The following is a 72,089-nucleotide window of genomic DNA, read 5'->3' on the forward strand; positions in this document are numbered from 1 at the left end:
AAAAGGGTTTCTGATCTACGGAGCAAGGGAAAAAAACTGGGAATTGAGGGATTCGTGTAGATTATATTACACTCACCTTAGGGGAATGCATTGACAGCTTGCGCGGTCATAAAGGGAAAAAAAAGAGTCAATGACCTTGAACCAGGGGTGAATTGGAGAACCCCCACTAGTTGACCCTAGAAGGTTGATTTCCAAGCTGTTTGATGACTTACATTGGTAATTTTGATCGGTAAGCAAAAGTTCTTCGAGGCTAAGGGACCCATATGAGAGAAAGTAAATGCTATCATCCCCTTCAGTTGTCATCAAAGAGCAGGAGGAGTCCTGTCTTGGTGTTCTCGGTCTCAAACGGAGGGATGTCGGAGATCACGGTGTATCCATTTGGAGGGTACAATCAGTGGTCCCCGGGCATGGCCCTCATAGGGTACCCAAGTGAGAAAGGCTTGTTTTTCTCAGCTCAATCATAGAAAAAACAAATGAAGCTTCTTGCTCTTCATGTAGTTCTTCAAGAGAAATACAAGCTTTGACACAACCTCCATCTACCATTGTAAATATCCATACAAACAAGAAAGAATTTTCACCTCCCGTTGTAAGTTCACCACCTACAACAACATTCCAAGTAAATCATGGGAGAGTACCTTACCACCCTTGCAATTAGATGCAATGTGTAGGGTGGTCAAGAACTATTGGTCAAAGTCTTCACCCATAACAACTTGGAAACAATTGGTTTTCAACAAGTAATGACATCATTCCAAAAGGTATGATCTACCCAAGGAAGGGAGAGTGGTTGCTCACATCCATCATAAAATTGCTCCCCTCTTAACCTTCCTCCCTGACCTTTCAATCTCCCAATCTTAGGGAATGTATATAATAGCCCTATACTCAAGAAAAATAAAAATAAAAAAGTAAAAGAGCAAGAGCCACCAAACAAAAAGCTAGAAACCTACAAATTCTAGTACATGACCCAAAATCATAAAAACGCATTATACACAAGGGCACAACGTTTTGACAAGACCCTTATGTATTTGCACATCAACCATCATCTATCTGTGTGTATAGATATGGCTAGTACGCTAGAGTTATCCACTCCTACCTTGGGTGAGAGGTACCCTCTTTACTTTTCACAAGTGTTTCACATGGTGTACCACTATGAAAATCTCTAATTGTTTATTGTGGTCTTTTACTACGTTTTGTAGAGAGAAGGTCCAAATTCAGTTAGAGAGGGAAGAGAGAGGAGGGGGGGCTGTGTATTAAATTATTACCGCAAATATTTCATGATTATTACCGCATTATTTACCTCAGTTATTGCTGCTACTATTACCGCATTTATTCTCGTGGGCAAGATTTAGCACCTAAACTTTCAAATTCCTGCTTAAACATTGCCCACCCCCCCCCCTCTCCCCCCTCCCTCTCAAATTTTGGTGTTTCCCTCCTCTCAATAAAAATTAAAGAATATTATATGAGAAAATTTTTAAAAAGATATAAGAACATGAAACAATAGTTAGCTATGAAGGATTACACTTGGTTACAAAAAAACTAATCACTGTCACTTGATTAACATAATTGAGCATGCTCACAAAATTTAATAGAGGAAGAGGGGGGGAGAGAGAGATGAATGGATTACACGACCAAATTTTTTTATAACTTAAAGTATGTAAAATGTTTATGAATCATCTTCCAAAAGATCCCTACAAGAAGCATCATCCAATTCTAAGCCCATGGCTCCTAAATCAATAAAGAGAAATGGAATTGTCATTTGTGGATGATTTGGCTTCATCATCTTTGAATTTGTCATCCTCCATCTCATCATCTTCATTATCATGACAATCATCCTCGATAAGACTTGCCGTCGCTGCCGGACATGATTCATCAACCTCCCTCTCCTCTGTCTCCACCTCATCCAAAGTAGGAGGTGGAAGAGGGTTGAAGATGGTCTCCACTTCATTTAGTGAAAAAATGGTTCTCCCTCGAAGTGTTAAGGGAATTAATAACCAAAGTTTTGGTTGGTGGATTGTTGGGATATAGATGACCTATAGGAGATATGCTCAAAGTGAGTAACATTGGTATAATTAATGTTACAAGAAAATAAGAATTAAAAAGGTAGTTAGTCACCTGATCACAATTGGGCAGTAAAACTAAATTGTCATACCCACCTGTGTGATGCACATGTAGAGTCCACCATGTAGAGGCCATTCTCACGTCATCTAGACACATTTTCAAACCACTTGTACTCGAAGATGAAGGTATGAAACATTCTAAAGTTAACCTTTAATATCCTTTCAATAGTTCCACAGTACTTGGGTTCATCACCATCTAAGTCAAAGTTGCCCATGATGCCACAATCCATGGTGGTTCTATGCTTGTCAATGTGGCATGTACAAAAGTGACGACGCTTTGACCACATAGATTTAAAGGAAAGGCTCTACAAAATAGGAAAATATCTTTTATGAAATACAAAGATAAAATCAAGAAAAATATTTACAATATGATTTAGGTATATGAATACTCTACCTTGGTATGCAGCCTCGTGCATATTCCCATTCTTTGTTGGTGATGTCTTCTCCACACGTTTTTGCTTCGATCATTCTCTCATGAATCCACTCTACACTAATGAGATCTGGGAAACATGAAAGGTGTCTAGGCACTAGGGGTGCCCTCTTTCCTCCATGGGCTTGTTTCCATGCTTCTCTCTCTTGCAAACACCTTGCCTTTGCCATTGTCCACAAGTCCATCCACTTGGTCATAACCTTTGAATTTAGAATACAAAAGTTATTAACCACACGGGATAGATTTATATCCATGCTAAATAGTTTCTCCTTTCCACTTGGCAAGTGTGAAGTCATCCTTGCATCTTCCTCGTCTGACCACATACGAGGCATTGAAGGATCAATTTGTGCCAAATACTCTGAGATGTATAGAAATGCCTCTTGCACGATCCACCCTTCATGCATACATGCCTTTGGTTGAGACCGTAGCCACACAAAATCTTTGAGAGTATTTTAAAAAACCTTTCTAAGAAGAACATCCATCGTGCGTGCACTACTCCACATATAGCAATCTCCTCCACCATGTGAACCAAGAGGTGGAATTGACTACGAAGGATCGATCGAGGAAATGCATCCTCAATTGTACACAGAGTTTCTGTTGCAAGTGTTTGAGCAGCAGTGATAGCATATATTTAAATTTCCTTGGAGATCACAAATCTGCAAGAAAACACACAAGGATACACTAAGTGCTAGCTGAGATTATTGTGGACATAAAAAAGTGTAGTTGAGTGGATTCTTGTGGTGTATCTTACTAGCTCTCTAAGTTTGAAAATAACATCCTTGACTTTCTTGTCTCCCGACATATACACATACTCAGTGGCAGAATAAACTACAATGTAAATTAGGGGAAGGGAAGGTGAGAAAAATCCATACACACAAACTATAGAGAGAATAGGGAGAGGGAAATTACCTGAAGCATCTTATGCCAATCATGGGACTTCAACCCATACAATCGAATGCTTTCACCCTTATTTGCTTTTTTGAAAGCTCCATTTAGTACCCTCATGTATACTCTTGGTGTGCAAGTAGAAGAAATGGTACCCTTCACATTGTCTAATTCTTATTTGGCTAGCATCCATGGTGCTTTAGAAAGAAAAATCTTTCCATCATGGAGTAGCAGAGGTAGGGAGGCATTTCAAGACCCTCAAATCCCCCCCTCACACACAATGAGTCCTTCTTGCCAATAATGTGGTCCCACAGTGTTTGGGATACATTCTTGAATATGTGAATGGGATCCAAGATGTGTTGTATTTTTAAGTCCTTCCAATATGGAAGCTGTTAGCAGCGACTAACACAGACTACACCGAATATGCATCAAGCGGGAGATATCTATGGTTGTGCATAATATTTTCACTCACTTTGTATAAGTGTTGGGCTCACTTGGAGTTCCAAAGTTGTATATGGTAGTTTGAGGGCTGAAGCTTAAATCCATAGTAGAAGGGATTGTGGTGAACGCCCTTAAAAGGAAGCCTTTAGGCAAGGAGGATTCATTCTTGAGTATCCACTCTTGAGGATCCACTTTTGAGAGCTCCCTCTCTCTAGAGTGTTCACTCTTTGGCCTAGCCTTGAGCTTAATGCCCATGTAAGAGGCTAGTGCTAACCATTGTAATTAGAGTAAGCTCTTCTTGATTAATCTAATTCCTATTTTCTCATTAGTCTCTTCTTCTCTACATTTCATCTTGTCATGAAGTAGTATTACACTTTCATTATTCTAGATTTGAGAGATGTATGTACTTCTTGCTAGTAACCACTCTTATCTCTCTACGAGCAGTTGATTTGTGATATTTAGCATCACAAACTATGTTGATTAATTTGGGTCTTAATCTTGTAATTTGTGTGTACTTCTTGCTAGTAACCACTCTTATCTCTCTATGAGCAGTTGATTTGTGATATTTAGCATCACAAACTATGTTGATTAAGTTGGGTCTTAATCTTGTAATTCGTGTGTTTTCCCTATCCTTTGCTTGTGTGTAGATAGATTTTATGAAGCTCTAGCACCATTCACCTCGTGTGTGTAGCTATTGATCAAGTGCCGTAATTGACCTGTGGTAATTAGTGTGTGCTTATCATTAGTGGGATTGGGGTCTCTAATTTATGACAAGTCGGACTTCGGTGGGCTTGATGTGTATAGGAGTTGTTTGATTAGTGATTAGAGTAGGTGTAGAGTTAGTTTTTCCATGGCTAATCTCTACTTGCATTGGAGAGGTGATCTCTTGAATCCTCTATTCCATTCATCCGATGCTTGTGCTTCCATGCCCTAGCCCGGTTGCCGATCCACGGATTTGATAATTTTGTGCTTGTTGTGATTAGGTTGTGCTACAATGCCTCCCTACATTTGGCGCCACTGTCGGGGATTGATAACCTAAGATAGTGAGTTTAGGATGTGTAGAATAGAGTAATTTCATTACTAATTTCTTGGTTTTTGAGTGTGTGTAACTCTATTTTTGGTTTGATTTGATGATATTGTGCAAGAAATTGATGCTAAAGTTGAGTTATGAATACCCCAAACCCTTGATTCCACCCCAATTTCACTAATTTTATACTAACCCTTGCTAATTTCGCTTCTTTCGATGCTAATTTTACTAATCTCATGCTAATTTTTACTAATTTTGACTAACCTTGCTAACATAACCACTAATATTTGAAGTCTAAAGTATGTTAAATCCCCTTGTAAGAGGTGGAATCATCACTCTAATCAAGTTAATTGTGCTAATTTATGCCTAATTTGATGATTTGAGTGTTTTAATTTTGACCTACAAATGGTAAACTTTGGAGCTGATTTGATGGTGCACACACTTGTGTGTGCAATGATGCGTCTTCGTGTGGAGCAAAAGAATAGCTTGGAGTGTAATTACAATGCCAGTGCACTCACTTGTTATGTCAATTCTTGATTGATTAATGAGGTTCAATGTTGCTATTAGGTAAAATTAGGTGTGTAACACAAATTGATCTACACTTTGAACCTAATTTGATACAGTTAGAATGAAATTGATAATCAAATTGTGGCTAATGAACTTTGTGTGTATCCAAATAATTCTTAATTCTCATAAAAAATTCACGTGTATGCATAAAAATCATTGTGTGTGTGCATACACCAAAGAGGGAAAAAACTGTCAAAAACTTCAAGTGTGTGTGCACCTAATCTTGACTGTGTGCATGCGTATAAAGTGATGGAATTGATGGTATATGACTATGCAATCATGAAATTAATGTGTATGCTAGGCTAATTCAATCATTGGATAAGCCTATATGCTAAAAATTTGGGCAAAACTTGAGTGTGTGTGCATTCCAATGAGGAATTGATGTAATTTTTGCATAAAATCTTGGCCTAAATTTGGGTGTGCGTGCCTACTCAATGGCATGTGCAATCTGGTGCTTCAATGAATAATTGGTATTTTTTACCAATTATGATGATTGATTCGGCCAAATAGTTGATATGGGTATCACAAATTGGGTCAAATGTTGAGGTATTCTCAATTAATGTCCAATTGTGAAAAAATTTAATGTATTGATATGATGAACATGGCAATGATTGCATTCATTTGTGCGTAATTGTATTCAAAATTCACTCGTGTAGCCATGCAAATTTAAATCAAGTCCAATTGGATTTGAGTGATTTGAGCAAATGGAGATGAGCATGCTATTAATCCGGACTCGAATTGGGTCAAGAAAGTTTGATCATCCGTATGAAGTATGTGCATTATGTAATTGATGGATTGGAAATTGACTTCAATGCATAAAATTTTTCCAATTAAAAGTGTGAGATCGAGTAATCCTCAATTGGGGACAATGCGGAGGGAAAGTCGATTAATTGTGCACAAAGTAATGAGAATTTTAATGCTAAATTGGCTTTAATTCTCATTATGTTGCTTCAAGCAATGAGATGTGTGCATGATCAAGAGTTTTAGGATTGGAGTGAATGACTCAATTCGTGCCGGTGAATAGTGGGGCTTGCATAAGCTTCCAGATTGTATCTCATTTTTGACATTTAGATTGAGTAAATGGTTAAATTGGAACATTAGGGTTTGAGATTGTAAGGTATTTATACCACTTTTGGCTTTAATGAAAAAGACCTTTCTCATTTTAAAAAAAAAGTTCTATCTGTGAGTGATCGTACTGTGTACGAGAGAGAGTGAGAGTTTCATCTTGATGCTACGCGCACACCGGTGGTTGGAATGGAGTGTGGAGAAGTGCAGCGTGCTGCCCCCGATGAGAGCTATGTACCAATACCTACATTGCGGGTGTACGGTTTGGTTTTGCAAACTTGACCCACGAGCTACAACTAGTGATTCGGTGAGCATACGGTGTCTGTTTTCACATTTCAGTATATCCACGCGTTCGTATTGAGTAGAGCTACACATTAGGCACTTTAGTTTTTGAAAACGACGACCTACAAATTTCGATCAGACATCCTACGTGATTTTGCACCAGGTGTTTAGGGTTGGGATTTTGGTTCATGGACCTTAGGGAGAGCGACCTATTGGTGTTAATAGGGTCTCCTTCAAGTTCTGTGACGTTTCGAGAACGTTTGATGGATATTTGGAACCTGAAAGCGTTGTAGAAAATCTCTTCTTATGCACTTCTGAAGGCTGTAGCTTTGACATTGGGTAGAGACCTCTGTAGGAATTAGTCAAGAGTCGGTCGAGTGTAGGTTGACACCCTATGTTTTCTTCCACGCGCCTATGGGTGAGCTTTGTCCTTAGTTGACAAATCTTTCTAGGTGAGTTCTCGCTGTGCTGACGTCCATCGTGGCGTATCTGCCAACATTGGCGCTGCTACCGAGGACGAAAACCCTAGGTAGGTGACCGAGACTAGTCCTTGAGGATAGGGATTCTCTGGCTTGCTAGAGTCTTGTTTTACATTTAGATACGATCAGAGGGTGGAGGACTCTCTAGGTCTTAGGAGGAGTTTAAGGAGCGAGTGTCTAGCCTAGATCCTTCGACTTAGGTAGGCTTAGATAGTTTTAGCTATTAGTTGAGTTGTGGTGTAGAGAGTAGGAGTTGGAGTGGTAGAGGTGGTGTAAGGAGAGCTTGAGAGTCCGGAGAGGCTAGGAAGCAACCGAGACACCAATATCACCATCTCACATAAAGAGTAGGAGTAGGGTAAGTAGGACACCATGATTTTTGATACGGAGCACTTCATGCATGTTATATTTGCTGTTAGGCTCGTCACAAGGTTGTAAAAGACACAAAAGAGTGTTTGAAAGCTAAAGTGAAGTTCAAAGTTTCTGTGAGTGTTTCTGAGAGAGCTGCAGAGAATCATGAGCATTTCTATCAGGAAAAAATTAAATTTTAAGCCAGGAGACATCCTACATGTAGGATGTCTACAGGGTGATCTGGTGGAAATTTTGAAATTCTAAGTTGACCAGTGTGTTTAGAAGGTAGGTTTTACCCTATTTTCACCTAGAAAGTGTAAGTTTGACCATATCTTGATAGGATAAGGCCAGATAGACAGAAATTGCCAAACATCCTACCCAAATTGCGATGTCTTGACAGGATAAGGCCAGATAGACAGAAATTGCCAGACATCCTACCCAAATGGTGCCAAGGAATTATTTTAATACCAAAACCAGAGGATGGCTGCATGAGCATGATCTACATGATCTATTGAGTGCCTGAGAAGGTTTCATCTCAATTGGGTGAGAAAAGTGGGTTTTAAGCAGAGTTTAGCATTTTTTACTGAAAAAGGCTAGGATAGCTAAAATTGGGGTCTTTTGAAATCCAAACCAAAATCTAAGCATAGCACTGGGTTGCTCACATCAAGGGGAAGTTGTGGCTCATATTTGCAGTAAAACAGGCCAAATAGACATCCTACGCGTAGTATTATGTGTTCTGTGTGATTTGCACTCCAAACCCAACTTTGACCATACCAAAGTGGTCAGCACCTTAAGAGGAGCTTGTGCTTTGCATTTGAATCCATTTTGAGCAATGAGACGTGCTACATGTAGAATGTCTAATGCATGAAATTGGAGCCAAAAATTGACTTTAGGCATAGTAGGGTGTTGTATAGCCTGAGGCAAGCCTCCTATTCAATTTTGGTCCAAATTGGAGTTGATTTGACTGGTTAGACCAACATCAGGCTGCAGGAACAGATTTCTGATCCATTGACCAGCTTATAGGTGTCCAAATCAAAAAGTAAAAATAGCTGTGGACTCAGCACATCAAGGGAAATCCATAGTGCAAAAATCTAGGCAAAACAAAGCAAGAGACATCCTACGTGTAGGATGTCTATTGGGACTTAGTGAAGAGAAAATTTGACTGAGCTTATACAGTGTGGTTCCAGTTGACCTAAGGGTTCCAGAACTTCTTTCAGAAGTGAATTTGGACCTTGTTTGACCTTTAGACGGAGCAAAGACGGAATTAAGACTTTCCATGTAAATTGACCAACATCCGAGGGAAGTACAGTTCCAGATTAGCAGACCTAATCAAGAATATCCGAAGTGTATAAAATACAGTAGTGGTTGAGGTTAACCCTCCAGTTATACCAATCATTACTAAAATCACCTCTAGCGGCTAGATGCTTTGATTCGATTGCCAAAATTAAACGCTTGTGTATAGGTATATTCAGCAGCAAAGCAAGAAGTTGTGCGGAAACTAATACTTTGTTAGGTGAGTGGTTGGATTTGTGATATATTGCATTGCTAAGTTTGATGAATTTAAGATCAGGAAGACACATTTTTAGAGATCAAAAGGTGGCAGGTGATCAAGGTAGCTTAGTGTCCACCACCGAGGAGAGTGTAACGAAGGCAAGGCTAGATCCACTAGCATTGATCATTGAGGAGGGTAGTGATATTGACACTTCATTTGATAAGTCCTTATTCATGATGGGTAGTCAACAGCAAGGAGGTTTCCTCGATAAAGGACCCATGCTATGAGGAAGCACCTCTCTAAATCCTTTGAATGATTCCAAGTTCACTGTGATCTTCTTAGAAGAAACAAACTCGAGGGGAGCCCTAGTTGATTCTGACTATCGAGGACGCAAGTGTATTTGTATTGAAGAAAGACCTGCTCTGAGACTGGAAATAATTCGAGTCTATGATGATGGAGATAGATTCAGAGACGAAAAGGGGAACCACTATCTAATAGTTAGTAACCCTGAGGATTACAGCATATATGGAGATAACGTGGCAAAAGGAAAAATGGTTTCAGAGACTCAAGAACCACCTCCAAACATTGATCGACCTGGAGCTCTTTTTATGTATGATAAGAAAACAACCAGGGTCTCTACTTATAATGAGAATGTGGGAATTTACAAGCATGAGAGCGAGGGAGTAGTCTCTTACTTTCGATGCAAAGAACCCTACCCAAACGAATTAAGCAAAGATAAGGTTCTTTACTTATTCTCTTATGAAATTTCTATGGGGAAGGATATCATTTTTGTTGATAGGTACAGGTGAGAATAAAAACGTATTCTCCGAGAGGAGGTACAAAAGGCAACAGTTCCACAGACATCAACATATGCCCCCGAAGAAGTGCCAAGAGTCACCTGCACCCCTAGCAAGTCGACAAATCCTTTTTCAGAAGAGTAAGACGCTCTCAGAAGTTTTTTGGAGCAAGGGATTGCGCATATGTACATACACATGCATGGTGCATCAAATAAAGAATTGCCCATTTTTCAGAGCCAGGTGGTTACGTGGGGCCCACATGTGTACAGGTAGGACAGGGTGTACATAGTGCATCGATTTTCACTATTACCAATACCACTGTGTTTTTTCTACAATAAGGAGGAGTTGGTAGTGCATAAAACTTCTCGAGGAATCTATCCGCGGTCCGACGACATGAGGTAAGCAGGTGCGTCAGATGGCATCGAGTGCCGTCAGGAGGTTGAACGGAGTCAATACTTGCACGCGGAGAAGTATGGACACGACGTGGGTGTTTTCTTGTGATACTTATGCAGAAAGGTCATCATAAGGACCACTGTTTGGGGCCACTTCACGTGGTTGCGGGATGCATTATTTGGAAAAACTGAGTTCCAGGTGTGCGGATGATGCAAAAAGGTGACAACTATGCACTGCGAGGTCAGTTTTTGGCCTGTTCGAGGTCCGTTTGAGGTCATCTAAAGGTCCACGGGTGCCCAACTAATAAAGCTAAGTGTGGGAACTGAAAAAACTGAGAGAAGACCAGAAAAAACGTGGAGAAGAGAGGAGGAACAGCCACGGGTGTGTTTTTGCTCATTTTGGAGCTTGTTTTGGCCGTAAACTGCTCATCCGAGGTCGGATTTGAGCACTTTGACATTCTAGACTGGGGTTGTGGGCCGTTCTGGACGCGATGGCGCTATTCATTTTGCCAGATTCCTCACTCTTTTCCTTGTACTTTTCGGTGTAAGTTTCTGCTATGAGCGAAGTTTCTTCTCTAGTTTGTGATTGTATCTGGCTTATTTTACCCATATTGTGTGAGCTATTTGCCCCATTGGTGTTGGCCCAAGCTCAATTGTATCTAAACATCAGAAATTCTCTTCTTTTGAGCTGATTTTTTTGGGTGTGTGTGTGTGTGTGTGTGTGTCTGTGTGGAGTGGACAAGTGGATAGTCTCTCTCCTCTCACTCCAGAGGTATGTTCCCTGTATCGGCCAGGTGTGTTGTGTAAGCCGAGTGGTGCCCCATAGTGTGTGTGTGTGTATCTTCCCAAGAGTGTGTATCAGGTCTTTATAGAGGCGTTGTGTGTGTTTTCCTCCTGCTCACATTCTTTTGGCCCCCCACGGAGGATCTTCTTCGAGTACCTTCTGCTTCGAGCTTCAAGCTTCGAGATTCGGGATTACAGTTTGCAGGGTGCAGATTACAGGTTACAATTTACAGGTTACAGGTTACAGGGACAGGTACAGGTACAGATACAGGTGATTCACACAGGTACAGGTAGCTGGAGTTCAGTGATACATTGGCAAGTGGGTGTCACTTGCAGTTGTTGTGGGTATACATCACTTGGCGCCTGTTTGAGCGCATTTTTTGTTGGATTGTACGTTACTTGTGGAAACTACCATGGTACGCCTTTGTGGAGCCATATATGGTTTTATTTGGTAGCCCCAGCCATTTATGAGACTTGGTCTGGAAGACAGTCATTTCTTAGACTTGACTATACGCGATTTGCATTAGCCTTCGTGTGAGGGTCGATAGCGTGAGGTTTTATTGAGCTGGGGGATTCTCAAATGTAGAGATCCTTTCGGTGATACAGGTAGATGGAGCACCCTTTTCGTGACCTCACCATAGGCTATGTATTAGTGATTCCTACTTGATGCTCGAGTTCTATTGTTGGCAGTTTATGCATACATATACAGTCTATATTTTGGGTTCACAGTGCTCTACTTCTGGGGAAGCTCTGTCAAAATTTTTCCAAGTTATGATGGCTGGACTTTTGGTCTTTTAAGCCATTTATGCTATTATGCTGCTAAAATTTTAGCAAAATTAGAGGATAAGTCAGGTGTGCCTTCTTGGGAGATTCATGGTTCACTTTAATGGATGATCAAAATGGCCCTCAATTCACTCCTTTTCATTTAGCTCAGAGAATCCAGATCAATGTTCATGTGTCCAGGAAGATTTTTTTCCAGCAGCGCATAGTCTTTATGTTTGGGCCAAGAAGATTAAGAGAGATCCTGGAATGTCCTTTGCTTGTTGTAATTCCGATGTCAACTATGAAAACTCATTTGATGTGCATGTGTTTGTCCTTATCTAAAGCTGAGCTCCATTGAAGTTTCTGGGGATTGGGTAGTGAAAAGTTTTGAGTTCTTGCACGTGTGTTCAAAGGGGTTCTCATAGCATTGTAACTTGGGTAGCCATGGCTTTCTCTTATCCGGAATTTCATGGAAGAAGTGGTGAAGATGCGGAAGACTTTCTGGAGCAAGTCGAGGTGGCATGCATAAGCAACAATATGTGTGATGAGGACAAGATTTTGAGGCTATTTGGATTGCTTTTGAAAGATGACGCCCATGTTTGGTTCATGGATTTGGAAGCTGAAGAAGCAGTGGCTTCTTCTTATGGTTTGAGTCTTGACAAGTTTATAGAAGATTTTTTAGAGCATTTCCAGGTTGTGGAAGATGCAAATGCAGTATGGAATGAACTCAATGCTCTTAAGCAAGGTTCTTGTCAAGGTGTTGATGCCTATGTACAAGGTTTTATAGATTTATGGACTCGTTGGTGTGTTGCTCTTAAGAATGACACCCCCCCTTATTCATTGAAGAAAAGTTTTTTTGTTGATGGTTTGTCACCTTGGTTGCGGTTCAAGGTTGAGTTGAAGAGGCCCGAGTCTTTTGAAGATGCGGTATGCATTGCAAAGCACAAGGAATGGAAGTTTAAGCGTCTTGAGGAACATGCTATCAGTACAGGTATGCATGTGAAAAATGGATTTGGCATGGAAGATGAAGTTAAGCCTAAGCAGGTGAAAATTAGCCTATCCTATGATGTTTCTCGTTTCTTCCCAAGGTCTATTGTGAAGCGTAAAGAGGTCTTGCAGGTTGACAGGTTTATGGAAGAGATTAAAGAGGTGAGTAATGCTTTGGATACAGGATTGAAAAGTCTTGAAGAGGATGCATTGGCTACTTGTGTACCTTGTGATTCTGGGTGTGAGTGTGAGGTCGAGGTTATTGATGATGAGCACGTATCTTTGGATACTAGTTCCTTGGAAATTAGGGAAGACGGCAAGGTTGGGAGCCATTTTGTGGATTTGTTGGATGTGGAGCCTGTTTTGAAGCCATATTTTGATGTATGTGCAGTGATTGAACCGATTTTTAAGCATGATTGTGGTTTAGAGCAGGGATCTCTATTCTTGGAGACTGATGAACCCATGCTAGAAGCTATGGATAGTGGTGCTAGCCAAGATTATGATGTGGATGAAGTTATGTGCGATGATGAGTTATGTACATGAGTCCAATCTCAGATATATGGATGCCTATGCTAGGGATATGTGTGCCACGGGGATACTTTTGTGCTTTGGATATGAACAACTTTACCTTCACACAATGCTTTTATCTACTTGGGTGCAGGATTTTCAGGTTGTTGCTATGGCTGGTGAAGCCAAGATGCCAGGTGATGAGTCACTTGAGTTGTCTCTATCGGTTGGGTTGAATGTGGCATGCAATATTTATGCTCTTGGAACTCCAGACAGGGCGGATGTGTTAGTTGGATATGCCTATGGTGCATTTTGGTTTTTTGTTGAAAAATGTAGGTGTGGTGTTATAATGCTTCTTGTGAATCAGGGGATATGCCTTTGGCCTTTTGATCCAGGTGGAATGAGCATCTACTAGTGCTGCTGCTGAGCATGAATGCTCTAGCAGGCTAGGGGATGAGCAAATTATGTCAGGAGTTTTCTGGAGCAAGGGATTGCGCATATGTACATACACATGCATGGTGCATCAAATAAAGAATTGCCCATTTTTCAGAGCCAAGTGGTTACGTGGGGCCTACATGTGTACAGGTAGAACAGGGTATACATAGTGCATCGATTTTCACTATTACCAATACCACTGTGTTTTTTCTACAATAAGGAGGAGTTGGTAGTGCATAAAACTTCTTAAGGAATCTATCCGCGGGCCGACGACATGAGGTAAGCAGGTGCCTCTAATGGCATCGAGTGACGTCAGGAGGTCGAACGGGGTCAATACTTGCACGCGGAGAAGTATGGACATGACGTGGGTGTTTTCTTGTGATACTTATGCAGAAAGGTCATCATAAGTACCACTGTTTGGGGCCACTTCACGTGGTTGCGGGATGCATTATTTGGAAAAACTGAGTGCCAGGTGTGCGGATGATGCAAAAAGGTGACAACTATGCACTGCGAGGTCAGTTTTTGGCCTGTTCGAGGTCCGTTTGAGGTCATCTAAAGGTCCACGGGTGCCCAACTAATAAAGCTAAGTGTGGGAACTGAAAAAACTGAGAGAAGACCAGAAAAAACGTGGAGAAGAGAGGAGGAACAGCCACGGGTGTGTTTTTGCTCATTTTGGAGCTTGTTTTGGCCGTAAACTGCTCATCCGAGGTCGGATTTGAGCACTTTGACATTCTAGACTGGGGTTGTGGGTCATTCCGGACACGATGGCGCTGTTCATTTTGCCAGATTCCTCACTCTTTTCCTTGTACTTTTCTGTGTAAGTTTCTCCTATGAGCGAAGTTTCTGCTCTAGTTTGTGATTGTACCTGGCTTATTTTACCCATATTGTGTGAGCTATTTGCCCCATTGGTGTTGGCCCAAGCTCAATTGTATCTAAACATCAGAAATTATCCTCTTTTGAGCTGAGTTTTTTGGGTGTGTGTGTGTGTGTGTCTGTGTGGAGTGGGCAAGTGGATAGTCTCTCTCCTCTCACTCCAGAGGTGTGTTCCCTGTCTCGGCTAGGTGTGTTGTGTGAGCCGAGTGGTGCACCATAGTGTGTGTGTATATCTTTCCAAGAGTGTGTGTCGGGTCGTTATAGAGACGCTGTGTGTGTTTTCATCCCGCTCACAATGCGACTTCACATTCTACCCGACAACAGACGTTCAACTACCAGAACCAACCAGCAACTTAGCCATCGTTGTAGGCATGGCTTCAACAGAGTGTAACATTAGAACAAGACGAAAACCGAGATGGTTATCCAACCGCACGAGGGCTAAGGGATTTACAAGAACCACCACTCTATTCACGGTATCAAGGCGAGAGTAAGCCAAAAACTCAAGGGTCAACAGGGCCTAGAAAACCACCCATAGAACGAGTTCGAAGAGATAAACCATCTCTTGCAAGAACCGTTAGAAATTATGGCTTAGGAGCACCAGTGGGAGAGGAACCAGCCTACTACAAAAGGCCAGAGGAGGTATATCGACTAGGACGTCGAGATCCAATGATGATATTTGTAGACCATCGTAGAATTAGACCTTCTCAAGTGCAAAAATGGGTAAACAAGAAATACACGCGAAACAGAGATCCAAGAGATCATGTAGCAGCCTTTGTGCGTGTAATTAGAGTGGAAGAGATGTTAGACTTCCCTAACCAATTTGCAGGGTTTGGACTAACCCTAGAGGATGACGTTGCTACTTGGTTTGACTCTGTGGAGCGTAGAGACTTTGAGTCTATGGAGGAGGTGTTTGACGAGTTTATCAAGGAATTCTCACAAAGAGGGATAGCTCATAACACAGTCTCACAAATTTATAAATTCAAAAAAAAAGACGAGGAATCTGTGCCAAAGACGGCCCTACGGCTAAAAAGATATGTTAAGCTCTACCCTGTGGAAGAACTGCCAACTCAGTCCAGACTTATGCTTATATTTATCCAAGGACTAAGGAATGCAGATCTCCAGAAGGACTTACATATGAAGAGGAGCACGACGTTAAATGAGTTAACTAAGGAGGCTCTTTACCTTGTGGACAATTGTGCGGTCTATAAAGAGGGTGAGTTCAAGGATCTTGACGACGATTCATCCTCACAACAAAGTGGAAGCAAGTCTGCTAAGACAACACCGAAAGGAGAAGTAGTTGTTGTAAGCCAGGAGCAGATTGTAGAAGAAGTGATAAAAAAAATTAACATGTATGCCAAAACTCAGGCTAAAGAGCCAAATTCGTGTTATATTGAACAAAAATGGACAAACCATGGGACGGAGGAATGTTATTAGAACAAGGGATATGTGAGAGAACGACCTTATGCTCCCCAGGTTCAGGTAGAATCTCCTCAAATTCCACCAATGCCTAGGTATCAAGCATGCAACCTACCAAGATCTGTAGGTGTAGGAAGACCTCAACCAGTGTTGGGGCAGTAACCACCCCTACCAGGATTACGACCAGTCGGCGTAAGATACACACCAATAGTAAATGAACCAGAGGAGAAGGCTTTGGTGCCTATGAATGCATATTACAAAGATCCCAATGGATATGCGGCAAATCCTACCTATTATCCACCAGAAGAACCCCCAACGCCAGAACCATAGAGCATGATAGGAATTGCAGGACCACCAACAGTTGCACAGGCAGCAAGAGAAGGAAGATATAGCTTGGATGAATGAACATTGTTGTTCATAGCCAACGGAGGCATGGGCGGGCAGAGACATGCATACCAACAAAGAGGAGTTCAAGGAGCACCTCAATAGCCTAAGGGACCCTGCTACAAGTGTGGTGGAGACCATTGGCTAAGAGATTGTCATCATGATGAAATCATTAGAGTCAACGCATATTGCACTGAGTGTGGAATTACTCATTTGATTCCTGATTGCCCTAAGAACCCGAGCAAAGGAGCAAAAAGTACCTTGAACATGCTGGAAGCAGTGCCTTCAAGTGGAGGGCCAGAAAACGAGACAATAATACCTAATCAAGCAGTGACACGAGCCCAAGCTCAAAGAATGGCGAACGAACCCATAATTTAAGAGCCAAAAACAGATGCCCCAAGTTTAAAAATGAAAAATCAGAGAAGCACTTGGAAAGCTAGAAAGGCGCGTATGAAAGCCAGGAGAGAAGGAGAGCAAACGGCTCTATCCGTGGAGTTAAAACACACGAAGGATAGATTAGAGCGGTTAGAGGATCTAGCTAGTCTAAGCTCACACACTGGGGCAACCATAGCACCCAAGGAAATAGTAGAACCAAAAAGTGCAGGGTCAGGAGGATCAGTGTTGGCAGAAAAGGTAAATGAGTAGTTAGACGCACTTTTAAAAGCTTATGAAGCCAAAATAAAAACAACCAAACCCAAGAGCAAAGATGGATGACTTATCCATATGCCGAAATAGAAAAACAGAGGTTGGAAATGTGTCAAAAGATGATTGAAACAGCTCAATCTTTGATAGAAAACCTACTTGGTAAACCTGCAAGTTGGCATGAAGTACCAGCTGCAACCCCTATCAAACCAACTTTAGAGAACCAAGTAGACACGAAGGAGAGACTCTCGACTGCCTCTGAGTCTAGGGGAGAATCTATCATAGTGACAAATACAACAGATGAGACAAGTGATGGGTTCCAGCCTAAAACATTGGTAGAAATGGGTAAGGATTGTAACGGTCTAGATGACATGTAGAAGAAAATCCGTGATGCCAACAAAGCTAACCGGGTGAGTTACCAAACGAATAGCACGAGAAAAGAGAAAAATGAGATACTCCTATTGAAGAATTTGAGGCAAGATCACAAATGAACTTTGATATGCATTCACAAGGGGGAGACCAGGGATCAATCAGTTTGGGGCACAGCCAACCAGACTCGCTAAAAACTCTACCGTCTTACCTAGGGGAGTATGAAGCCAAGTGTGAGGTGAGAGCAATCCCATCTCAAAGACTTTCTTCTAACAGAGTGATGGATTCACAAGGGTTGATTGAGTTATTGTCCACCCCTATGGCATGCACAATCACATTAGCCAAACTCCTAAGGCTACGACCAAACATGTGGACCACCGTAGGCAAATGCTTAAAAACATTTGGAGTAAAAGACCCCACCTCGAAGCTTCAAGAAGGGATTAGAGAATAGGACAAGCCTCAACTAAACACTAGGCCAGTACCTTTAAACAAGGTTGGAGAATATTGCAAGGAAGAAGATGGAAATACCACACTACTAGTAGAATTCCAAGGAGTAGTTTCCAAAGCTATTCTTGACAGTGGAGCACGTGTCGCTATCTCCACCAAGGAAATCTGGAAAAAATGGGGAAAACCGGCTTTGAGAGCTACCAGAATGAAATTGCAACTGGCAGATGGGTTCATGGAAAAGCCTCTAGGACTTTTAGAAAAAGTAATTGTCACCTCGTGTGGAATCGAGTATGAGCATACATTTGCAATAGTCGATTTCGACAAAAAGAACAATTACGAGATCATCTTGGGAAGACCATTCATGAGACAATTAAAGATGGTCCAGGATTGGGGTTACGACCACATATACCTCAGACATGGTGAGACTACAACCAAAATACACCTAAAAGACCATAGTTACAAGGATGTTAACCAGACACCAGTGGAAGAGTTTACATTGGCAGGGTCTGAACTCCCAGCATGGCTAGGGAAAAAAAAAAGAGCTATGGATGTGCGGAGCTTCACATTGTGGGAGCTTAAAAAGAGAGGAATGAGTCTTAGAAAGAGCTATTGAGGACAAGGATTATATTCCGGAACCTTTTCCCGAAGATGCCTTAGAACCTCTGGAATGGGAACACATACTAGCAACATTGGATGTCTGTACCATTACAGATATCCCAACGACAAAATTTTGCGGTAAGGACGGCTATGATGTGCTACCCTATTACATGGTAAGCCTTATACCAGCAAAAGATGAGATTGTGGAATCACCAGAACAAGAAGAGTTTTATAACTCCTTTGAGCATCTAGGGGTAAATAACGATGCAGATAATGAGTATTCAGACAGCTCAAGCGAGCGTGGGGAGAAAACAACAAATATCAAGTTTTATGATTTTGCCAATTAACACCCTAGATGCTAGGAACGCTATAGGAAAAAATGAACAGAAAACAAAATGAGAGAGAACCCTATGCCCAGGATAAAAGATAAAACTCACTATCTAATGCTTGTCAAAGCAGGGGACTGTGTAAAAGACCATATATCAGACAGATTCTCAAAAGTTCGAAGGGAAGGAACGCAAGAGAAAATAAAACAAGTACAGAAAGCTAAAACAGAAACAAAAAAAAAAACAAAAATCTCAACAATCAAAACAAGAAAAAAAAAGACCCAGAGTGGACCAAATTGGAGCGTAAAAAGAAATACCAAGAACTAAAACGATCGTTACGAGAGGTATGGACTATTAAGGGAGAAAGTGATGGTAAGGAGGAGTCAGAAAAAGGAAACATGAATGTACCATCCCACTATCAAAAATTCACCATCCAGGACAGAAAAATCATAATGACACCACGAGTCACGGAAAGAATAAACCAGGAATCTTACGATGGGCCGGAAAATGCAAAACGGATAGACCTCGCTGAACCAGGTGAAAAGCCTCAGCCAGTCTATATCGCAAATGATTTAGAGCCTAAAGAAGAAGAACTGCTAACACAAATTCTCAAGAAGTATAAAGATGTGTTTGCATGGTCCTACAAAGACCTCAAAGGAGTTGATCCATCAATATGCCAACATACAATATCGTTGAAATCAGATGCCAAACCTAGCAAACAAAGTCCTTACACATATAATGACACATTTGCTAAACGAATCAAAGAGGAGATTGACAAGCTGATGGATGTTGAATTCATCTATGAAATAGAACATACATATTGGGTGTCACCCAGTGTGGTTGTCCCCAAAAAAAACGGAAAGCTCTGAGTATGTGTGAACCTCAAAAAAGTAAATGCAGCCACAATAAGGGATAATTATCCCTTGTCGATCATAGAACATGTACTTGAGAGGGTGGCTGGAAAATGGGCTTATTCCTTTCTAGATGGGTTTTCAGGGTATAACCAACTGGAAATTGCAATAGAGGATCAACACAAAACAGCGTTTGCCATAGAATGGGGAATATATGCATATAGAGTTATGCCTTTTGGCTTAACCAATGCCCCAGCTACCTTCCAAAGGTTAATGACTCATGCATTCAAAGAATACCTGAGAATATTCTTAGAAATATATACGGATGATCTCTGTGTCCACTCTCTTCTACGAGAAGAACATATTGACCATTTACAAAAGGTATTTGAAAAGTGCAAAACATATCGAATCTGTCTCAACCCGAAAAGTGCATTTTTATGGTTCGGCAAGGCCTCATCTTAGGATATATTTTCTCAAGAAATGGCATAACCACTGACCTAGACAAAACCAAAGTCATAGTAGACTTACCCAAGCCTACTAATGCCAAACAAGTACAATCCTTCATGGGACACTACGGATATTATCGAAGATTCATATATATGTATGCAGTCATTGCACAACCTCTGTATCGTTTGTTAGTCAGTTTTGACTGGACTGAGGAGTGTGAAAACCTTGTATCAACACCTATACTTAAAGCACCAGATTGGAAAAAGAAATATTCCATGTTCACATTGATGCATCTGCATATGCAATTGGTAGTATTCTGGCTCAACGTGGAGACGCAACAATGGATTTCCCAGTTTGTTATGCAAGCCGACAGTTAAATAGTGCAGAAAAGAACTACACAACTACTCAAGGAGAGGGGTTAGGAATGATTTATGATGTAAAGAAATTTCGGCATTATTTGCAAATTAGTGTTCTTCACAGATCATCAAGCTCTTTTATACCTAATAGATAAACCATGCAATACTGGGAGAATTGTACGCTGGTTTATTATATTGCTAGAATTTGACTTCACAGTGGTAGTCAAAAAGGGTAAAACTCATCTATGGGAGGATCATCTTTCAAGGCTGCAAAATGGGGAAGGTCCTGAAGGAGTAGATGATGACATACCTGATGCTTATCTTTTCAATATTGAAATGCTACCCAAATGGTCTGAAGAAATTGTTAGTATTCTTTCCTTTGGAGGTAGATTTGATAACAAGGAAGACAGATCCAAACAACAAACAATTCGACAAACAAAAAACTTCCAGTTAACTGCAGAACGACTGTGTCATCTAGGTTCGGACCAAATTCTACGATTATGTATAAATCCGGAGGAATTCGAGTGTTATCTTGAAGAAGCACACGTCCAGGATGTTGAATTTCATTGTTCAACAATGAAAACACACCAACGACTGAAACAATTAGGAGTTTATTGGCCAACTATGTATGCTAACACACATGCTGATGTTAAAAATTGTACTATATGTAGTGCCAAACGACCGGTGGATCACGCGACATTGTTTCAGGTAAACATTGTACTTGCATGGAGTCAATATATCATTGATTTCTTAACAACGAGGACATTTTCTGAAAACATCACAAAAGCGCGAAAAAGGGCTATAGAGCTAGAGGCTCGTGACTTTAATTTAATTGGGAATCAACTCTATAAGCGAGGAAAGGAAAATTAACTTAGAATCTGTGCAAGTGAAAGTGAATACCTACTGATTCTAGAACACGCACATGGAGGAATAAGTGGAGGCCATTTTTCAGGCGGACGGCAAAAATTTCTTTAACCATAGGAATATGGTGGCCTACATTGCATATGGATGCTGAGGAGTTTGAAAAGAGTTGTGACGCATGTCAGTGCACCAAGGTGCCAATAGAGAGGGATGAGATGCCACTACCGACAATGATGGGAGCAAGGGCATTTGCAAAATGGGGCATTGATTTTGTGGGGCCTATTTCACCCCCTACATATCATTGTGGCTCCGAAATATCTCACAACATGGGCAGAAGCCAAGGCAACACAAAAAGCAGACTCAAGAACCACTGCACAATTTTTGTATGAGAATGTCTTTGTACAATACGAGTTACCAATAGAAATTGTCAGTGATCGAGGAACACCTTTTGTTAATGAAGTCATTGAATATCTACTAGAGGAATTCATGGTTATACATAGAAAATCTGCTCCATATCATCCACAGGCAAATGGACAAGCTAAGCCCACAAAAATAACACTATGCACTGTTCTGACTAAAATTGTATCAGAGTCAAGGATAGACTGGGATTAGTAGTTACACTCAACACTATGGGCATACAGGGTAGCTTACAAAACATCAATAGGAACAACACCGTACAACATGGTGTTTGGTCTAAATGCTATATTACCCATAGAGTTCTTAATTCCAACTCTACGAGTAGCGAAAACCTTAGAATGGACAGGGCATGAGCTCTCTTCAAGAATAGATGATCTTGAAAAGCCAGATGAACTTCGATTGAGAGCTGTAGCTTCAATCTATGCTAAAAAGAGAAGAAAAAAATAGTTTTTTGACAAGCATGTGCGCACGAAAGAGTTGAAAACAGGTGATTATGTACTTGTTTATACCTTGAAGCAACATGCCAAGAAACTTAAACAGCGAGGGATGGGACCCTTTGTGATTAGCGACCTATCACAAAGTGGAGCTGTCAAGCTTGCTACATTAGCAGGTGAAGAAAGACCAAATTGGATTAGTGAGTGTCGATTAAAAAAATATCATCTACCACTAACACAGGATATGCTTCAAGAAATCCATCAAGAAAAACAACGGATGAAGGAGAAACAGAGGGTACGAGAAGAAGCCCAAGCAGAAGCAAAAGAAAAAATTGCAAAAAGAAGGCTTCTACGACAACAACAACAATGTGGATCACCGTTTCGAATAAATGCTATTCGACTAACGAATTTTGATAAAGACACAGTGGAGCCAATAATTGCAGTCAAAGTGGGTAGCAATCAAGTTGAATCGACGGAATTGCTTGATTCTGGAGCTCAAGCAAATTTGATCTCTTACAAATTATACAAATAGCTGAAGCCCAAAGGTCAACTACATCCTACTCCACAAGTGCTGGAAAGTAGTACATCACATTCGCTGAAAACAGTGGGCTGGATTATATTGCATGTACACCTACATCAATATATTTACTGCTAGAAGCTGGACACACCCTACGGAAAATGACTGCTCGACAGATTATTATTTTTTGTAACTATTCATTTATTGAGAAAACTCGACATTTCACCTTTGTAAATATTGGGGCTTACAGAAGTTTCCAGATTGTGTCCCAGTTTTGATATTTAGATTGAGTAGATGGTTAAAATGGAACACTAGGGTTTGAGAATTGTAAGGTATTTATACCACTTTTTGACCTTAATGAAAAACTTTTGTCATTTGAAAAAGTTTAAAGTCTGTGAGTGAGCGTACTATGTACGAGAGAGAGTGAGCTTCATCTTGACGCTACGCGTGCACCGGTGGTCGGAATCAAGTGCGGAGAAGTGCGGCGTGTTGCCCCCAACGAGAGCTACACGCCAATACCTACATTATGCGCGTACGGTCCATAAAGAACCATAACCATAACTTAAAAGCATAACCATAACGAACCATAACCATAACTTAAAAGCATAACCGGCTATAACCACTTTGATCAAAACCATAATGCAGATAACCATAACCATAAACAAAATTAACAATAATCATAAGCATAACCAGAAAGAGAAACAATAACTGTCTATACAATGACAATGACAATAATCATAACCATAAGGGAAACAATAATTGTCTGAACACTAACTGTTTGTACAAAAAAGAGACACAGAAGCGTGTCTGTGTCTCACAAAGCATATAGATGAAATCTGGTCCACTAATGACTAGGCGTCGCAAACTGCACATAGGACAACTCACAAAATTAGTATTGATATTACTTCACATATACTGACTTAATTAAATCAACTCACACATATTAACGTCTCACCTCAAGCGATCAGCAAGACTGTAAGGCCTCCCAGTCTACAGGCTCTCCTGAAGCTTCAAGATCATTCAGTACTTCATAGATACCTCTGCGATATCCATCTGACTCCTCCTCGTGTGATGGAGCTCGATGCATCGCAAGATTTTACGTTTATACAAAAATCAAAGTAATAAGAATACATGATTCATCGCGTTTTAAAAAACGCCATAGTTAAGATTGGATTAGAAACTCACAAACTCATAGAGAAAGGTGTCGAAGCCTCCGCTACCAAGATGAGATGTCTCCCTAGTCATCTGTCGTACCTGCGAGGCCTCACGCTGCTGTCTGAACTGCGTGGCTGTTGTCTGCTCATCCTCCATGATCTGCAGCCACGTCTCGTGTGGGATGCCCGAAGGCTTCAGAGAGCCGGTTTTGAAAGCCTTCCGAGCTGCATCTCGTCGACGTTTGATGGTGTCCCGTGCAACACCCTTGATCCACCGCGCCAAAACAACGGAAGAACCAGGAGCAGGCTAGTACTCTCTCAGGATGGTCTCCACTATGTAAGTGACTTTTTCCTTGTCTTGCTGATCCCAAGACGTCAGAATGCTGGTCGAAAACTGCAACTCCACGAGCTGGCGAATCCACTGTCGCATCTCAGTCCCGACTCTATCCATGTCAACAGAACCATCTCCCCGTACAGTATAGAGCTTGGAGGCACTAGGATCGTGTTCCCCCCAAGGTGTCCGAGGTGTGCCAAGAGGTGTGTCGAGAGGTGTTCCTGGGTAAGACGGGGGTCGTGAGCGAGGAGGGGTCGAAGCATCTGTGGACCCTCCTCCACAGCAACCACCACCTCCACCTGACGATCGTCGAGATCGGTGAGTGCGCCTGTGCTGCGGAGATGAGGACGTCTCCGCCTCTGCCCCACCCCTAGGGTACCCGTGCCTCTGGCTACCCAGTATTGAGAAGCCTCTGCCATCTGAGTAGGCGTCATCCGTGTAACGAAGCCCATGAATGCATCTGCACTCATGGAAGCGGGATCTGGAATCTCGTCTTCCATACTAAAGTCCTGCACAAAGAAACTAAAATAAAGCGTCAGAACACAGTTGTTTAAATTAACTTTAAGCTTAATTTTAAATCAAAGTCTTCACACAAACACTTACAGGCCTAGGCCTCGACGAGTGAGGCATCATCGATAAGATCTTGCACCGTATCATCGTCTATCTCTAATTGCAAACATAACTCTGCCCCAACTCGTTCTGGCATATTTTCTTCATCCATTGCATCTTCATCTACAAGTGTCAATTCTGGCTCGTCTGCGTCATCCTTCGTATATCTATCAGCTTCCTCTGCCATACCTTCGTCCATCTCATCTAATGTCACAGTAGTATGGACGTCGTCTAACTGACTTTCCTCCAGGAGATCTTGCCCTTCAAATACTTGTTTATTTCTTGGAGCAACCAGAACCACAAACCACCATTGTCGCTCTCGAGGGTTCGGTACAAAGACCACTTGCTCGCAATGTTCGGGGAGAGAAAATGTGTCGCTCGCATCTGTCCAAGTCTTTGTAGAATCTATTTGCACAAGCTTGTTTCCATCTCTGCATACCGTTGCATTGCGACCAGAAGTAATCACCTGCCTTGGCCTGATTCATGCTTTGTATATGTAGGTCCGCACTTCCTCCGTTAAACACCCCTTGATCGCAATTGGAAGAATGAATTGCAAGAACTTATGCCATTCGTGTGATTTCAACCCTGAGAGTTGATCGTCACGGGTGAATGGTGTCTTCAGACATTGCATATATCTTGTTGGCGTCCTGAACTCTAAAATCACCCTTTTCACTTGTCGCTCTTCGTTTTTTAGCAATACCCATGGCGCTCTTGGAAGTTTTGTTTGACCAGCTGCATTGGTGAAAGGCCACAACTCTGGCATCTTTCCAACCGACTGCAAATCATCTCGTGAAGCTCGATTTTCTTTCATTCCCATGATTGTCTTCCAGAGGAGCTCTCCCACATTCTTGAATATATGCATTGGATCCAGCAAATGGTTAATTAGTAGATCACCCCAGTACGGCAACGTATGGAGAATGGACAAACGTTTCATTCCTGGAATAGGTTGCCCCTCATGTTGCTCCCATCCAAAGACTGCCCGCAAATTGGACATGCATTGTATCCCGAAGTTGTTAGTCCTGCATATATCAAAGCATGAATCAGGCCAAGGCAAAGGGCTTGCGAATAGCGAGAATTTTGTAAATCAATAACCATTACCAGAAGCTTCTCCGTATCCTGGCCAATCATGCATAGTCCACATAAGAAGTCCGTGGATCCTTGCATGCTGTTGTCCTACTGGTTCAACCGCATCTGCTATGTCGATCCCATGCCATAACTCCTGGAGCTCGTCAACTAGTGGAGCTAGATAAACATCCATGTTTTTTGCCTTGAACTTACCAGGTACAATCAAGCTTAAAATTAAATGACCCTTCTTGATAGCAAGCCACGGCGGGAGGTTGTAATTGATAAGGCACACAGGCCAAGTGCTCCATGACGAGCTTCTCAAGCCAAATGGATTGACTCCATCCATTGCCATGCCCAAACGCAAATTGCGTGGTTCACTCTTAAAATGTGGCCAGGTATCTTCAATGTGCCTCCAAGCCTTCGAATCAGCGGGCACCCTAAATGTTGCGTCAGTGGATCTATTCATAGAATGCCACCGCATCAACTTTGCAATGGAACCACAACGAAACATGCTTTTTATCCTAGGAATAATAGGGAAATCCCGCAACACTTTAGCTGTCACTGTCTCGCCAACTCAATCTTGTTTGTAGCGCATTGCTCCGCACTTAGGACACAATAGAAAATCTGCGAATTCATTGCGAAAAAGAATGCAATCATTTGGACATGCATGAATCTTGTTGTAGTGCAACCAACTAAGGTCAGAAGTTGCTTTGCGTCTGGCCTAGAGGGGGGCATTTCATTGCCATCCGGGAGAAGTTGCTCCCGCAATAACCTGTTTAAGCCACATTAAATTAAAAAGCTCTCCGATCACATCACCGTTGCAATCGGAAAATCTCTTTTGTAAATTACGTACCTAAACAAAGCAGTGACGCTTGCATCTGACCACCCGTACATTGACTGAAGATTCAAAAATGCCAGACAAGTACGAAGTACAGATATTTTGGCGCCTTCATAGATTGGTTGACGTGCCAACTTTCTCAACATGTCTTCAGGAGATAGGCGCACGGCTTCTGGTGCTGTTTCGTTCGCGTTCTCCTCGCTTGTGTGGAAGAAGGCATCCAGCATCTCCTCCATGCCGTCGTCTTCTGTCTGTAAGCCCTTTTCTGCGTCCATCCGTGGCTCTATATTGGTCTATATTGGTCGGACCTTCATGCATAATCTTTTTTCTCTCTCTCCCAGATGTAGGTGCTATGTCGCGGAAATCAATGCCCGTTCCGTAGGAGTCGTATCGCAGATTCTATACGGTTTCTCTAGCAAACTCTCCGTACTTGTGCACATGCTCATTACATATCCTACGCTTGCGCAGGATTTGATACTTGCAGAGCGTGCACGAGCATGCAATATTTTCCTCCATGTTAGTTGATGACGTTGCCATCTACAATGATTATGAATGTTGTTTTAATATATATATATATATACTCCTCACAATGTAAACTACCTCGCAATCTCTAGTCTTGCCCAATCTTCGTACACCTCGGTCCAGAGGTGTACAGAGATCAGGACCACCGGGTCAAAATCTCGTCTTTATTTGTCAAATCCTATATGGGTAGACACATACGTGCACTCCCAGGTGTACATGGCAATGCATGTAGTAGACAAAACCCCTTTCCCTCTTTTAGTTCCATAGTTTCTTCTCTATCTACGAACTCACCTGCCTCCATTCCGAGGTAGCCTGTCAGAGAAAGCTTTCCAATGCCGCACTTGATGAAAGCACAAGCCATGGAAGTTCTCAGCCCAATGAAAGTTTTCTACCTGATTGTAAACCGGACGGGGCCTCCATGTCCAAGCCAGAAGATAATGTGGAGATGGATGAGCAACTTGAGAAAGATTCAGAAGCCTTGCATGGTTCTTGCTCAAAAAAGCGATCTCGATCTCTCTTTCTCTCTTGATATCACTCTCGCTATCTCTCTTTCTCTCTCTCTCTCTCTCTCGATCTCACTCTCGCTATCTCTCTTTCTCTCTCTATTTTCTTATTTTCCTATCTCTCTCTCTGTCTCGCTCTTCACTTCCCTACCTCTCTCTCTCTCTCTCTCTCTCTCTCTCTCTCTCTCTCTCTCTCTCTCTCTCTCTCTCTCTCTCTCTCTCTCTCTCTCTCTCTCTCTCTCTCTCTCTCTCTCTCTCTCTCTCTCTCACTATATATATATATAACTCTCTTTCTCTATCTCTCTATTTCCTATCTCTCTCTCTCTCTACTTACCTCTCTCTCTCTCTCTCTCTCTACTGATCGAACAAGCGACTGAGCTAGGGAGATCTAGACGTCCACGACTGCGGAGGACTACACAACATCGACAGAGGCTGCATCAGAGGATCTAGATAGGTCACTTTGGCTCGACATGCATAACGCCCGGTCAGACTATTGACCATGGAGGAGATTTATGCGACCCGCCAGCGACAGCTGCTGGATCTCCTATGATCTACCTATCCCAGCTAGCTGGTTTAACCGTTTAGTCCATACCCAACAGTTTAGGATTCCATAATATTTTATTTTGTCATCTTCTTACTTTGACTTTGTATCAGATCCATCACATTGTAACTTTCTTGTCTCATATCTCATAGGTCACTTTGGCCTTTCGCAGACGTTAATATAACATTTCATTTCATTTCTCTCCATTTCATTTCTCTCTTTAATTATTTTTCTTTAATTTTAATTTCCTAAGCATACATTATCTCTCTATCTTCTCTCTTTTGTTACCTACACACGCACATTTCTCTCTCTCTCTCTCTCTCTTTCCTACACACCTCTCTCTCTCTCTCTCTCTCTCTCTCTCTCTCTCTCTCTCTCTCTCTCTCTCTCTCTCTCTCTCTCTCTCTCTCTCTCTCTCTCTCTCTACACACACACACACCGCGCGCATTCTCTCTCTCTCTCTTTCCTACACACACACACGATGTAGAGAGAGAGAGAGGGGGGGGGGTTTGGGGGGGGGGGGGGGCGCATAATACATGTCAAAGAGAAAGTTAGAATCATTTTTTATCATGCATTTATGACTGGTCATTCTCCTTTCCAAGCTTGGGATATTTCTATGAAGGAAACACAATCCTATCTTGTTGATGTTAGAAAAAGAGCTAGGGAAATTAGAGCCAAAAGAAAGATGATGATAAAAGGAAGGAACCTTCAATTAGAAGACCTCAATCCAATGCTAGCCCCCCCCCCCCCCCCCCCCCCCCACTGAATTGGTTATGTTCAAAGAAACTCTAAGGAAAGAGCTCCTAGAAGCCCGCAATGCCCTTGCTTGGACTAGGGAATTCTGGGTTATTAAAATAGACAAGCACTCTAAAGAGATGTTCAAGATTTAAAAAAAGGAATCTAGGGACTTTGTTTTTAATAATAGCTTCTCTAATCCCCCTAAAGGGGATGACACTATCTCAGGAGAAAACGCTAAAAATGCTCTCAAGAGGAAACAAGAGTTTCCCCGCAAATTGTTAAAATCTTGAACATGCCCGTCTTGTTAGGAGAGATTAAAGAAACTATTATCAAATTGGAGCTTGGAAAAACACCAAGACTTCAGCGCCTGCGTAATGAGTTTTATATCCAGTTCTTGAAACTTAGCCCCTTATATTCTTCTAGTCTGGCAAGAAGTTGTTGATCTAGGAGCTTTGTCTCAAATATCAACACTTGTGTCATCAAGTTGATACACAAGAAAAGGGATAAAAGGGACCTAGAAAATTGGAGACCTATAACTTGTCTAACTTCTATCTACAAAATCTTTGCTCTATCCTTAGCTAGAAGACTGAATCTTTTAAAGGACCAACTTATCTTTTAGGAGCAAGCGTTAAAATTGCTATCAAGAGGAAAAAAGAGTTTCCCCACAAAAACTGTTGAAACCTTGGACATGCCCATCTTGTTATGAGATAATAAAGAAACTATTATTAAATTGGAGATTGGCAAAACACCAAGAATTTAGGGCCTTCCTAATGCGTTATATATCCAGTTTCAAGATTTCTTAGCCCCTTATATTCTTCTATTCTAGCAAGAAGCTGTGGGTCTAGGAGCTTTGTCTACAAATATCAACACCTTATGTTACTAAGTTGATACACAAGAAAGGGGATAAAGGAGACCTAGACCTATAACTTGTCTAGCTACTATCTACAAAATCTTTTCTGTATCCTTAGCTAGAAGACTCAGTCTCTTTATGGACCAACTTATCTTGAAGGAGCAAAAAGGTTTTATAAATAAAAGATTCATTCTTGATTCCATTATTAGCATTTGGGAAGGAATGCAACATGCATAATTATGTAATTTTTCAGATTTTGATAAGGCCTATGACATGATAGATTCAAAAACTTATTTTACAATCTCTTTTTGCATGGGATTTGGTAAAAAATTTATTAAATTTGTACATATTTTATTTGGTAATGATTTTTCCAAGGTTTCTATCAATGGAATGCTCTCAGATTCTATTTGTTTAAAGAGAAGTATCAGATAGGGTTGCCCCCTTGCTCCTCTCCTTTTTGCAATTGCTTGCACTCAATGCATTTGAAGCAATTGCAAAAAGGAGAGGAGCATCCAATGCAGCTTCTTTGGGATTGTCTGCAAACACTTTTTCTAGGCAGTGGATCTTTCATCAACCATACTAAACTTGCCTTTAGAGTTTCTGTAGGATAGTCCTGAAATTCTACTAATAGTTGGCTGCCAAAAGATCAAGGAAAAATTTTCAGACTTGTGGGGATCCCACAAAGATGGAACTGGGTTCTTGAGAAATCCAGGAGGAAATTTTTTTGTTGGCAATCTATGCAACGTTCATTATACTCTATTGATTTCTTTTATATCCTGTTGGAAACTTGCAAAGAGCCCTTTGAACAAGGCAATAGGCCTTGCTATAATATTTTTGTGGGGAGGCAGCAACTTTGTCAATAGAGTCCAATTGCCTGTAACATCTCTTCCTCACCCAAAAGTAATGGAGGACATGGTATACTCAACTTGGAGGCTCAAGCAACCAAATTGGCAGCTCAGTGGATTCTAAGAACTGCACCCTTTACTGATTATTGGGCACTGTTGATTAAAAATAATATGAGTAAGTTCTCCCTCCTGGAGTATAAAGCTTGGAAAGAGCTACACCTGATGGATCTCATTACTGCACCTACTCCAATCAAACTTGTAGGATCTACCCTCATTTGCAGCTAATGGAATGCATGGTTTTCTCTGAAACACAAATGGAAACCATCTATGGACCTTATGTGTTTTAGAGAATTCCTTTTAGAAGACTACTCATGGTATGGACATCACTTCGGCTCAGATGGGACTGATATCTCTAGAAGAGCTCATATCTGCTTCAAAAAGGGTATTAGATGTTGGAAGCATGTGATAAGGGACAACTCTCCACTTTTCAAAGAATTGTCTTGCTAACCATTTTCAACTTGATTGCTAATATTCTAGCCTGCAAGATTCAAACGTATAAATATCACCTCATACGATGCTCCTTTACTTTCACGAAAACTTGTGAGCAAATCTACTCTCAATTCTCAAGCTAATCCAACCGTCAACTAGTCTCTAAAAGTAAAGCTCAACTCAAGGTGGGGAACTAAAGGCAATGCAAATTTCAATGTGTGTAGCCCTTCCCCTATTTGCTATCAAACACAACACTCTCCTGTAGCTCATCTTTCACCAAGGCCTCTGGATAGGTAGTAACGTACTTAGGTCTGGTATTAAATCAGGCATCTTCATGGTTGAATCAATCAATCCACCTGTTTTTTGACTGTCGAAAAAATGAGAGCTCTCTAGCCTCGCTCCACTAGCTCTTTGGGGGAGAATCCAATTCCCTTTACATGGAAAGAGCTCTTACTGGGGAAATGCAGAAACGTGGATATTCTTTACTTGGAACGATGTCAAGATTTATTTTCTTATGGCATGGCATTTGTGGGTGTGCGCTAAAACGTGATGATCTACAATAATAAACATCGCGAGGGGGTATGATCTCATCAAGGCTATGGCATGGCATTTGTGGGTGTGCGCTAAAATGTGATGATCTACAATAATAAACATCGCGAGGGGGTATGATCTCATCAAGGCTACTAAAAGACTTCAACTGCTCATTAAAGAAGTTCCATATTGGAGTATGAATTGACATTCAATGGTACCATCTAATGGCCAGATGTTATGTAAACTCCAAAAGTTTATATTCTTGGAGTCCATCGTACCCTTTATGGATGTGTGTTGACTCCCTCCAAAAGTTTATGCTTGGAGTCCATCCTGTCTAATTTGGTAAAAAGATAACCCATGATGAATGTTCTCCTTTATGGATGTGTGTGACTAAGTTTATGCTTGGAGTCCATCCTGTCTAATTTGGTAAAAAGATAACCCATGATGAATGTTCTCCTTTATGGATGTGTGTGACTGCCTCCATATTTTTAGGTTAGGGTTTACTTGCCCCACACAAAATGCAACACACACATGCTCAAGCACACACGCACAGAAGCAATATAAAGCTTGGCTAATGTGTGGGGCTATATATCATGATGCTACAATAGTCACTAGAGCCCCGTCGATATTTGGCACAATACTCGAGCTCTCAAAGTTCTATAATTAAGTGTGCGGACGAAGGTACCAATCGTATATCGAGCATGACAAACTTCCATCCTATCATTCCAGAGTCTTTTAAGGTTGCTACTTTGGTCGCAATATGAATGCAAGGGAGGGCATTAGTTGGCGGCACCATGGCTAGCAAGCTACTATTTCTCTATTGCCACAAACTACTCGATGCAGGTGCTCTTAATATGCTCCTAGAAATAGTCTGAAAACCCGACTCGAGGAGCCAAATATGGATTTTCTACAAGAAAGTTCTAAACTTAAAAAAGCATTATTTAGGTACCCTCTTGAGGCTCAAAGCGGCCCTGTGTTGCTAGAACCTCTCTCAAAGCGGCCCTGTGCATCAAAACTTTATGGTAAAAAAAGAAAATTCAGACGCAGGCTTGCAAAACTGTCGATCTGCGAATTCATTGCAAAAAAGAATGCAATCATTTGGACATGCATGAATTTTGTTGTAGTGCAGCCAACTGAGGTCAGAAGTTGCTTTGCGTCTGGCCTAGAGAGGTTTCATTGCCAACTGGGAGAAGTTGCTCCCGCAATAACCTGTTTAAGCCACATTAAATTAAAGAGCTCTCCGAGCACATCACCATTGCAATCGGAAAATCTCTTTTGTAAATTACGTACCTAAACAAAGTAGTGACGCTTGCATCTGACCACCCATACACTGACTGAAGATTCAAAAATGCAAGACAAGTACGAAGCACAGATATTTTGGCGCCTTCATAGATTGGTTGACGTGCCAACTTCCTCAACATGTCTTCAGGAGATAGGCGCACGGCTTCTGGTGCTGTTTCGTTCGCGTTCTCCTCGCTTGTCTCGAAGAAGGCATCCAGCATCTCCTCCATGCCGTCATCTTCTGTCTGTAAGCCCTTTTCTGCTTCCATCCGTGGATCTATATTGGTCTATATTGGTCAGACCTTCACGCATAATCTTTTTTCTCTCTCTCCCGGATGTAGGTGCTATGTCGCGGAAATCAATGCCCGTTCCGTAGGAGTCGTATCGCAGATTCTGTACGATTTCTCTAGCAAACTCTCCGTACTTGTGCACATGCTCATTACATATCCTATGCTTGTGCAGGATTTGATACTTGCAGAGCGTGCACGAGCATGCAATCTTTTCCTCCATGTTAGTTGATGACGTTGCCATCTACAATGATTATGAATGTTGTTTTAATATATATATATATATATATATACTCCTCACAATGTAAACTACCTCGCAATCTCTAGTCTTGCCCAATCTCCGTACACCTCGGTCCAGAGGTGTACGGAGATCAGGACCACCGGGTCAAAATCTCGTCTTTATTGGTCAAATCCTATATGGGTAGACACATACGTGCACTCCCAGGTGTACATGGCAATGCATGTAGCAGACAAAACCCCTTTCCCTCTTTTAGTTCCATAGTTTCTTCTCTATCTACGAACTCACCTGCCTCCATTCCGAGGTAGCCTGTCAGAGAAAGCTTTCCAATGCCGCACTTGATGAAAGCACAAGCCATGGAAGTTCTCAGCCCAATGAAAGTTTTCTGCCTGATTGTAAACCGGACGGGGCCTCCATGTCCAAGCCAGAAGATAATGTGGAGATGGATGAGCAACTTGAGAAAGATTCAGAAGCCTTGCATGGTTCTTGCTCAAGAAAGCGATCTCAATCTCTCTTTCTCTCTCGATCTCACTCTCGCTATCTCTCTTTCTCTCTCTCTCTCGATCTCGCTCTTGCTATCTCTCTTTCTCTCTCTATTTTCTTATTTTCCTATCTCTCTCTCTGTCTCGCTCTTCACTTTCCTACCCCCCCCTCTCTCTCTCTCTCTCTCTCTCTCTCTCTCTCTCTCTCTCTCTCTCTCTCTCTCTCTCTCTCTCTCTCTCTCTCTCTCTCTCTCTCTCTCTCTCTCTCTCTCTCTCTACTGATCGAACAAGCGACTGAGCTAGGGAGATCTAGACGTCCACGACTGCGGAGGAATACACAACATCGACAGAGGCTGCATCAGAGGATCTAGCTAGGTCACTTTGGCTCGACATGCATAACGCCCGGTCAGACTACTGACCATGGAGGAGATTGATGAGACCCGCCAGCGACAGCTACTGGATCTCCTATGATCTACCTATTCCAGCTAGCTGGTTTAACCATTTAGTCCATACCCAACAGTTTAGGATTCCATAATATTTTATTTTGTCATCTTCTTACTCTGACTTTGTATCAGATCCATCACATTGTAACTTTCTTGTCTCATGTCTCATAGGTCACTTTGGCCTTTCGCAGACGTTAAAATAACATTTCATTTCATTTCTCTCTTTAATTATTTTTCTTTAATTTTAATTTCCTAAGCATACATTAATTCTCTATCTTCTCTCTTTGATTACCTACACACACACATTTCTCTCTCTCTCTCTCTCTCTCTCTCTCTCTCTCTCTCTCTCTCTCTCTCTCTCTCTTTTTCCTACACACACACACACTTCTCTCTCTCTCTCTCTCTCTCTCTCTCTCTCTCTCTCTCTCTCTCTCTCTCTCTCTCTCTCTCTCTCTCTCTTTCCTACACACACACACACGATGTAGAGAGAGAGAGAGGGGGGGGGGGGGGGGGGGGGGGGGGCATAATACCTGTCAAAGAGAAAGTTAGAATCATTTTTTATCATGAATTTATGACTGGTCATTCTCCTTTCCAAGCTTGGGATATTTCTATGAAGGAAACACAATCCTATCTTGTTGATGTTAGAAAAAGAGCTAGGGAAATTAGAGCCAAAAAAAAGATGATGATAAAAGGAAGGATTCTTCAATTAGAAGACCTCAATCCAATGCTAGCCCCCCCCCCCCCACTGAATTGGTTATGTTCAAAGAAACTCTAAGGAAAGAGCTCCTAGAAGCCCACAATGCCCTTGCTTGGACTAGGGAATTCTGGGTTATTAAAATAGACAGGCACTCTAAAAAGATGTTCAAGATTTAAAAAAAGGTCTAGGGACTTTGTTTTTACTAATAGCTTCTCTAATCCTCCTAAAGGGGATGACACTATCTCAGGAGAAAACGCTAAAAATGCTCTCAAGAGGAAACAAGAGTTTCCCCGCAAATTGTTAAAATCTTGAACATGCCCGTCTTGTTAGGAGAGATTAAAGAAACTATTATCAAATTGGAGCTTGGAAAAACACCAAGACTTCAGCGCCTGCATAATGAGTTTTATATCCAGTTCTTGAAACTTAGCCCCTTATATTCTTCTAGTCTGGCAAGAAGTTGTTGATCTAGGAGCTTTGTCTCAAATATCAACACTTGTGTCATCAAGTTGATACACAAGAAAAGGGATAAAGGGGACCTAGAAAATTGGAGACCTATAACTTGTCTAACTTCTATCTAGAAAATCTTTGTTCTATCCTTAGCTAGAAGACTGAATCTTTTAAAGGACCAACTTATCTTTTAGGAGCAAGCGTTAAAATTGCTATCAAGAGGAAAAAAGAGTTTCCCCACAAAAACTGTTGAAACCTTGGACATGCCCATCTTGTTATGAGATAATAAAGAAACTATTATTAAATTGGAGCTTGGCAAAACACCAAGAATTTAGGGCCTTCCTAATGCGTTATATATCCAGTTTCAAGATTTCTTAGCCCCTTATATTCTTCTAGTCTAGCAAGAAGCTGTGGGTCTAGGAGCTTTGTCTACAAATATCAACACCTTATGTTACTAAGTTGATACACAAGAAAGGGGATAAAGGAGACCTAGACCTATAACTTGTCTAGCTACTGTCTACAAAATCTTTTCTGTATCCTTAGCTAGAAGACTCAGTCTCCTTATGGACCAACTTATCTTGAAGGAGCAAAAAGGTTTTATAAATAAAAGATTCATTCTTGATTCCATTATTAGCATTTGGGAAGGAACGCAACATGCATAATTATGTAATTTTTCAGATTTTGATAAGGCCTATGACATGATAGATTCAAAAACTTATTTTACAATCTCTTTTTGCATGGGATTTGGTAAAAAAATTATTAAATTTGTACATATTTTATTTGGTAATGATTTTTCCAAGGTTTCTATCAATGGAATGCTCTCAGATTCTATTTGTTTAAAGAGAAGTATCAGATAGGGTTGCCCCCTTGCTCCTCTCCTTTTTGCAATTGCTTGCACTCAATGCATTTGAAGCAATTGCAAAAAGGAGAGGAGCAGTCAATGCAGCTTCTTTGGGATTGTCTACAAACACTTTTTCTAGGCAGTGGATCTTTCATCAATTACCATACTAAACCTGCCTTTAGAGTTTCTGTAGGATAGTCCTGAAATTCTACTAATAGTTGGCTGCAAAAAGATCAAGGAAAAATTTTCAAACTTGTGGGCATCCCACAAAGATGGAACTGGGTTCTTGAGAAATCCAGGAGGAAAATTTTTTTTGCTGGCAATCTATGCAACGTTCATTATACTCTATTGATTTCTTTTATATCCTGTTGGAAACTTGCAAAGAGCCCTTTGAACAAGGCAATAGGCCTTGCTATAATATTTTTGTGGGGAGGCAGCAACTTTGTCAATAGAGTCCAATTGCCTGTAACATCTCTTCCTCACCCAAAAGTAATGGAGGACTTGGTATACTCAACTTGGAGGCTCAAGCAACCAAATTGGCAGCTCAGTGGATTCTAAGAACTGCACCCTTTACTGATTATTGGGCACTGTTGATTAAAAATAATATGAGTAAGTTCTCCCTCCAGGAGTATAAAGCTTGGAAAGCGCTACACCTGATGGATCTCATTACTGCACCTAATCCAATCAAACTTGTAGGATCTACCCTCATTTGCAGCTAATGGAATGCATGGTTTTCTCTGAAACACAAATGGAAACCATCTATGGACCTTATGTGTTTTAGAGAATTCCTGTTAGAAGACTACTCATGGTATGGACATCACTTCGGCTCAGATGGGACTGATATCTCTAGAAGAGATCATATCTGCTTCAAAAAGGGTATTAGATGTTGGAAGCGTGTGATAAGGGACAACTCTCCACTTTTCAAAGAATTGTCTTGCTAACCATTTTCAACTTGATTGCTAATTTTCTAGACTGCAAGATTCAAACGTATAAAAAACTTCTAAATATCACCTCATACGATGCTCCTTTACTTTCACGAAAACTTGTGAGCAAATCTACTCTCAATTCTCAAGCTAATCCAACCGTCAACTAGTCTCTAAAAGTAAAGCTCAACTCAAGGTGGGGAACTAAAGGCAATGCAAATTTCAATGTGTGTAGCCCTTCCCCTATTTGCTATCAAACACAACACTCTCCTGTAGCTCATCTTTCACCAAGGCCTCTGGATAGGTAGTAACGTACTTAGGTCTGGTATTAAATCAGGCATCTTCATGGTTGAATCAATCAATCCACCTGTTTTTTGATTGTCGAAAAAATGAGAGCTCTCTAGCCTCGCTCCACTAGCTCTTTGGGGGAGAATCCAATTCCCTTTACATGGAAAGAGCTCTTACTGGGGAAATGCAGAAACGTGGATATTCTTTACTTGGAACGATGTCAAGATTTATTTTCTTATGGCATGGCATTTGTGGGTGTGCGCTAAAATGTGATGATCTACAATAATAAGCATCGCGAGGGGGTATGATCTCATCAAGGCTATGGCATGGCATTTGTGGGTGTGCGCTAAAATGTGATGATCTACAATAATAAGCATCGCGAGGGGGTATGATCTCATCAAGGCTATGGCACGGCATTTGTGGGTGTGCACTAAAATGTGATGATCTACAATAATAAACATCGCGAGGGGGTATGATCTCATCAAGGCTCATTAAAGAAGTTCCATATTGGAGTATGAATTGACATTCAATGGTATCATCTAATGGCCAGATGTTATGTAAACTCCAAAAGTTTATATGCTTGGAGTCCATCATACCCTTTATGGATGTGTGTTGACTCCCTCCAAAAGTTTATGCTTGGAGTCAACCTGTCTAATTTGGTAAAAAGATCGTTCTCCTTTATGGATGTGTGTGATGCCTCCATATTTTTAGGTTAGGGTTTCCTTGCCCCACACCAACACCAATAAACACCGTCTAATAAGCTGGGACACTACAAAATGCCACACACATGCTCAAGCACACAGGCACAGAAGCAATATAAAGCTTGGCTAATGTGTGGGGCTATATATCATGATGCTACAATAGTCACTAGAGCCCCACAGAAGCAATATAAAGCTTGGCTAATGTGTGGGGCTATATATCATGATGCTACAATAGTCACTAGAGCCCCGTCGATATTTGGCACAATACTCGAGCTCTCAAGTTCTATAATTAAGTGTGCGGACGAAGGTACCAATAGTATATCGAGCATGACAAACTTCCATCCTAGAAACAGAGTGAAAACCCGACTCGAGGAGCCAAATATGGATTTTCTACAAGAAAGTTCTACTAAACTTGAAAAAGCATTATTTAGGTACGCTCTTGAGGCTCAAAGCGGCCCTGTGTTGCTAGAAACTCTCTCAAAGCGGCCCTGTGCATCAAAAATTTATGGTAAAAAAAGAAAATTGAGACGCAGGCTTGCAAAACTGTCGATAGATTCTGTTATTATATATAATTCCAAAACTCAGGCTTTGCTGCGCGTGAGCATGACATACGAGCAAAAAGTAGGCCGGAAGGTAATATAAAAGCTCCAGTTGCAGCTCTTATTTATCTAGACACATGACACCCCACTACTTCTGCTGTCTACAGTCTTCATAGCACCTCAAGAGAAGCCAGAGCCCAAGCTGGCAGCTCACGTCGATGCTTCCTTCTCTCTTCCTCCTCGCGCCTCCGCCTCCGCCTCTGCTCCTCCTCCCTCCTGCGTTCCTCTTCATGCCTGCGCTCTTCTTCACGCCTGCGCCTCTCCTCTTCCTCCTCCCGCAGTCTCCTCTGCTCTTCCTCTTCACGTTGTTTCTGCTGCTGTTCGCTCTCCTTTCTGCCTACACTCTCATTGCCCCGGTCACCTCGTCGCCCTCTTTTGGAGGGGGGGAAGAAGACCTCCTCATCCCTGCCAAGTTCTCTGAGCTGCTGTTCATCGACATTGAAGGCGGCGGCGGCAACTTGCTTAGGGATACCACGGTAGACCGAGTTCTTGCCTGCCAGGAAGGTGGTGCGAGGGCTGCAAAAAGCAGCCAGGAGATCCAAGGAAAACCATTGAGGAGATCAAAAATGCATTACATGCACTTAAAATGCGCTGCATTATCATTCAATACTGTGCGACGACATGATGCTGAGCAATTATGTTCAAAAGAAACCTTGATGATGTAACTAGCTTGATCCATTCAAGTCCTTGGTCTCCTGCAATTTTCACTGAAGGGAAGAACTGAGGAATAACTAGCATAGTGCCCTCACGCACTTCTTGATCGAACACATTCTCCCCGTCTCCGCTCGCCACTTGAACTCGGCCGTTCCCTCGAGTGAAGTAGAAAAGTTCGTGCCCATTGTGCACGAACGAAGGCGCCATCATTGCATTCTGATGGAAGCGAGAATTCAACATTCAGCAGACTGTCTTATCCTTTATTAATTACAGTCTTCAATCCTTAAACTAATTTATCGCTGTCCTACTTTGTATTAATTGAACAAGCATAATTTTTTTAAAAGCTGTTAATTACCTTCTCCAAGGACACCTTCACTGCACTAAATCCAATCTGATGCAAAGCGGGCAGTTTATAGCAATTGACTCTATTGAGAGCACCACCATTCTTTACATAGAGGTCCGGAAACTCATCCCTTATGCTGTACTTGAGCTCCTCAAAGTGGGAAGGGCCTGAAGTTTCCATGAAGGTGTTGCTCTCTTCCTCTTCCTCTCTCCTGCTGCGCCGCTCGGGTATCTGTGGGAAGTGGATCTTTTGCTTCGCTTTCACAATGCCCGCTTCGTTTTGGCGCTCAAGGAGAGACTGGATCGTTTGTTCGTCGACGCCCCATGCGGTGGCGAGAGTGTCTTTGCTGAATCCATGAAGCACAGATCCAAACCTGGCCTGCTTGCTACCAGCAAGTCCAAATTGCTGCATACAAAAGTCCATTTACCAGCAGTTTTTACTATAAGTAACATTGATTCCACTTTTACCAGCAGTGAATAACTAATCATGTTATAATTCATTCACAATTTTCCAGATCTCATATAGCACTAGCAAGGGGTTTGCTGATTACATGAAAGCGCCCGGGATTGGCTCCGTAGCTGGTATCTCCTGCGCATAGAACACGGTGACGCTCATTGCCGTCATTATACCACCAGTAAACAGTTCCCTTGGGCAGGGCAACAACATCCCCCCGCTGCACTTTCCGAATATAAGTTCGCTGATACTCGCTCTCAGCACCGGGGATGACAGCACCCATTTTACCGGACCCTGCACCGCAGATTACAATTACCATTCAGCGAGAGCTAAGCAAGAGAAAGACCATTAATCACAAACTACAAAGGTAATGTCAAAATGGACCTTGCAAAACATAGGCAATCTTGTCCGCATCCGAATACTGTGGCACCAGCAACCCATTCTCTTCCAGCTCGAGCTCCGCTATGCCCACATGCGCATTGCGGATGGCATCGATCTCTTCACTCCAAACACGAAGTTGTCCCCCCTCTGACTGAAGCTGTTCCCGAGGCCGGCCGAGCTCGATTTGAGGATAGCCACGCTCTTCCTCCTCGCGGCCACGATGAGGGCGTCTTCCCCTTTCCTCTCCCTCACGCTCACGGGGCTCCCTCTCCCTGCCACCACGACTAGCCTCGCAAGAGGCAAAGGAGGTGGTCAAGAGACCAAGGAGCAGAAGAAGACTAAGCACTAGCTTCCCTACGCTCGCCGTAGCTACAACTGATCTAGTGGGCACCCTGCTACGCATAAAGAAGCAGGAGTGCAGTGGTCGCCTTTTATAGTAGCGCGCAGCTGGAAGATGAGTTTGGAAAGAGCATGCCCGGCGCAGTGTCGATACGCGGCCTCTGCGAAGCCCCTCTCAATTTGGAAAAATCTTCATTACATGCAACTCTCTTTCTTAAAACTCAAAATTGCCTTTTGATATAATTTCATACGTACTACCTACTCGCTCTCCCTTTATTTTATTCATTTATTTCATAGATTCTTTATTTATGATTTCCTTCCTTCCATCTGAAAGGTCACCATATTACCTTCACCTCATAAAGGGACAAGAGCGAACACTCGAACCTGCGCGTGAGGGTAGCAAGGACCTTTCAGCGCAGCCCATTGCATTAATAAAAAAGATTGCCCAGCTTTCCACTTTGCCTGCCGCCTTGCCGTTGACTTCAAGCGATAACGCCCTTGACAAGAAGCTGTTCAAGCACTTTCTGTGCTCTCTCTCTCTCTCTCTCTCCCTCCACACGATTGGATGAGGAGAATCTGCCTTGATTCTCCTCTTCTTTTCTTTTTCGAAAATCGTCACTCCAACAAAAAAGGGGGTCTTCGACGCAGGTTTCGACGTATCCCGTCGAAAAAATCGTCGAAATACGTGTCCCTACAAAAACGTCGCAATATGCGTCGATATACGCGTCGAAAGGTACTGTTATCGACGCATAATTCCACGTGTCTAGCATCGCAGATTGCGACGATCGTAACAGGAAAAAAATTTCTTTGGCAGAGGACAAGCAGCCTAGCCTGTGCCCAGTGAAAAGATGGACACAGCCACAACCAGACTGACTGTCTTCTGCCCAACAAAGCGAGCAGCACCAAAATCAACCGTGCTCCCGCAGAAATTTTGGCAAAGTTCCCTTCGTTTTTTAACATAAATTTTTCAAACAAAACCATATGTATACGCCTCCTACATGCTATCCATGTAGGATCTGACATGAGATTTCAGGCACAACTTGATGGAAGAAATGAAACGAACTTTGTGCAAAACCATAACCATATATGAAATCCACTAATGACTAGGCGTCACAACCTGCACATAGAACAAAGCACAAAATTAGTATCCAATCATCAATAAATCTTTAGTAAAGCTTTGAGTACAACTTAATTATCAATAGCCAAGGCAGCTCGTTAACGACACTGTCACTTGGATTGATTGAAATTTAAGGAGTTTAAGCTACTTACAAAGATTACGCGGGCCGTTAACGACGCCATGATTTAACAATAAGATTAACAAAGTTTAAGTTGATGATGATGATGATTGAGACTGAATCAACTAAGAAAAAGTGTCATAAAAACTAATATCTAACCAATCATTTTAAATTGATCATTTATGTGGGAGAATAAACGGGAACAAGGGTTAGAATATAGGTATGTGCTTTAGATGCATCTCAACACGGGACCAAAGGTATTGGGTCCAAATGGGAGATGGTCTATCAAAGAGCAATGCTAATGGAGATTAAAGACCCTAGGGTTAGCTTCATTGGTTGTATGCAAGATTAGGTGTACCCAATTTTGGTAGTTTATGCAGCTTTAGACTGCAGAAAATCAAGCTTTTTATGCAAACGTTATTGCATGACACCCTACCTATACTCATTTCTAAGAGCCAAGAATTGGTGGCCACATAAAAGGCTTAGGTACTAACATACCAAAAAGGACCGATTTCTAAACAAACTAAAGAAAATAGTAGTTTTTGTGTGTAAGGAATGTCTTGGTTTGATCTGTCACGTCCTGTCACAACATTGTGATCTTAACAGAGATTCTTATATAAGTCTCTTATCACTTACTTAATTTTGAAATAAAATTGCACATGAATCTTGCATATGCTTAAAGAGAATATTTGGAATTATTAAAGTTTTTCTACTCATTTCTTTAAACTATTAGTAATTATCTTTGTGAAGAATTTCAACAATTCTTACATCACTATTTCTACACAAGATATATATAGATGCAAGGCTAATTTCTCAAGATCCTACGGTCATTTGATAGATATAATTATGCGGAATGTGGTGAGACAAAAAAAAACCATACTTTAACAGTTGAATATTGACAGATCTTCCTTGGAAAATTTACATAGAATATCAATAAATAAAATTCAACTCTTCTAAAAATTATAAAAAATTAATTAGTTATTGTTTTCTCATGCATTTGATATATATTATAGTTTATGGCACAAGGAACCCATAGAAAAAATAGTGTGTGTAGTTTGGCTTCATAAGCTTATCTTTTATCCATTTTACTATGTGCAACCTTTGGATTATCCTTAGTGTACATCTTAGGGTCAAAAATTTATCAAAGATTAAAAAACTTTACGATTTTTCATTCTCCAAGGGTATACTTAGAATTTTAGTCCTAGTTGGCCATGCTAGCATACAAGGTGTAGACAAATGTGTTGAACACCTTGAGTGTCACACTTTCCACCTAACTACCAAAATTGGGTACACCTAATCTTGCACACACTTCAAGAACTCTACAAGTTAGTGCTTAAAAGTCCTTTGACCTTAGGTAATGAGCTTGAGGTGAGAGCCCGGCCCAAGCTTGAGGGGCTGTCGTGCTTGATGACTAAGATGGTTGAGGTGCTTGCCGACTAGGGAGCCTGAGGTGCTTGTGGGAACACTACCCAGGCTTTAGGTGCTTTGTCATGCTTGTTGAATAAGGTGCTTGAAGGTAAGGTGTCCAAAAATTCAAATCCCATCCCTACAAGAGAGGGGGCGAGCTCTAAAGCTAGGGGGATGAGAGAGAATACACGCTCCCTCACACAAGGCAAGCTTGGTACAAAGAAAGCAAAAAGAACACTTGTCAAGCTCCTCCTCATGTTGCCCCCATTGTGTGCCTAGAGCCTATTGGTTGGCCTCTCAAGGGGTCCAATGATAAATTAATTAATTTAATTAAATTTTTTACATTTATCAACTCCTCTCTCTCAAAGGGGAAAGGAGGACACTTGTCCCAAGACTAGCATCCTTGCTTGATATGACTCTTGCTTGTGATTGGCTAGGCGTGGAGGGGTAAAATGAGCTTCAAGCATGAGCTACAAGGGGGGGTCGACCAAGGAAGCTAGGGGCATGCTTGGGAGGGTATACTCTCCCACACACACTCTCATTGTGTGAAGTGCAAAGTGCAAGAGCTCCATCTCCTTCTCCGAGCAAGTAGAGAAGTTGAGAGCTACACCAACACTTTTGGCTATGGAATGCAAATCCAACCAAGCGCCATGCTTCAATGCTTAAGATTTCCATCTTCTCCATCTTCATTACTATGATATTATGTATTCTAGCAAGAAGAGTGATGATAAGTGAGGAACTAATTCTTTCTCCTATGAAATGTTTCTTCTTCCTCTTCGATCCCTACCCTCATTCCCCACTAGCTCTCTGCACCTTCGAAGGTGTTTGAGGCCTTGGGACTGAGGCTTGGGATAGTTAATGCTTTCCACAAAGTTTATGTTATGCTCCTGATGCATGAAGCTTTACATCTTCATTGCATCACCTAGGTCACAAGGAAGACAAATATGGTATTGTACCAAGTCTCTCTTATGGGAGAAACTATAATATAAAAGTCTATCGAGGGGGGACCGCCGGCTCCACATAAGTCCGGTCCTCTATTGTTGTCATGTTCCCTAAACTCTCTCTCTTTTGTAAAAGTATTGTTTATGCCAAGTTAACTAAATGTTATGTTTATGTTGCTACCATCAATTAAGTACACCCTCTATGCTCACAAAGTAATTCCACAAACTGCTATCTCTAATTTCCGCTACTCTCAAAGTTTAAAGGCCATTTCCATTACATTGGTATCAGAGCATTTCGTTTGTCTTTTCTTGCTTAAGAAGAGAGGTTGTTAAGTAGCCTATAAATGGTTGATTTTAAAAAGGCATCTTGGCCGATCAACATTTCCAACTAAGCGGGTCTGAAGCACCTACTTCTTTGCTCTAGAACTGTCATAAAATCTAATATCTAACTGACCCAAATGATTTTTTCATATTAAATTGACCATTTAATGTGGGAGAATAGACGGGGACAAGGGTTATAATATAGACATGTGCTTACGGGTCTATCTCAATACGGGGCCAAAGGTAAAGGGGTCCAAATGAGAGATGACATGTCAAAGAGCAAGGCTAGCTAACGGAGATTAAAGACCTTAGGGTTAGCTTTGTTAAATACCTCTAATGGTTAGTGTTAAAAGTCCTTTGACCTAGGTAAGCTAGGGTTGAGCTTGAGGAGGTAACCCTACTGAAAGGCCATAGGGAGATAGACATGCCAATAATTACCCAACCATACCTATTTATAGGCCCTTGGCCCTCTGGCTCTTAGATATATATAGCCCCTATACCGCAGGTGTATCCGTCGGTCCTTGGCCAGGGTCGTGCCCTCCTATAGTCCTACCCTTGGCATGACATTACTCCCCCCTTGGAGAAGCATTCTCGTCCGCAAAAACAAAAGTGGTAGGATCTTCATAAGAACACTAATGTTTTCCACAGTGGTATCCCTCATGGATCCAGCTGTTTGTTTGACCAAAACACAATACAGTAGGAGGTTCAATGAAATCAAGAATAACATCGTGATTTTGCACATTGTTGTCCTTTGGAACCATCAATAGGTAGACTCCATTTAGAATGCACAAGAGCATGCTTAAACGAGTTATCACAACAAAGATGTACGTGAAAGAGTACCGCTTTTCACTTTCCGTGAAAGTAACTGGATGACCTAACTCATCAGCCAAGTTTAAGTCCTTAACTTGTTCTCAAATTTCATCAGTAAACAACCCCACCATAACTAGTGTTCAAGGTTGAGAACCTGACTTATACATGAAGAGACTAAACCTAGTCGCAAACATGCTTTAACTGATGGTAAGCAAACTCCCAGTAGAGCAATAAATGCTTATTAAATGTATTGCTTAGTGCTAATTTACGCACTTTTCATATCCTTTAGCCCAAGATTACACTTTGTAATCTGCCTATCACCTTGGATAACTGACAGTACTGAGGTGTGTTTTCCCCACGATTTACAGATAGTCTTCCTAGATGGATGGTAAACGGGAGCACAATATCGCACAAGATTGCTGAGGAATCAACAATTGCCTGAATAACCAGCATGGTTAACTTGAAAGATCCACAAGCACCCAAACCAAACCATGACCTCTATTGGTGATTAGTAGACCAAAAAGTAATCTCATAGAGAAACGACTCTGATACCAGTGAAAGGCCATAGGGAGATAGACATGCCAATAACCACCCAACCATACCTATTTATAGGCCCTTCTCCCTCTGGCTCTTAGCTATATATAGCCCCTGTACCGCATGTGTATCCATTGGCCCTTGGCCAGGGCCGAGCCCTCCTATAGTCCTACCCTTGGCATGACGCCTGCCCAAGCTTGAAGTGCTTGTCATGCTTGCTAAATAAGATGCTTCAGGTGCTTGTCGTGCTTGATGACTACAAGGCTTGAGATGCTTGTCTTGCTTGCTGACTAAGATGCTTAAGGTGCTTGTCGTGCTTGATGACTAAGATGCTTGAGGGGCTTGAAGGCTATTGATGACTAAGATGCTTAAGGTGCTTGTCGTGCTTGATGACTACAAGGCTTGAGGTGCTTGTCTTGCTTGCTGACTAAGATGCTTAAGGTGCTTGCCGTGCTTGATGACTAAGATGCTTGTCATGCTTGAAGGCTATAGATGAAGGTTCCACGCGTGTCACACCATATTGGAATGCAACAAGGCCTTGCAACAACAATATGAATTAGGCAAGTTGCACATCATTGAACCAAACTAAATTTTAGGTTTGTTACATTATTTTTCTTGGTTTCCATGCATGTGTGTTGAAATGAACTACCCACTCAACTCCAAAGCATGGTACATCTTCCCTTCAATGTAAACCTTGTACCAACCCACTATAGATTCATGCAATTTTGAGATTTGTGCTACTTTTGTAATATTCTCTAATAAAAAATTTGCCATGGCTTTGTTTTTGCTTGGAGCTCCCAAAGGTGACTTTTTTTCTAAATTTACAGCGAACCTTGCATATCTGATAAGTGTTCTCTCTTTGCATGTACATTTCCTTAGCATTCTACAAAACAGATTTTATTTTACTACTCAAGAATTGTGCTCCATGTGAAATAAGCTTGTCTTAAAGCTCAAGGCAAAACAGACATAACTAAAAATAAAAATAATCAAGTTCAGTGCATAGCAGCTAACATCTTTCAACCGATTAAGTTTATCGAGCTAACAAAATGAATTCTATATTCTAGTACTTTACAAAGAAATAGGATCCTTAGACATCGGACATCTGTGACTGAAAAAGAGAAAGTACGATGGCAAGGCTAACCAAGCATCCATAGTTGAGAAACAAGTGCTTCAATAGTAGTGAAGCCAGCAAGATCCTCATTGTTAGCATACAACAAGACCCACACATTGGAAGTCCCCCAAAATATTAAAGTTTTTGTCAACAAGAACCTAGCTTTGCAATTACATACAACAGTGAAAGATGCAATATTATTGTGTTCATGTATCTAATAGACTAAGACATTCTTGACTAAGAATAGAACAAGAAACTAATGCATGAGAGCACAAGGAAAAGATCACATAAATTGCAAGTTCATTTTAAAAAGTGATCACATGTTTGATGCTAGTGGGAAGAGAGACAGAATGAAGAAGCATCGAACAAGACGTACTAAGCATTTCACGTTCCCACTAGCTTTATTAAAATCAAATAGCATAATTTATGTGAAAGCAAAAAACATTATACTTCTCCTCTGAGTGTGTGCAAGTGTATGTGAACATTTGTGCGACAAAAAAAGAGAGAGAAGAGAAAAACAAGAAAGCTTCATCAACATCTACATGCTGAAGTGGACCTATGAGACATAACAATGCACATGGAAGTATCCTCTAGGTATTCCAAAAAGGGCCAAAAGTGTTGAAAATAAACATGCCACAAAAGAAAATGGGTAGTTTGAGGGCATGTATACATGTGTATGAGGGATGGGAGGGATGGAGCTCTAACTCTAATGACAACAATGAAATGCAAAATACAACGAGCTTCATCCAGGTAAGGAGTGAAGAGTCCTTGTAGTATAGCACTTGGATCTGAGAAGGCCCACTGTTATCTCCCTCTATTTGCTATGCTCACAACATAGTAATCAAGTCTCCCAGTGATGGTACTCTCTAGACTTGGTATCTTGCAAAACATAGGCAATCTTGTCCGCATCCGAATACTGTGGCACCAGCAACCCATTCTCTTCCAGCTCGAGCTCCGCTATGCCCACATGCGCATTGCAGATGGCATCGATCTCTTCACTCCAAACACGAAGTCGTCCCCCCTCTGACTGAAGCTGTTCCCGAGGCCGGCCAAGCTCGATTTGAGGATAGCCATGCTCTTCCTCCTCGCGGCCACGATGAGGGCGTCTTCCCCTTTCCTCTTCCTCACGCTCACGGGGCTCCCTCTCCCCGCCACCACGACTAGCCTCGCAAGAGGCAAAGGAGGTGGTCAAGAGACCAAGAAGCAGAAGAAGACTAAGCACTAGCTTCCCTGCACTCGCCATAGCTACAACTAATCTAGTGGGCACCCTGCTACGCATAAAGAAGCAAGAGTGCAGTGGTCGCCTTTTATAGTAGCGCGCAGCTGGAAGATGAGTTTGGAAAGAGCATGCCCGGCGCAGTGTCGATTCGCGGCCTCTGCGAAGCCCCTCTCAATTTGAAAAAATCTTCATGACATGCAACTCTCTTTCTTAAAACTCAAAATTGCCTTTTGATATAATTTCATACGTACTACCTACTCGCTCTCCCTTTATTTTATTCATTTATTTCATAGATTCTTTATTTATGATTTCCTTCCTTCCATCTGAAAGGTCACCATATTACCTTCACCTCATAAAAAGGCAGAAGAGCGAACACTCGAACCTGCGCGTGAGGGTAGCAAGGACCTTACGCCCCATCATCTAACCAGTTGCACAGCGCTAGTCATCAACTGCTTTAGCGCAGCCCATTGCATTAATAAAAAAGATTGCCCAGCTTTCCACTTTGCCTGCCGCCTTGCCGTTGACTTCAAGCGATAACGCCCTTGACAAGAAGCTGTTCAAGCACTTTCTGTGCTCTCTCTCTCTCTCTCTCTCTCTCTCTCTCTCTCTCTCTCTCTCTCTCTCTCTCTCTCTCTCTCTCTCTCTCCACACGATTGGATGAGGAGAATCTGCCTTGATTCTCCTCTTCTTTTCTTTTTCGAAAATCGTCACTCCAACAAAAAAGGGGGTCTTCGACGCAGGTTTCGACGCACCCCGTCGAAAAAATCGTCGAAATATGCGTCCCTACAAAAACGTCACAATATGCGTCGATATATGCGTCGAAAGGTATTGTTATCGATGCATATTTCGATGTGCCTAGCATCGCACATTGCGACGATCGTAACAGGAAAAAAATTTCTTTGGCAGAGGACAAGCAGCCTATCCTGTGCCCAGTGAAAAGATGGACACAGCCACAGCCAGACTGGCTGTCCTCTGCCCAAGAAAGCGAGCAACACCAAAATCAACCGTGCTCCCGCAGAAATTTCGGCAGAGTTCCTTTCGTTTTTTAACATAAATTTTTCAAACAAAACCATATGTATACGCCTCCTACATGCTATCCATGTAGGATCTCACATGAGATTTAAGGCACAACTTGATGGAAGAAATGAAACGAACTTTGTGCAAAACCATAACCATATATGAAATCCACTGATGACTAGACGTCACAACCTGCACATAGGATAAGTCACAAAATTAGTATTGATATTACTTCACATATACTTATTTAATTAAATCAACTCACACATATTAACGTCTCACCTCAATCGATCAGCAAGACTCTAAGGCCTCCCAGTCTACAGGCTCTCCTGAAGCATCAAGATCATTCAATACTTCAAGACATGTGTGTGAGAGAGATCAACAGACACAGATAGCTTCAACAATCACTGTAATCATCAATAAATCTTTAGTAAAGCTTTGAGTACAACTTAATTATCAATAGCCAAGGCGGCTCGTTAACGACGCTGTCACTTGGATTGATTGAAATTTAAGGAGTTTAAGCTACTTACAAAGATTACGCGGGCCGTTAACGACGCCATGATTTAACAATAAGATTAACAAAGTTTAAGCTGATGATGATGATGATTTTTTATTTTTTTTGAGAGAGTAGAACTTTGAAATTACAACACACACACCCAACCCCGGTAGGTGGAGGCAATCCGACTCTTAAGGTGAGTCATCCCAGCCGGGTTAGGGTGGCCAATCCATCATCATTTGACTAGGGGAAAGCAGCCCCTAAGGGCTACATGTCATGCGAGTTGTCAAGGGGGTTTGAACCCAAGACCTTTGACACAAGGGGCTCTTGCTCTACCAACTAAGCTAGCTCTCGTTGACTAGATTCTTTATTTATGATTTCCTTCCTTCCTTCCATCTGAAAGGTCACCATATTACCTTCACCTCATAAAAAGGCAGAAGAGCGAACACTCGAACCTGCGCGTGAGGGTATCAAGGACCTTACGCCCCATCATCTAACCAGTTGCACAGCGCCAATCGTCAATTGCTTCAACGCAGCCCATTGCATTAATAAAAAAGATTGCCCACCTTTCTACTTTGCCTGCCGCCTTGCCGTTGACTTCAAGCGATAACGCCCTTGACAAGAAGCTGTTCAAGCACTTTCTGTGTTCTCTCTCTCTCTCTCTCTCTCTCTCTCTCTCTCTCTCTCTCTCTCTCTCTCTCTCTCTCTCTCTCTCTCTCTCTCTCTCTCTCTCTCCACACGATTGCATGAGGAGAATCTGCCTTGATTCTCCTCTTCTTTTCTTTTTCGAAAATCGTCACTCCAACAAAAAGGGGGCCTTCGACACAGGTTTTGACGCACCCGGTCGAAAAAATCGTCGAAATACGCATCCCTACAAAAACGTCGCAATACGCGTCGAAAGGTATTGTTATCGACGCATATTTCGACGTGCCTAGCATCGCAGATTGCGACGACCGTAACAGGAAAAATATTTCTTTGGCAGAGGACAAGCAGCCTAGCCTGTGCCCAGTGAAAAGATGGACACAGCCACAGCCAAACTGACTGTCCTCTGCCCAAGAAAGCGATCAGCTGTTAGGTACACATTGCCATAACAAACAACCAATACAGTTAACATACAGTACATATCAAACAGGAAACAGGAAACTGCATATTTCAAACACCATATTGCAAAGAAAACAGGTATGTAACATCAGAGATAAGGAGAAGATAGTGTGCCATTCATCATCATCATTCAGTAATACAACAGAAAGCACAGAACTAATGTAGTAGAGACCCAACTGCATCAACAGGCATAGACATAACTGCTTCTCGTCCTGAGAATTCACGAGACACACAACTAACTTCCCCAAAATATAAAATACCCATGTTCACTTATCCCTAAGGTTCAAAGATAAAGGTTTTAGTTACAGCTCAAAAAGTAATAGCCTGACTGCCCTGAAAGCCTTGATAAATCAGGCACTAACAGCAGCACCAAAATCAACCGTGCTCCCGCAAAAATTTCGGCAAAGTTACCTTCGCTTTTTAACATAAATTTTTCAAACAAAACCATATGTACGCCTCCTACATGCTATCCATGTAGGATCTGACATGAGATTTAAGGCACAACTTGATGGAAGAAATGAAACGAACTTTGTGCAAAACCATAACCATATATGAAAAATATATATATGAAATCCACTGATGACTAGGCGTCACAACCTGCACATAGGACAAGTCACAAAATTAGTATTGATATTACTTCACATGTACTTATTTAATTAAATCAACTCACACATATTAACGTCTCACCTCAATCGATCAGCAAGACTCTAAGGCCTCCCAGTCTACAGGCTCTCCTGAAGCATCAAGATCATTCAATACTTCAAGAGATGTGTGTGAGAGAGATCAACAGACACAGATAGCTTCAACAATCACTGTAATCATCAATAAATCTTTAGTAAAGCTTTGAGTACAACTTAATTATCAATAGCCAAGGCAGCTCGTTAACGACACTGTCACTTGGATTGATTGAAATTTAAGGAGTTTAAGCTACTTACAAAGATTACGCGGGCCGTTAACGACGCCATGATTTAACAATAAGATTAACAAAGTTTAGTTGATGATGATGATGATTGAGACTGAATCAACTAAGAAAAAGTGTCATAAAAAACTAATATCTAACCAATCATTTTAAATTGATCATTTATGTGGGAGAATAAACGGGAACAAGGGTTAGAATATAGGTATGTGCTTTAGATGCATCTCAACACGGGACCAAAGGTATTGGGTCAAATGGGAGATGGTCTATCAAAGAGCAATGCTAATGGAGCTTAAAGACCCTAGGGTTAGCTTCATTGGTTGTATGCAAGATTAGGTGTACCCAATTTTGGTAGTTTATGCAGCTTTAGACTGCAAAAAATCAAGCTTTTTATGCAAACGTTATTGCATGACACCCTAACTATACTCATTTCTAAGAGCCAAGAATTGGTGGCCACATAAAAGCTTAGGTACTAACATACCAAAAAGGACCGATTTCTAAACAAACTAAAGAAAATAGTAGTTTTTGTGTGTAAGGAATGTCTTGGTTTGATCTGTCACGTCCTGTCACAACATTGTGATCTTAACAGAGATTCTTATATAAGTCTCTTATCACTTACTTAATTCTGAAATAAAATTGCACATGAATCTTGCATATGCTTAAAGAGAATATTTGGAATTATTAAAGTTTTTTTACTCATTTCTTTAAACTATTAGTAATTATCTTTGTGAAGAATTTCAACAATTCTTACATCACTATTTCTACACAAGATATATATAGATGCAAGGCTAATTTCTCAAGATCCTACGGTCATTTGATAGATATAATTATGCGGAATGTGGTGAGACAAAAAAAACCATACTTTAACGGTTGAATATTGACAGATCTTCCTTGGAAAATTTACATAGAATATCAATAAATAAAATTCAACTCTTCTAAAAATTATAAAAAATTAATTAGTTATTGTTTTCTCATGCATTTGATATATATTATAGTTTATGGTACAAGGAACCCATAGAAAAAATAGTGTGTGTAGTTTGGCTTCATAAGCTTATCTTTTATCCATTTTACTTATGTGCAACCTTTGGATTATCCTTAGTGTACATCTTAGGGTCAAAAATTTATCAAAGATTAATAAATTTGCGATTTTTCATTCTCCAAGGGTATACTATAGCATTTTAGTCCTAGTTGGCCATGCTAGCATACAAGGTGTAGACAAATGTGTTGAACACCTTGAGTGTCACACTTTCCACCTAACTACCAAAATTGGGTACACCTAATCTTGCACACACTTAAAGACCTCTACAAGTTAGTGCTTAAAATTCCTTTGACCTTAGGTAATCTAGGGCTGAGCTTGAGGTGAGAGCCCGGCCCAAGCTTGAGGTGCTGTCGTGCTTGATGACTAAGATGCTTGAGGTGCTTGCCGACTAGGGAGCCTAAGGTGCTTGTGGGAACACTACCCAAGCTTTAGGTGCTTTGTCATGCTTGTTGAATAAGGTGCTTGAAGGTTAGGTGTCCAAAAATTCAAATCCCATCCCTACAAGAGAGGGGGCGAGCTCTAAAGCTAGGGGGATGAGAGAGAACACACGCTCCCTCACACAAGGCAAGCTTGGTACAAAGAAAGCAAAAAGAACACTTGTCAAGCTCCTCCTCATGTTGCCTCCATTGTGGGCCTAGAGCCTATTGGTTGGCCTCTCAAGGGGTCCAATGATAAATTAATTAATTTAATTAAATTTTTTTACATTTATCAACTCCTCTCTCTCAAAGGGGAAAGGAGGACACTTGTCCCAAGACTAGCATCCTTGCTTGGTATGACTCTTGCTTGTGATTGGCTAGGCGTGGAGGGGTAAAATCAGCTTCAAGCATGAGCTACAAGGGGGGGTCGACCAAGGAATCTAGGGGCATGCTTGGGAGGGTATACTCTCCCACACACACTCTCATTGTGTGAAGTGCAAAGTGCAAGAGCTCCATCTCCTTCTCCGAGCAAGTAGAGAGGTTGAGAGCTACACCAACACTTTTGGCTATGGAATGCAAATCCAACCAAGAGCCATGCTTCAATGCTTAAGCTTGCCATCTTCTCCATCATCATTACTATGATATTATGTATTCTAGCAAGAAGAGTGATGATAAGTGAGGAACTAATTCTTTCTCCTATGAAATGTTTCTTCTTCCTCTTCGATCCCTACCCTCATTCCCCGCTAGCTCTCTGCACCTTCGAAGGTGTTTGAGGCCTTGGGACTAAGGCTTAGGATAGTTAATGCTCTCCACAAAGTTTATGTTATGCTCCTGATGCATGAAGCTTTACATCTTCATTGCATCACCTAGGTCACAAGGAAGACAAAGATGGTATTGTACCAAGTCTCTCTTATGGGAGAAACTATAATATAAAAGTCTATCGAGGGGGGACCACCGGCTCCACATAAATCCAGTCCTCTATTGTTGTCATGTTCCCTAAACTCTCTCTCTTTTGTAAAAGTATTGTTTATGCCAAGTTAACTAAATGTTATGTTTATGTTGCTACCATCAATTAAGTACACCATCTATGCTCAGAAAGTAATTCCACAAAACTGCTATCTCTAATTTCCGCTACTCTCAAAGTTTAAAGGCCATTTCCATTACATTGGTATCAAAGTATTTGGTTTGTCTTTTCTTGCTTAAGAAGAGAGGTTGTTAAGTAGCCTATAAATGGTTGATTTTAAAAAGGTATCTTGGACGATCAACATTTCCAACTAAACGGGTCTGAAGCACCTACTTCTTTGCTCTAGAACTGTCATAAAATCTAATATCTAACTGACCCAAATGATTTTTTTATATTAAATTGACCATTTAATGTGGGAGAATAGATGGGGACACGGGTTATAATATAGACATGTGCTTACGGGTCTATCTCAACAAGGGGCCAAAGGTAAAGGGGTCCAAATGAGAGATGACATGTCAAAGAGCAAGGCTAGCTAACGGAGATTAAAGACCTTAGGGTTAGCTTTGTTAAATACCTCTAATGGTTAGTGTTAAAAGTCCTTTGACCTAGGTAAGCTAGGGTTGAGCTTGAGGAGGTAACCCTACTAAAAGGCCATAGGGAGATAGACATGCCAATAATTACCCAACCATACCTATTTATAGGCCCTTGGCCCTCTGGCTCTTAGCTATATATAGCCCCTATACCGCAGGTGTATCCGTCGGTCCTTGGCCAGGGTCGTGCCCTCCTATAGTCCTACCCTTGGCATGAAATTACTCCCCCCTTGGAGAAGCATTCTCGTCCGCAAAAACAAAAGTGGTAGGATCTTCATAAGAACACTAATATTTTCCACAGTGGTATCCCTCATGGATCCAGCTGTTTGTTTGACCAAAACACGGTACGGTAGGAGGCTCAATGAAATCAAGAATAACATCGTGATTTTGCACATTGTTGTCCTTTGGAACCATCAATAGGTAGACTCCATTTAGAATGCACAAGAGCATGCTTAAACGAGTTATCACAACAAAGATGTACGTGAAAGAGTACCGCTTTTCACTTTCCGTGAAAGTAACTGGCTGACCTAACTCACACTACAAGAGTTTGTGTGCTCTTGTGACGCTGTTAGCGACGGAAATACACTGGGTTTTTATAACCCCCGGCGTCGCTACGAGCGTCGCTACGAGCGTCGCTATATGCGTCGCTATATAGCGACGCACATAGCGACGGTTATAGCGACATTTACACAGAAGACTATAGCGACGCTCATTGCGACGCTTCAGAGCCATAAATAGCGACGCTTATAGCGACGCCCGAGAGAATTTTTTTTTTGGTGGGAGGGCATTGAATGCCCTGCCACCCATCAACCATATTGTACTTGATTCACTTTTTAAAAAAAGTGCAAGGGTAGATAATAGACCCAAAATAGTCACCCACAAGACGCATTGTTTGCAAAATTGACAATTGTACACATCATAGGCAAAATGAATTGATTGGCAAATGTAATAATGACAATTGTACAACATCATAGGCATAAAGAATTGATTGGCAAAAGGAACTGCGGTGACAAATGTAATAATATACATGGTTCAAAAAGACGTATAAAATCCGTCTCATGATACATAAGCTATGAGAAACCCTAAACTAATGCTATCTAGCTACGGCTAAACTGACATCGTCTAGTCAGACGTCTCATCGCGTCCAAGTGGCGTATCTGTCGGATTCTGCAAAAAAAGACAATAAGACAGCTTTCAGTAAGTATAAACATATAACGACATTTATAAAACAATACAAAAAATAAAAAAGAGTAAACCCTAATACTAACCATGCCGCCGCGAGAACTGAGAATGTCCATCAGGGCGTTTAAGCCCTTCCTGCTGCGTACTCGCGCTCGTACGGTGTGGGATCACGTCCTGTCATCGACCACTGTCAAAACATACAAAGATTTCATTATGTTAGAATTAAAAAACTCATAAACCCTAAACTATCGAACATAAAGAGCAATGTGAAAACACTTACAAAATCGGCCTCAAATGATGCCCATCCACCGCTCCCCAAGTGGTGTGAGCTCCCTGCCTCTACTCGCGCTCTGGCTGCATCCTTTTGTTGCTTCCACTTGTCGGGATTCTCGTGCGCTTCTTTCTTCGCATTCTTCCAATCTTCTTTGGCCAGCCAATCTGGCCTGTTCCACCCATTCTTGATTGCTTTTTGCACTTCGGAACGCTTGTGTTTGCAGTATTCGCGCATTCGAATCTTCATCAGGTCTTCATTGAAGCGCTGATCCCGTGTTGGAACGGGAAACTCATCATGAAGTGTGCTGATGACTCTGTTTTTTAAATCACTTGGTACTTCACTCCATTTGTATAGTATGTAGTGTCTAAACAGCTGAGAGCAAAGACCACGCATGCGCGAGATCACCTTCTTGCCGTCATCATCCATGATGATGCCGCCGCTGATGTCGACGGAGTAAGGCAAGCCCTCTGGCCGGTGACGCGTGAACCTGGGTGTCCCGGCAGGGGTCTCTAGCGGCGTGTCATGGGGGTACGGACGTCAGGTGTCTCCACCGGCGTCTGGGCCCCGAAGCGAGGAGTGTCGAGTGGGGTGGCTCCTGGCGGAGTAGGTAGAGGTGTGTAGCTTCTAGGAATAGTCAGCTGTGCAAAACCTAGCGTAGATGGCGATGCTGTGGCTGGTGTGGGGGCGGGCAAAGAAGGGGAGGGTAAAGAGCCTCGTCGAACACGAGGCGGTGTGGAGGCATCGGTGACGGAATCCCCACAACAACCGCCACCGCCACCACTAGAGCGCCGTGGTCTAGACGCGTGTGAAGCTCTTCTCGTCGACGCCGAAGCTTCGGAGCGCGCCGAATGCTCCGAAAGAGAGGGAGATGCGGATGGAGTAGGAACGCGCGATGATGCGCCAGAGCGATGACGCTCCACGTACCACTGTCTCTGCTGTGGTGACAAAGAAGAAAGAAACTCCTCATCATCCATACCTGCATTAAACACACGAATATTTAAACTTAATATTGAATGAATAGAGTAGACAATGACGCAAAGACCATTAAATACAATGACGTAATGACGCATATAAATACAATGACGCAATGAATTGAGTGATAGAAGAGGCAAGTCGAAACACCGGAATTTTCAATCAAAAGATGTGAGCGCGAGTAGAAAAGAGATCACCTAAAAAGCGTTGTGATGCTAGTGTCACTCCATCCAAACTTTGTCTGCATGTTGAGAAGAACCAGGAGTGCTTTCAATCTAAACATACGTGCTCCATTATACAATGGTGTATCGGCTTCACTTTTCATATCATCATAGATAAGCCTTTCTGAATCCATGATCGTCTCGATCATTTCATCAATCTCGGGCTCAAACATTGCCTCGTTGGGAATGTGCTCTGCATGATCATCCCCCGAGCTGTCAGAGGCTACATCTTGTGGCCTCACATATGCTGCTTGACCAAAGCGCCTGCGAACACGTCTATTGGGTTGCAAGATTGCTGCTTGTTGGCCAGCGTCAGAGTCCGACGAGTTATAATTGGCAACAACTCGATCTATAATAGATGGATCGAACTCGCCAAATTCGCGAACGTGCTGCAAAGAAACACGTCTTGTCCGTCGCACAGCATGCTTGCATTGATTACAAGGACATAAGACCCTCGTTGAGAGATAGGTGTTTCGGTTGGACGGTCCCACATCCTCGTCGCTAACTCATAATGAGGATAAAAAACTTATAACCTGGACAACAAATTTAATATTCTATTGGCATTCTTCGTCTTATCTCTCTCTCTCTCTCTCTCTCTCTCTCTCTCTCTCTCTCTCTCTCTCTCTCTCTCTCTCTCTCTCTCTCTCTCTTTACCTCACATTCTCTAGTCATGTCCAATCCCCGCACACCTCGGTCTAGAGGTGCACGGAGATCAGAACCACCGGGTTATAATCTCGTCTTTATTGGTCAATACCTATATTTGTGGGTACAAGAAATCTACACACCCACGTCTACATGATACTGCATGTAGTGGACAAAACATCTTTGCCTCTTCTCTAGCTGTAGCACTTCACAGCATCTTAACATCTTTTCACAGTAGATCTTTTCACTGCTCGTCTAACTCTAAACCCTAAACCGTAAGTAATTCTTGCGTGGACTCGATCTAACGTAAATAAGCGTAAATCTAAATAAACGTAAATCTAACTAAAAATAAACCTAAATCTAATTTAACGTAAGTCTACATCTAACCTAATCTTTAACGTCTTTTGGGATAGTTTCCTACGACGTTAAAACTCTCTTCTTCTTGTGTGTGTGTGTGTGTGTGTGTGGGTAAACCTAAATAAACCTAAGTCTAATATAATATAACATAAATCTAAATCTAACGTAAATTATGTTATATTAAAAACAAAGAACTAAACTAACAGGGATTATAAGAACCTTAAAACTAATTTAACACATAATTTTTCACATAACTCGGCAAGAGTTGGCATTCTCATCACTAAAGATGTGAGAGTTAACTTCCGGCGGTGACGCTGCCTCATCTCCATCCACATCTGACGACAGCAATTGGCCCTTTAGACCGTTCTTCCTCTTGTTACTAACTTTGAAGTTGCTGTTGAATGACTAGAGGTTGTCTAGATGGTCATTGTGTCGGGGATGTAGTGACTCTTGCCGCCCTGAAGATCCACCTTCTTCCCTATCTTCTGAAGAAATTTCACCAGTACTTTTGGATCGACGGAGCCCACCATGAGTGAAGGCAGCAATACCCTATATTCCATTGAGGGCTTTCTTCACCCGCTTCATGCAGGCATCGCAGTCTATGGAGACCTAAATCTAATCTAATATAACGTAAATCTAAATCTAGCGTAAATAAACGTAAATCTAGTTAAAAATAAACCTAAATCTAATTTAATGTAAGTCTACATATAACCTAATCTTTAACGTCTTTTAAATAGTTTCCTACGACGTTATAACTCTCTTCTTCTTGTGTGTGCGCGTGTGTGGATGTGTGTGCCATAAAAAGAGATAAATGGTATAACCTTTCTATCACCCATGCCAAGTATGATAGATTGATTATGCCATTTCCCTCTTGAGTAATAGGTCTTGAGTTCAACTCCTCGTCGGCTAGATCTTTAGGTCTTTTAATTTTAATTAGTTTCCTACGACGTTAAATTAGTTTCTCTCTCTTTCTCTCTCAATGTGTGTGCGTTTTTTTGGATCGTATGCATGTTTTCTCTCTCTTTTCCTCTCTCAATGTGTGCGTTTTTTTGTTTATGCATATTCTCTCTCTCTTTTCCTCTCTCAATGCGTGCATTTTTTGTTTATGCATGCTCTCTCTCTCTTTTTCTCTCTTTCAATGTGTGTGTGCATTCTTTGTTTATGTATGTGTGTGTGCGTTTTTGTTTTTGTTTGTACTCTCTCTCTCTCTCTCTCTCTCTCTCTCTCTCTCTCTCTCTCTCTCTCTCAAAAACACTATGTGTGTGTATGTGTGTGTGTGAGAGAGAGAGAGAGGGAGAGAGAAAGAGGGGAAGTGAACATGAGAATGAGGAGAGGGAAGGAGCATACCTGGCTCTCCTTCCTCTCCTCCTGTGTGTGTGTGTGTGTGTGTGGAGAAGAAAAAGAGAGAGAGAGAGAGAGAGAGAGAGAGAGAGAGAGAGTGAGAGAGAGCGTTACCTGCTCCTTGCTTGAGGGCGCCGAAAAACTCAGATCTGAGATCTGAGTTTTTGGTCGCGCTCGGTTATTTTTTTAGCCCAGCCGGCGTCGCTATGAGCGTCGCAAATTTCTTTGTAAATTTGCGACGCTCATAGCGACGCCGGGAAATTTTTTTTTGAGCGTCGCTGTGTGAGCGTCGCTAATATGAATAACCTCTTGTAGTGTCATCAGCCAAGTTTAAGTCCTTAACTTGTTCTCAAATTTCATCAGTAAACAACCCCACCATAACTAGTGTTCAAGGTTGAGAACCTGACTTATACATGAAGAGACTAAACCTAGTCACAAACATGCTTTAACTGATGGTAAGAAAACTCCCAGTAGAGCAATAAATGCTTATTAAATGGATTGCTTAGTGCTAATTTATGCACTTTTCATATCCTTTAGCCCAAGATTACACTTTGTAATCTGCCTATCACCTTGGATAACTGACAGTACTGAGGTGTGTTTCCCCCACGATTTACAGACAGTCTTCCTAGATGGCTGGTAAACGGGAGCACAATATCGCACAAGATTGCTGAGGAATCAATAATTGCCTGAATAACCAGCATGGTTAACTTGAAAGATCCACAAGCACCCAAACCAAACCATGACCTCTATTGGTGATTAGTAGACCAAAAAGTAATCTCATAGAGAAACGACTCTGATACCAGTGAAAGGCCATAGGGAGATAGACATGCCAATAACCACCCAACCATACCTATTTATAGGCCCTTCTCCCTCGGGCTCTTAGCTATATATAGCCCCTGTACTGCATGTGTATCCATTGGCCCTTGGCCAAGGCCGAGCCCTCCTATAGTCCTACCCTTGGCATGACACCTGCCCAAGCTTGAAGTGCTTGTCGTGCTTGCTAAATAAGATGCTTCAGGTGCTTGTCGTGCTTGATGACTACAAGGCTTGAGGTGCTTGTCCTGCTTGCTGACTAAGATGCTTAAGGTGCTTGTCATGATTGATGACTAAGATGCTTGAGGGGCTTGGCGTGCTTGCCGACTAAGATGCTTGAGGGGCTTGTCGTGCTTGCTAACTAGGGAGCTTGAGCTGCTTGTGGGAACACTACCCAAAGCTTGATGTTACGAGACTGGTACCCTCCTGTTGTAGTGGTTAACTCAATTGATAGCTGGGCGTAATGGTTAATTATGTGCTGTCTATTTATTTTACTAATTGAGTTGATGATGATTTTGTAGAGTGGAATGCGGGGAGTTGATGAAGAGGCAACGGCAATTATTCTTGGCCATTTTATAGTTGCACTTTATCTTAGAATAAGCCACTATGGCTCTGTAAATAATTGTAGTGGGAACTCCCCTTATGGGTCATGCAAGAACTAATGAGCTTCACTCATTTACAAAAGTGAAGTGGTTGTAAAAGAGGGGCCTCAATTTTTGGCACCTCAAACTCAAAAATAATATATTAAATACCAACTCCACAAGAGAGGTGCCGTGGAGTTTGGGGCTAGATTTAGGCCTTTCTCTTGCAGATTCTCTTCTCTACTCTCTTAAGCTATGGTTATTTTGTTGTGTACTCTCTAATCTAGTCTCCATCTCTTACACATCTCTTACACCTCCTTACAAGCTTGTCTATATCAATTCTCTGTTTACTGTGTGTGTGTGTCATAGTTAGGTGAGTGTGTGTGCTTGCAAATTGGAAGAAGAGGTTGACAGTTTGATGGTGATGGCTTGAAAGCTTATGTTGAGTACTTTAAGCGGTCGATCTCCCCCTCTTCTCCCAACAGTGGTATCAGAGCCTCAGGTTCGTATACATGAAGATACGGACGAGAACAATCTGCGAGAACACCCTCCTGCACACAAGAAAAGCTAAATGTCAACCTCATCAAAAGCTGCAGAAAATACTGTCAAAAGTATTGGCTTAGTTTATGCATCAATTCTTGCTTTTGTCTTGTAGCCTGGAAAACTTCTAGAGGTCGCCATCTCAATTTTTTTTGGCTTGAGTTGTTCTTCCACAGAATCCCATGCAAACTTAAAAGTTAAAGTTAACTTCAAAGACTTAAAGTTAAGCTCAAAGAGGTATTTCCCTGGTCAGCCGTCCATTTCATCTTCAAGCTTAATAACCTTTAAAGAAGACAAACACCCTTTCAATATCCTCAACACTTTGGCTTTGGACACAATTAGTAAGCCTTGCACCCCTTGGTCGGCACCACTACAAACACAACCGTAAAAATCACATACTCCGCCTTCATTAAGAATTCTTGGGCCGCCAACCTTCAAAAAAAAAAAAATAAAAAATCTTCGGCTGTCTTTCGGGATTGCTGATTGCCATTGCTTTTGAGATACGGGAGATCGGGTGCCACGAAATTCAACTGGCTTGGTGACACACCGTCTGACTGTCTATTCTCTGGCAATTTCCTAGCGCATCACCATTCTGGACTGGACGCCACCGCTCTTTTTCAGCTAAGTACATTACATTTCTGTTATTTATTTTATTTTATTTTGCATATTGCATCTGTGAATATCGCCAAATAGCCTTTTTAAGCATTACCATTTAATTATTTATTTTTTTAAAGAAAAAAATAGAAAAAAAAATAAAATAAATAAAAAAAGAAAAAAGAAAAAGAAAAGCACGCAATCATGGCACATCTTCCTCATGCACCCACGATTGCAGAGCAACTTCAAAATTTGCAGCAGTCACTCACATATGAACGCATGCAAAGGCAAGAAATTGAAGATAAATTATTACATTCTACACGCACCGAATCTGCACCAGCACCCAAGAAAAACAAAATTAGCAGAAAAGCCTTCACTTTCAAAGATTTTGATGGCACTAAAGATGCTAGCACGGTTCTAGCATGGGTTAGTCAGTTAGATGACTACTTTTATGATGAAGACTTTACCGAGCGTGAAATGGTAAAGTGTGCATCCAATCATCTCACTAGCAGCGCTGCATTATGGTGGAACGCCACCAAACAACATGGAAGAAGACCACGCACCTGGAATGCATTCAAAACAGTGTTTTTACCCCAATTTTTGCCAACACAGTACAAAGCTAAAGCACGACGTCAATGGGATTTAATTCGACAGGATAGAAATGAAGATGTACAGGGTTACACTGACCGTTTTTGGAATTGTCTAATTCAATTGCAAGCTATTGAACATGTTAGTCGCAGGAAATTGAAGCGAAAGTACATATCAAGCTTGGCACTACAAATTAGTGTTGAGGTAGATATGTTCGAACCAGATTCTCTATCAAAGGCCATTAACTTGGCTCTCAACGCAGAAAAGAACAAAGGTGGACATTCCTCTCACACTGATCAACCTGCTAACACTAACCGCAACAAGAGACCTCCTTTCTCTCCTAACTCTGACAGAAGCAAACACCAAAGCCGTACCTTTTTCAAAAGACGAAGATTTGACAATCCTCCTGCCACTGCTCAACCTCATACGAGCAACAACCACAACAACACTCAGCAACGAGGCGACCAACATCCTTTCAACCAGCGTTTTCCTCCAAATTCTAATGGTAACAAAAAGGTGAAGTGTTTTAAATGCTTTCAGTATGGTCACTATGCAGATAAGTGCCCAAATGGTCATGCTAAGGGCAATGGTCAATCCAATGGCCATTCAAATGGAGTCAACAGGAATTCAAGTCAAAAACCCTTCAACAACAACCGCCCCAACGGAGCTACTCTTAACCTCATCGAAGATGCTACACCCGACGACAATGAAGTGGAAGTTAACTACGGTGAGGGATATGATCCTTATTATGATAACGATGACAACCCATCCTCAGGTACTCCTATATCTCCTCACACTTTATTTAAAGTGCAAGGCACTGTTAAGGGTGAAAATGTCACCATTCTGCTAGATGATGGTAGTAGCCATGATTTCATTTCCACACGATTGGCACAACAACTATCACTCTCTGAAATTTCATCACCCCACAAGGTCAAAACTGTTTTTAATAATCAACGTTTTAATTGTAAAACTCAAGTCACTGTTGAAGTTTGCATTGGTGAATTCACACAAGCACGTACATTTTTGGTAGCACCATTGCATGGACTCGATATGATTTTGGGAATGCCATTTCGTCATGAATTTAACCCGTTGATTAATTATAAAATACGTACAATGTCTCTCACTCATAATAATAAAAAATTCTCCATCCAAGCAACACTGGCACATCAAAAATTTCCACTCCTCTCTCACACTCAAGCCAAACGAGCAATTCGAAAACAGGGGAAAACATATCTAGTATTGGTAAATCAAATTTCTGTTGAAACTGAAACTTCACATAACTCCACACACGATGAATTTCTCTCACAATTTAAAGATTGTTTCATGCATGATCTCCCACCTGGAATTCCACCATCACGCCCAGAAGACCACCAAATTGACATCATACTGGGTAGTGAACCTCCTTGTAGAGCGCCTTATCGTGTAAATCCTACCGCACACAGGGAAATACAAACTCAAATCACTGATTTACTTGACCGAGGCCTAATCCGACCTAGTAGTTCACCATACGGAGCTCCAGTACTTCTTGTCAAGAAGAAAAATGGAACCTTTCGTATGTGTATCGATTACAGGGCTTTAAACAAGATTACCATTAAGAATAGGTTTCCTATTCCTAGAGTGGATGATCTACTAGACAAACTGAAAGGGGCAAACATCTTTAGCAAAATTGACCTATAAATCAGGATATCACCAAGTCAAAATGTTTGAACATGATGTCTACAAAACTGCTTTCAGAACACAAACTAGGCACTATGAATTTCTTGTCATGCCATTTGGTTTGAAAAATGCACCAGCTACATTCACACGCATGATGAATCGAATTTTCATTGACCATCAAGATTTTGTGATTGTATTTTTTGATGACATTTTGGTATTCAATAAATCTGAAGAAGACCATAAGCAACATTTAACACGTGTATTTGATCTGCTTGCACAAAATCACTTGTATTTGAATCCTGAAAAGAGTTCATTTTTCCAATCTGAAATTGAATATTTGGGACATATTGTATCGGGTAAGGGAACACATGTCGATCCAAAGAAAATTGAAGCCATTCAATCCTGGCCTAAACCCAAAAACTTGCATGAGCTACGATCTTTTCTTGGTCTTTGCAGCTATTACAGGAAATTTGTTCGTAATTTTGCTTACAAAGCACATTATTTGACTCTCTTGTTGAAGAAAAACACGCCTTATGAATGGACTGATTTGCAAGAAAGCTCATTTAATGCACTTAAACATGCTTTGACTAATGCACCTGTATTGCAATTGCCTGATTTTGAACGACCATTCTTTGTGGTAGTCACTGATGCTAGTGGTAAAGGTATCGGTGCAGTCCTTATGCAAGATAACCATCCCATTGCTTTCGAAAGTCGTAAATTCAAACCGTCTGAAATAAAGTTCAGTACTTATTATAAAGAATTGACTGTTGTGGTACATGCATTGAAAATCTGGAAACACTATGTAATGGGTACTGACTTGATCATTAAAACTGATCAACAAAGTATCAAATATTTACTTTCTCAGCCTTTAATAGATGATAGACATATTAAGTGGGCCGCTTTTATTCAAAGTTTTCAGCCCAACATTCAATACCAACCTGGTAAAGAAAACGTTGTAGCCGATGCTTTGAGTAAACGACCCTCACTTAATCATCTATCAACCATTACGGGAACTTCATTTGACACTATGCCTGACACTTATGCACATGATGATGACTTCAAAACAACATGGTTGCACATGCTTGATAATTCTGTACACACATTTCTCGAATACACTATTCAAGAAAACTTCCTTTATTTCAAACAAAAATTGTGTGTGACTAAACCTTTCCATACATTAATTATTGAAGAATTGCACAAACGCCCTTATGCTGGACATAGAGGATTTGCTGCAACTTTTCAAAATTTATGTCGTGATTTCTATTGGCCTACTATGAGAATGGATGTTAAACAGTATGTGTCAACTTGTTTGATTTGTCAAAAAATCAAAGCAGCTACAGGTAAGAAATTGGGACTTTTACACCCTCTCCCCATTCTTGAAAGACCTTGGGAACATATTTCAGTGGATTTTGTTACTGGTTTCCCACTCACAACGCACAAACATGACATGATATGGACTATTATTGATCGTTTCTCTAAACAAGCGTACTTCGTTCCATGTAAGAAAACACTCACAGCACATCAAGCTGCACTTTTGTTTCTTAAGACTGTTTTCCCACATCATGGTTTGCCTAAAGTGATTATTTCTGATCGAGATTCAAAATTTTGTAGTACTTTTTGGACTACTGTGTTTGAAAATCTTGGCACTACACTTGACTTCACTTCTGCATTTCATCCTGAATCCAATGGTCAAACTGAAGTCACAAATCGCACAATCATTGATTTTCTAAAGGCTTATGTTTCCTCTCAACCTAAGAAATGGGATGACTACCTTCATATTTTGCAATTTTCATACAACAACACCACTCACACTGCCACGGGTAAATCTCCCTTTGAAATTGTATACGGTCACTCACTTCCTACTTCTGCTTCACGTCTTTCTAATGTTGTGCCTGCCGCTGATGATTTCACTACTGACTTTCATGATATTTATGCAAGTGTGCATTCTACCATTAAACACTCACAAGAACTTTACACCAAGCATGCTAACAAGCACCGCAAGGTACACCAATTCAAAGAAGGTGATCATGTTTTACTTCGCATCGAAAAACGAAGGATCAAAAGTGTTGATACTAATGTCTTTGTTAAGCTTGCTCCTCGTTTTTATGGACCTTTCAAAATTTCAGCTGTCATTAATGATGTTTCTTTTCGTTTAGAACTACCTGCACATTGGCACATTCACAATGCATTTCACATTAGTCTTTTACGACCATTCAGAGGACCCCTACCTACACACCACATTTACGAAGACCCACCTTCACTTGTAGACCAAGAAGAGCAACTCATCCCTGACAAAATAGTTGACCATGAGACCACCACTACACGCACTGGAATGGTTTATAACTGTTACCTTTTGACTTTCAAGGGCCACCCTAGAGAGGATGCCAAATGGATGCCTCAAAAGTTTTTTCGCAACTTTCCCAACCTTCTCCACACTTTCCATCACTCACGGTCCAGTTGATTTCTCTATTGAGCAACTGAGGACAGTTGCTATCCCTGGTGGGAGGGATGTTACGAGACTGGGCACCCTCCTGTTGTAGTGGTTAACTACAATTGGGATAGCTGGGAGTAATGGTTAATTATGTGCTGTCTATTTATTTTACTAATTGAGTTGATGATGATTTTGTAGAGTGGAATGCGGGGAGTTAATGAAGAGGCGACGACAATTATTCTTGGCCATTTTATAGTTGCACAGTATCTTAGAATCTCATTTCAATAAGCCACTATGGCTCTGTAAATAATTGTAGTGGGAACTCCCCTTATGGGTCATGCAAGAACTAATGAGCTTCACTCATTTACAAAAGTGAAGTGGTTGTAAAAGAGGGGCCTCAATTTTTGGCACCTCAAACTCAAAAATAATATATTAAATACCAACTCCACAAGAGAGGTGCCGTGGAGTTTGGGGCTAGATTTAGGCCTTTCTCTTGCAGATTCTCTTATGTACTCTCTTAAGCTATGGTTATTTTGTTGTGTACTCTCTAATCTAGTCTCCATCTCTTACACATCTCTTACACCTCCTTACAAGCTTGTCTATATCAATTCTCTGTTTACTGTGTGTGTGTGTCATAGTCTAGGTGAGTGTGTGTGCTTGGAAATTGGAAGAAGAGGTGGACATTTTGATGGTGATGGCTTGAAAGCTTATGTTGAGTACTTTAAGCGGTCGATCTCCCCCTCTTCTCCCAACACTTGAGGTGATTTGTCGTGCTTTGCTGACTAAGGTGCTTGTGTTTAAAAAATAAACAAAATCGCCACAAAAGAGGGGGCAAGTCCTAAAGCTAAGGGTTTTTGTTACAAGAGATTCAGTAATTAGGTCGCATTATCTCTCAAGATGGCATCCACATGGATCCATCAAAGTTAGAGGTAATAAAAGGATGGCTTCATGAACTAAGAAGCTTTATAGGTATGTGTGCATACTATAGACGCTTCATAGAAAAGTTCTCACTAATAGCCAGACCTTTACATGACCTAACAAAGAAAAACGTTAGGTATACATGGTCTGCCAAGGAGAACAATACTTTCAAAAAGCTTAAAGAAAATCTTATCTCTCAACCTGTGCTTACACTGTCGGATCTCTCACGCTTGTGGTGATTGCCTTGGAGTTTTTTTGCTCCAAGAAGGGCATGCCATAGCCTATGAAAGTCGAAGGCTCGACCTTGTTGAACAAGCTCTAGGCATATATGAAAAGGAACTCCTCGCAGTTCTACATGCCTTAGACTCGTGGAAGCACTATTTATTGGGGACTCCTTTCATTCTACGGGGACGGATCATCAAAGCCTTAAGTACTTCATGACGCAGACCAAGCTCTCCGCCGACAAACAAATGAGGTGAGCAAATTTTCTTTTGCAATTTCATTTTCATATTGCTCACGTTGCTGCAAGCATAATCAAGGAACCGATGCACTCTCAAGACATCCGAGAGTGAATGTGGTTTCCATAGCAACTCACAATGATCTATCTTCCATGATAGATGAGTACACTATTGATCCTGATTTTAGAGATATGATTTCAGCCTTGGCATTAGGGAAGAAAGAGGAACCATTTTACTTTACCGATGTTATTTCTCTATGGCAATAAGAAAGTAATGTATGAATCTCATGCTCCTCCTTATGCGGGGCATAGAGGGATTCAGTCTACCCTAAAAGGGATTGAAACATATTTCTAGTGGCCTGCCATGAAAGCAAACATACAAGAGTATGTTTCTACATGTGTGGTGTGCCAAAAGACAAAGTTTGATAGAGGGAAGCAACCTAGATTGCTTCAAACTTTGCCAATCCCTAATTCACCACGGGAGAGCATATCCATGGATTTTATCTTTGGATTGCCCAAGTCTATCCATGGGAATATGGGAATATGGATGATAGTAGACAGGTTTAGCAAACAAGCTCATTTTATACCTGTCAAAAAGTCTATCAAAGCCCATCAACTGGCAACCCTCTTCATCTCACAAATCTTCAAGTACCATGGCTTTTTGATGTCCATAGTGTCAGATAGAGATCCTAGAATGACTAGTAATTTCTGGAAGGGTCTCTTTGAAAATTTAGGGACAAGGCTAAACTTCTCTTTGGCCTATCACCCACAAACGGATGGCCAAAGTGAAATAGCTAACCTAACAATTCTTGATCTACTAAAAGCCTACGTAACGGAAGTAGAACAAAGGTCACAATGGGAGAAGTACTTACCCTTAGTGGAGTATGCCTACAACAACGTTGTACATACTTCCACGGGAAAAGCACCTTTTGAGGTAATAGAGGGAAGATCCAAAAGTCCCCTACTACTTAAAGTACACGGAAGATCTTCGCTGCATATGAGTATAGCTGAGACCTACAAGAATCTTTCCAAAAGATTAAGGATGCTATCTCTATCTCACAGCAAAGGCAAAAGGTTGTTGTTGATAAGCACAAAAAGCCCGCCTTTAAAGAAAATGATTGGGTCTTGCTAAAATTTCCTAAGGCTCGATTAAGGCACATAACGGGCAAGAATCCTATGGGACACCAAAATACTATGCTAAGTTAGCAAAAAGGTACTATGGTCCCTTCCAAATTCTTAGACCAATCAATGAGATGGCCTATCAACTCAAGTTGCCCAATCATTGGCTAATACACAATGCCTTCCATGTGAGACTACTAAAGCCTTACAAACAGGGATTTAATATTTACGTAATTACAACAAATTTTGTGTGATCACAAGGTCTTATTGACACATTTACATGATTATACTAAACATAATCATACAGAATCCGGTTAAGGGCGACCTGCAAACCCACTAAATTCCCGCCGGGCTTTTCAGTATTCCCGACGAGCCCACCGGGATTTCTCATTTTCCCTGCAAGCCCACCGGGAATACTGAAAAGCCCAGCGGGCTCGCAGAATTATATAAACGCGGATCCGATTGGGCCCACTGGGTTATTTCTTCTTGCTTTCATCTTGAGAGAGAGAGAGAGAGAGAGAGAGAGAGAGAGAGAGAGAAGAGAGAGAGAGAGAGAGAGAGAGAGAGAGAGAGAGAGAGAGCTCGTCGACCACCTTTGCAAGTACATCGAGAGGAGAGAAGGAGAGAGAGAGAGGGTCGTGTGGGAGCGTGCTCTACACCGTAGTGCGCAACAGTAGCAGAGTACCTGACCACACGATCCGGTATGTGTTTGTGTGTGTGTATGCGTTGTGTGGTAGCATGCCTTTTGTCATATTGCACGGCAGTAATAAGGTACATTACTGTATAAGCTGTCCTACGGAACAGTGCTTATCACGGGGGCATCACCTCGGTGACGCGGAGAAGATGGTATTCTTGTGGTAAGTATTGGCTTACTGTTTGGGTACTACGTTGGTAATGCGGCGAATCTAGTATCCTTATGGTAAGTCAACTTCCCTTCCCCTTTCCCAAAAAACATATGGACATCGGTCGATAACGTGGCTATATGATGTTCGTATGCAAGCCATTGTTTTTCCTTAGATTCAGGCGACACTCAGTCGATAACGCGCCTAATAGAGTGTCTTTTGTTAGAAGCATTTGTTTTTGCATAAATGTGGCATTCAAGTCGTTAACCCAGCCGTACGAATGTCATATAATTTGTATATGCATGTCCAATTAATTTTTTAAGTATTAAGTATACGAAATACTTGGTCGGTAACGCGACTGTGAAGAGTATTTTATATACAAAATGTATGAATTGTTTGATTTTGTTGTTTTTAACTGTCCATTTGAAAATATATACTAGCTAATCATATTCAAAAGAATACTTTTATTCATCAATCATGGCTATTTTAAATGTTCCATTTATATAAATTATATGTAAAAACGTATTTGCACACAAATTGCATATTAAATATTCTTTTTTAATCTTTTTAAAGGACTCTCAAGCATTATCGCTATTTTTAATGCTTCATTTACATAAATTCTCTGTAAAAAATCTAAATGCACACAATTTGTATGTTAAATATTCTTTTGTATCTTTTTAAAGAGCATCAATTATCATCGCTTTTTGATTGCTACATTTACATAAATTCTATGTAAAAAAGTGTGTGAACACAATTTGCTAGTCCAATTTGTATACTTCCAATGTTTTAATTGTTTTTGAAGTTTTTAAGTCGGTGTGTGGTTTGTTTGAATTAGTATGTGCGCACAGAGAAAAATATAAGTTAAAAATTCAATATATGTTGAAATGTGCCAGACTGTTAACATGTATTGTCTGATCTGAATTAAGTTCTTATAAACCACTTGTTTGATCTGCATTTTATACGTGTAACAGAATGCAATTTTAAGTGAATATTATTTTCAATTTTTATCAATATTTCCTTACAAATTTCTTAAAGTCTTCAAGTAGTGGTTAAGAGTTTACCTGAGATAGTGTGAGAGTGTTAGTGTCATTCGCAACCATTAATTTGTATTTGATATGTTGTTTTTTATTGTCCAGTGCAAATATGGCACCAGATCAAAAGAAATGTATTATGCGTGCCATTCGTAAAGAATGTATTTTGGCAATCTCATCATGTGAAGCTGAGTCGCATATAGCAGATTAGTGAAAGCGATGTCTACATCAAAGACCTCAGTAGCACTATATGGGAGAACACACAGC

The 72,089-nt window shown here is 41.3% G+C and overlaps 2 protein-coding genes across 2 annotated transcripts; both read right to left on the reverse strand.

The window, feature by feature from the left end:
* Positions 1–38,912: 38,912 nt before the first annotated feature.
* LOC147419932 (11S globulin seed storage protein Ana o 2.0101-like) lies at positions 38,913–41,225 on the reverse strand. The gene is made up of 5 exons (XM_086505452.1): positions 40,811–41,225; positions 40,524–40,720; positions 39,986–40,378; positions 39,629–39,846; positions 38,913–39,492 (listed from the first exon to the last, which is right to left on the reverse strand). The coding sequence occupies exons 1-5, from the start codon at positions 41,208–41,210 to the stop codon at positions 39,087–39,089; spliced, it is 1,614 nt and encodes a 537-aa protein (XP_086361578.1). The 5' UTR covers positions 41,211–41,225; the 3' UTR covers positions 38,913–39,086.
* Positions 41,226–48,346: 7,121 nt separating this feature from the next.
* On the reverse strand, positions 48,347–48,748 carry LOC147419933 (uncharacterized). Its single transcript, XM_086505860.1, has one exon. It carries the CDS (start codon positions 48,746–48,748, stop codon positions 48,347–48,349), a length of 402 nt encoding a protein of 133 aa, XP_086361986.1.
* Positions 48,749–72,089: the final 23,341 nt, after the last annotated feature.

Source organism: Adiantum capillus-veneris, chromosome 29, assembly GCF_014529385.1.
Source record: "Adiantum capillus-veneris isolate H3 chromosome 29, ASM1452938v2, whole genome shotgun sequence".
NCBI lineage: Eukaryota > Viridiplantae > Streptophyta > Polypodiopsida > Polypodiales > Pteridaceae > Adiantum > Adiantum capillus-veneris.

Excerpts from the sequence above, each read along its gene's own strand:
- LOC147419933 (XM_086505860.1), bottom strand. The coding sequence starts at position 48,748 with ATGGCGAGTGCAGGGAAGCTAGTGCTTAGTCTTCTTCTGCTTCTTGGT.
- LOC147419932 (XM_086505452.1), bottom strand. The coding sequence starts at position 41,210 with ATGCGTAGCAGGGTGCCCACTAGATCAGTTGTAGCTACGGCGAGCGTA. Across the intron at positions 40,721-40,810 it reads GATTGCCTATGTTTTGCAAG|GGTCCGGTAAAATGGGTGCT; the intron begins GTCCATTTTGAC and ends TCTGCGGTGCAG. Across the intron at positions 40,379-40,523 it reads CCAATCCCGGGCGCTTTCAT|CAATTTGGACTTGCTGGTAG; the intron begins GTAATCAGCAAA and ends TTTTGTATGCAG.